Raw genomic sequence first — 72,089 nt, forward strand, 5'->3', positions numbered from 1 at the left:
GTTTTGCATGCAATCAGCCACCGTCTGGCCGTCCAAACTTCAATTCCAGGTCGGTATTATATGTATACAACTCTTTTTCACCTTAATTCATCTTTATGGCGCGTTTATTCGTCGAAATTCGGTTGTTTTTAGGCTTGTCGGGTGGCTGTCCAGTTGGGCAGTTTCGGGGCTGTTTTGGCTAAGTTTTTTGCACCACAAACTTTCTAGGTATGTCACTTACAACATACTAAAATTTCATGGCCAATGGAGGTGTTTAGGTCGGTCTATCGATTTTAGTTCGAAAACTAGGGTTTATCGGGTGTAGGATTGGCAATTGTTGAATTTGATGCGTTAACCGATCGGATGACCGACCGAATCAGGTTGTACAGCCCTAGGGGGAGTTTAAGGGCTGTGGGAAAATTAAATTTTGATACTCGGGGCTGTTTTGGTTGGTGATTGGTCAATCGAGTCGGCGGTGCGCGAATTTTCGTTTAAATGTTAAATTGAAAGTTGTAAAAAGGAACTGTCAACCCTCTCAACTCGGGTGACATATTTATGATGTAAGAAAAGGTTAAGATGGGAATTTTTTCCATTTGGGGCTGATTCGTTTGACAATTTGTTTTAAGATTTATTACGCGTGTATTCGACTCGATTTGATTACATGCGGGTGAGTTGTGCATCACGGTTAGCCCCGGCCATAATCTTAGGGTGGATTTGGTTAGTTGAAAGGTTTTAGGGGCTGAAGTAAAGTACTTGGGTTTGGGTTGGGCCTCGGCCCAAGTTGTTGGGCCTTAGGCCAAAGTGTTGGGCCTTGGGCCAAGTGTTGGGCTTGAACGGCCCATTAGGCAAGAGTGTTCTTACGGCCTAGTTTAGTAACGCGTTGTGTATAATCTACAGGCCCTTGCTTGTGATTGTGCACTTAGGGATTTCCTAGCTCGTTGCAGGTGTTCAATTTGACTCAGGTGAGTTCATGGTGCCCTTTTTACCTTTTTTTTACGTTTTGGGCTAGCATAAACACCGAAATCCAATTTTATACGATTTTACCCGTTACAACTATTTGAATGGTATTACAAGGTCTCACTCGTGATTGTGCATTTTGAAAGTTATGATTGAATTATTTTACATGCTTTAGGATATTTTAGACTTGTTTCTGGTCTTGTATCCTTTAAGGTTACATACATTATTGATGGTCTAGACTCGAGGATGTTAATAGACTTGGTAGAAATTGAATACGAGTAGACCTGTTTACTTAGTTCCCGTATGGGATGATATATATATATATATATATACATATATATATATATATGTATTAAATATGTGCAATAGTATTGTATTCTAAGCAATACAATACTTTTGCATATATGCAATGCACACTATTACACATATGCATGACGCCGACGAGGTTACCGACAAGTTTTTTATTTGGGGGCAATAACAGCATATAAGAATAATAGGGAGAAAAAAGAAACTACAAAAAATGTTTTTAAAAAAAGTTAAAAATAATTCTTTAGGAGTTTTTAAGTTTTCTCTTTAAAATGAGTTTTTATTTGATCACACCCCTATATATATATATATATATATATATATATATACGGTAAAGTTAAAATGAAAACCCACTTGAGTTGTGAAAACCTGTGAAAACCCTATGTAACATTGTTTTTTTTTTTGTTACATGTAATATATGTTGTAACATTTAATACAAAACATCCAAACATAAAAAAAATGTTTTGCTATTTTTTAACATTGTTTTACTAATTTTTATATATATTTTCAGGGGAGAGAAAAAGTTATATTTATATTTACATTTCTTATTCACTTTAATTGTAGACCACAAGATTTAAACATTAATTAAAAACATGTAGTTGAGAATGGATTTCTAGAGTTTTCACAACTCAATTAGGTTTTCATTTTATACTTAAATATATATATATATATATATACATATATATATATATGTATGGTGGGTTAAAATAAAAAGAGATAGTTTTCTAGGAAGACTAGGAATAAATCATAGTAATTGGATCATGTTAATCAATGGTTGATATTTAAAATTACCAAAAACCGACATTGTTTCCTAGAATTATTCTTTCACAATTATAACCGACATAGTTTCCTAGAATTATTCTTTTACCATAGGTTTTAATGCCAAATGACGAAAATCTCTTGGTTCTTACCATTTCTAGGAAACTCTTTATTATTATTCGAACCCTATATATATATATATATATATATATATATATATATATATATATATATATAGGGTAGATTAAACTTAAAAGAAATAGTTTTCTAATCAGAGTGAAAATATATAGGATCTAGTGGTTGATATTAGTAGTTTCCGTAATACCAAATGGTTTATTAAGTAACCTGTCACACCCCAAAAATCTTAATTTAACAGCGAAAGACTTAGTCAACTAATTTGAAAGGTGAAAGATGCCGTATTTGAATTCGTATTTCTCTTCTAAACTTATCGCTGATGTATACATCTAAACTTATGGTTTATCAAAACCACGAATTTGAATTCGTATTTCTCTTCTAGGGTTTTATGCATCTGACTTTATCGGGTTTTGATTTGAATATGATGTGATAGATATAGTTGTTAATATAATCTATTTCAAGTTTTGGTTACAGAGCTGCGTTTTTGTCGCAAACCCTAGCTATGAAATATGCCACTGTGAAGTTTGAGATTTGGCATATGGCTGGTCAAGAAATCTATTACTAAATATAATATATATTGGAGAGATAAAGTTACAATCTTGAAAAGTAAGAGTTTTACAAGATACTATGCTTTAAGTAAAACCCTTCCATGCACATTTCAGAGTTTCAAAAAATAATGTACATACACCCGGAAACAAGTACAAAGCCCTATCCAAATGTCGTGGAATACTCTCTCCTGTATCAGATTCAGATTTCAAATTCTAGATCTGGCCTCAAATGCTCTCTCCCCCTATTCCGGTGATGTTCATGAAATAAGACGAATGTTTCCCTTGTCCCTTGACTCCTCCTCGACTCACGCTATTTGCAGGTTTTTTTTTTGTCGGTCCCCATTTCATTCACCTGCATGTGAGTTCCCATTTAGGGCTTCGCAGAAGCTCATCGCCTCTTTGTAATCGGAGCATACATGGATTTTGTTTGTCATTGGAGCTCCAATTTAGGGTTTCTATTGATGTCGTTTCTCCATTTTGATTCTCTTCTTTGTTATCGTCTAGAGGTAACAAACAATCTTTTGCTTTACGTAATTTCTTATTATTAGTGTTTTAATGTTTCTGATGGATTGTGTTGTGAATTTATTGCTTGTTTCATTACTGGTTGCTTGCATGTTGCTTTGCATGTTCTTCCCCATAGTTGTCATGCGCCAAAAGGTAATATCCTTTAGATTTTTTTTGCAGTTTTGTTGTTATTCATTTTGTGTTCGGACCTAACAACGTTACTCTGCTAATTATCGACGACAATAGGTGGAGTCCAGTGGAGTGATTTTGATAATCAATAGCTGGTAGGTCTCCATTCTGAACTGATTTGCAGTAACTTTACTATAGGTGCATTAAATCGAATTATGTGATGATGAAATTTGGCTAAAAAGGCAACCTTTAATCAGTGGAAATCAGTGGCTTAATGATGGAAGAGGGGCTTTGAATTGTTTCAGATTGTCTAAGGCTATTAGACGTAAGCTGTGGTGTGTCGACATCTTTGGTAGTTGAAACGGTAGATTAACGACCACTAAATCTTGAATCATCTCACCATGAGCAAATATGTTTGTAATAAATTATGCTATTTTGAGTTAATAGTCTTAATTTGTATCTTCCAGTTGACTGGTTTAGACTTAAAACTTCCATAAGTTTCATCTGATGGTAAGACTTGAAACTTCCATATCTAATCTAATCAAATCAAATCAAACTTTACTAATAAAAGAAAATAATGAGGATGATGTGGCAATCCCACATTCATTCTTGGTCTAATCTCTCTTTTCATTTATTCTACCTATCTATGGGTTATGGGCAAAACTATTTTATTAAATGGGTTATAATTTCCTTTCTAATCTTTCATCTAATTCATATCTATCCATGGGTCATGGGTAAAAATAATTTTGGGTTATAATTTTCTAATTTTTCATCTTATTTATCTTATATATCCATGGGTCATGGGCAAAAAAAAATTTGACAAATGGGTCATAATTTCCTTTCTAATTTTCTAATCTCTCATCTCATTCATTATAGTTATCTATGTGTAATAAGTCAAAACAATTTTAACAAATGTTGTATATTGTTGTAAACTTGTAATGTTTCATCTTATTCTAATTTATAAATTTAGGATTATCGACTTCTTACTATTTGTAGTGTATATTTTATTTTCTTCTTACCTTTAATTTTGTTTATTTCTTTCAAAAAAATGTACCTTATTTATTTTTATTATTTAACAAATCTCGTGTAATACACGGGTTCAAAAGCTAGTGTTTATAATTATTGGATTCAAATATAATTTTAATATTAGTTGTTTACTTCTTTTATGTTTATCTTTTGTTTTATCGTTTTCCTATACTAGCTACAGTTTGTTTTTGACTCATATTAGGAGACCTAATGTATTTATACCCTTGCTCCGTGTTCTTTTCAATTAATAAGAAAACAAAACCTTCTCTGATATTCTTTATGGTATCAGAGTAGGGGTTCTTGAAATCAGATAAACCCTAAAAGCTCTAAAACAAAAGCACGATGGCTGGAAATGATGGTCCAACTGGTGGCGGCAACAAGAATGACCACATCATCGATCCAAGTTCACCATACTATATCCATGCTTCTGATTGTCCTAGGCAGATGCAAGTCAACGATTCGCTTAATGATACGAACTATAGCGATTGGTGCCAAGAGATGACGAACTTCCTACTTGCAAAAAACAAGATGGTGTTCGTTGACGGATCCATTCCTAAACCCAAACAAACCAACAATACTTACATGGCTTGGCTGCGATGCGATGCTATGATTAAGGGGTGGTTAACAACCACCATGGAAAAAGAAATTCGAGGTAGTGTGAAATACGCCAACACCCCTCTTGAGATATGGTCACACTTGAGAGAGAGTTTTGGGAAAGGCAAGACGGTTCATTGGTTTCCACATACTATACAAGACTGCGTTCAATTTGGGATGAAATACAAACCGTGTTACCGCCGCCGCGATGCAACTGTGGAAACTGCTCATGTGATGTGGGCAAGAAGACGAGAGAGTTCAGAGAGAAGGAACAATTATACGAGTTTCTTTTGGGACTCGACACCGAGTTTACAACAATAAGGATCCATTTGCTGTCAATGAAGCCGAGTCCGTCACTAGGAGAGGCGTATCGTCTCGCTTCCGATGACGAACAACAAAGGGTAATCGCTTTTGCAAAAAGAGCACAAACTGAATCAATGGCCTTCCAGACGGGCTATCAAGGCAAACGTGATAACGGGCCTGCTCTACCAAAGTACAAAGGGGGGTTGAAAGACACCAAGTGCAGTCATGATGGCGAGGTGTGTACTCATTGTGTCAAGTCGGGTCATGCTCGGGATGCTTGTTTCGAAAGAATCGGGTACCCTGATTGGTGGCCTGGAAAAGCGAAGAGAGAAAAAGGGAAGTTAAAGGTGGGTTATGTCGACAAAAGCCAAATCACGACAGTTGGAGGATTGAGCGAAGAACAATACCAAGCCCTTCTCAAGCATTTCAAGGAAAACTCACATGGTGATCCTATACCTAAAGTTAATATGGCAATGGCAGGTAAGTTAATACAACATGATGCGTGGATTATAGACTTCGGATCCACGGAGCATATAGTTCATACTCTCAACTTACTAGAAAATCACACCGATTGTATCGAGGAGTTACCTGTCATGATCCCAAACGGTGACAAAATACCGGTCAAGGCAATGGGTGAAAGCATGTTAACTAACCAAATAAAAATTGATAGATTTCTATATATACCCAATTTTAATTGTAATTTGCTTTCAGTTGGTAGGCTTGCCACCGATTTACAATGTGTTGTGAGTTTCTTTCCTGATTTCTATTGTATGCAGGACTTACACTCGAAGAAGATGATTGGAGTGGGTAAACGCGTGAATGGTCTTTATCAGATGGGCATGGTGGTTAGAGAAAAAAAAAAACTATGATGTCAAAGACAGATGCCAAAGTTTGGCATAAAATATTGGGTCATGCCTCATACGATAAATTATGTCGAATTGGTTTTTTAAAAGATACTTGTTTTAGTTTAAAGGGTGATGATTGTGATGCTTGTGATAAGGCTAAGTTTACTTGATTACCTTTTTCAAAGAGCTATATTAAAAGTAATGAGTGTTTTGATCTCATTCATTGTGACACGTGGGGAAAATATCATTAACCTTCTACATCACACGCTTGTTTTTTCTTAACAATTGTTGATGATTATAGTAGGGCTGTATGGACCTATCTAATCAAACACAAGAGTGATGCGAGTGAGTGTTTGATTAGTTTCCAAAGGATGGTGAAAACATAGTTTGGTAAACCAATTAAAAGGATACAGTGTGATAATGGCGGGGAGTTCGTCTCAAACCAAAGGATGGAATTTTAATCTCAAGAAGGAATTTTGTTGGAAACTTCTTGTCCACACACTCCTCAATAAAATGGAGTAGTGGAACGTAAACATCGACATACACTCGAAACGGCTCGCTCTTTGATGTCTCAAGGAAGCTTACCAAGAAGATTCTGGGGTGAATGTATACAAGCAGCCACATATGTCATAAATCGATTACCATCAAAAGCAATTAAAAATAAGACGCTATATGAAATTGTCTTTGGTAAATAAGCCGATTACCAAAGCATGAAAGTTTTGGGTTGTTTGGTGTATTATCAAAGCACAGAAACAAAAGGAGACAAATTTCAATTCAAGGGGAGGCCCGAAGTGTTTTTGGGATATCCACAAGGTACGAAAGTATACAAGATTTACGATGTTGAACATGGTAAACTTGTTATATCTCGCGATGTGCGATTATAGAGGGACAATATCCTTATGAAGCGATCAAGACAAAAACAAATGATCCACAAAAATTTGAGCCACCTTATGTTGATGAGAGCTATTGGAATATTTTTGGTAAAAAAGTCATTGAAGGAATTAATGGGGAACATGGGGATGGCTTAAGTGGTCATCAGGAACAAAATGGTGAAGGCCTAGAAATACAAAGTGATTCTCATGGATCACAACATCAATTTAATAGTAACAGCCCAGAACAAGAAAACAGTGTCCAAAGTCCAGAACAAGAAATCAATGCTCATGGCCCAGAAAAACAATCTGTTATGACCGGGAACTTGACCGAAGAGCAAATCCCACAACTTAATAATGTTGAAATTATTAGTCACATGAGGGAAAAAAGAAATATCAGTCATCCAAAATGGTTTGAAGGTTTCGACATAATACTACCACCATCCATCGACCATTCACGTGCCACAAACAATCGATCTTCTTCCACGGTACACCCCCTTTCTAATTACCTATCTTATTCTAAATTCTCCAATTCTCATAAAGCTTTTTTAACGGCCATCACTTGCAACGATGAGCCAAAAAATTTTTACCAGGCTATTCAGAATAAGAATCGGGCCGAGGCTATGAGAAGAGAAATTGAAGCCCTTGAGCAAAATAAAACCTGGACGTTAGAATCTCTACCAGACGGGAAACGTGCTATAGATTCCAAGTGGGTGTATAAAATCAAGTACAAGCCAAATGGAGAAATTGAAAGATACAAAGCATGGTTGGTGGCAAAGGGTTTCACACAAATGGAAGGGGTGGATTTCCATGAAATGTTTGCACCCGTTGCAAAACTCGTGACAATGAGAATTCTTCTTACCATTGCGGTTAAATGAGACTGGGTGATACACCAACTAGATGTGAATAATGCTTTTTTACATGGGGATTTAGATGATGAAGTGTACATGAAGATTCCTCAGGGCTTTGCCAAGAAAACAAGACCAGAGAATGTCAACTACGTAAGTCACTTTACAGTCTTAAGCAGGCTTCCTGAAATTGGTATCACAAGTTTACCACAGCATTACTCGAGTTTGGTTATGCTCAGTCTAAGGCTAATCACTCACTGTTTACTTTTGTTTCCGACAATGTTTTTATCGCTATCTTGATTTACATCGATGATGTAATTATAGTAGGAAACGATCTTGAAAAGGTCAAACAAACCAAAACATATTTAAATGGAAAATTCAGTATTAAGGACTTAGGGCCGTTGAAGTATTTCTTGGGGATTGAAGTAGCACGTTCGTCTAATGGAATGGTTTTAAGTCAACGAAAATACACATTGGACATCCTCGAAGAGAGTGGACAGATTGGTTACCGTCTGATTCAATTCCCAATGGAGCAAAATCTAAAACTTGATCAATGCACTGAAAGTGATAGGGTAGATGCTCCTAAATACCGTGGACTAATTGGAAGATTTCTATATTTACAAGCAACTAGACCTGATATTGCTTATTCCGTTAATATTCTGAGCCAGTTTGTCTCTGACCCGCGACAAGAACACATGGAGGCTGTCATTCGTGTCCTTCGGTATCTCAAGTCTACACCGGGACATGGCATTTTCTTGCCTAAAGTGGGAGACTTGTACCTCACTGCCTATTGTGATGCTGACTGGTTGGGTTGTCCATTCACACGTCGGTCACGAACTGGTTATCTATTGATGATATGAGGTGCTCCGGTGTCATGGAAAACTAAAAAGCAATCTGTTGTCTCTCGTTCGTCAGCCGAAGCCGAGTACCGGGCTATGGGTAGCACGGTTAGCGAAATATTGTGGGTGAGGTTGTTATTAAAGGATTTTCATGTCTTTTGCACGAACGCAACCCTGTTATATTGTGATAATCTTGCTGCCAAACACATTGCTAATAATCCGGTCATTCATGAACGCACAAAACACATTGAGATGGATAGTTGTTTTTGTTAGAGAACTAGTTGAATCAAAGGATATCTTGCCTCTTCACGTTGGTACGAAACAACAGATAGCGGATCTTTTCACTAAACCGTTGGGGGCACAACAGTTACGGGTGTTGCTTGGCAAGTTGGGTGCTCGTGATCTCCACACTCCAACTTGAGGGGGGGGGGGGGGAGTATTGGATAATTTTAATATTAATTGTTTACTTCTTTTATGTTTATCTTTTGTTTTATCGTTATCCTATCCTAGCTACAGTTTGTTTTTGACTCATATTAGGAGACCTGATGTATTTATACTCTTCCTCCTTGTTCTTTTCAATTAATAAGAAAACAAAACCTTCTCTGATATTCTTTAGTAACAAACTCCATGTAAATTTATTTCTGTTTGGTTTTGTTCTCAAACGGTGGATTGGATGTTGTGTTTTATCAATCTTAATTAAAGGGTGGTTTTCAAAGTTTAAATGGTATATTTTTATTAAAACATTTAAACTGTCGCAATATTGAATTTTGATTATAGTTAACCTTAAAATTAAAATATTTTGTTATTGATAAGGAGAAATGCATGCGCTTCATCTTGACCTGAACCATTTACCACTATCGATCTATATATATATAGGATACATTAACATGTTTTTTTTTAATTGTTGCATCCTAATTAGGTGAATATTCTAAAAACCATATACAAACAAATAAGGGGTTGTTTGTTTGTGACTGAATGGTTCCATTCAGATGCCTATGTCTGAATCGCTCAGATACAAAACATGTTTGGTTTGTTAAAATAAAGCCCATTAACTTAATGGTTCAAAACTCCTCTAAATTATTCAGCTTCAAAATCATGCTGAACCCTTTAGCAGCATATTATACCCTTTCTACCCATGCTCTTCACCTACACCATCTCTTCTCCCCTTCTTCACCACTGATATCATCGGTCATCACCCCTTCACCTCCTCACCGTCAACCACAACCGCCGCATGATCTAGTGGTGAACATTTGACAATACCGATACGAGACTGGCGATCGAAAATACAAGACCTGAACATCAATTGACCAATTCGCATTGCGAGTCAACCAATCTTCGTCTTTCTCCACCCCTTTTGTTGTCACCATTTATTCATTTTAACAGGTAATTTGTTTTATTTTTGTCCATAAAAATGTTTTTTGTTTTTACCTTAACGAATATACTCATGAACATAGACTTATGAGTTTGTAATTTAGGTGTGATTCTTGTTTAAACTTTTTGTTAGGAACTCAATTCAATCCAAATTTGTAATTCTGCAATAATTTTGATAAGTGCATACCAACTAATTGATGAAATCTCTAAATGAAGTTATGTTTGAAATAACTTGCTTGACTGATTATATAATTCAGTTTTCATGATGATTTTATTGTTGTTGGCAATTAACCTTTGAATAGGCAAGCAAGATAGACACATACCTTTCATTTATTAAATATTAATTGATTAATGCTTGATATTCGGTCTCGGCAGGGTCTGGTCAGCCTTGTTAGAGGCCTAAAGCAAACTAAAAATTAAGGCCTTTTTCCAAAAGTCATTTTATGAACACTCCTCTTTTGCCCGAGTTTAAAACCAATCGTTTTACATTAGTTGGCTAACTTACTTTTACGTTATCATATAGGCAAAACAAATCATGTGTGTGGGCTATATGAAGCATTTTTCTTCATCAAAAGTGTTATTTTTAGGGTTTCACTTTTAATGAATACTTTTTTAACCCTAATGTAGCTGTTATGGGGTTTCAATGATTTGGTGTTTTATTCAAGTGGTGTTTCTTTGAAATTTGCTTTATATACATGTATTTGACATACATGCACACTGTTTTAGTGAATGGCATCCAGCGTACTTTATCTATGGCCATTCATTACCGTTCAAAGTTTCCTTTTGATAAGTTCGTTTCTTACTATTGAATGGTCATTAGTCTAAATAAATGATTATGTGGTGTATATATGTAATTTAAGTGACCGGATATTTGCTCTTCATGTTTCCTACTGTAATCTACAAGATTGGACTTTACTTCACAATACCAATTTATTGGGGGGGTTTTTTTTTTCTTTACATACTTGGTACTTTTATTTATTTGTTGATGATTTATTTTTTTTTAAGACTATTATTGATTATGCATCTTTAGGTGCTTCTTCTAAACTAGCAACCATCCTTGCAACATGTTCATTTTAGGTACTAAAACTTAGCTTCAGTTTCAAACTTTTTCCAAATTCCGAATCTAACTAATGATATTATTTCAATCTTATGCACACACCATACCTCAAAAAAAAATAATCTAAGACTCGTACTAATATTTAAAAAGAAAACGTTCACACAAATGTATTATACTTTACACAAAGCATAACCATATTTAACAAATATTGAAACATATGTTTGAATAAAAAATTGAACTAAAGTGAGCAAAATGGAGTTGTCAGCCTTTTAGCAGTTTTAGGTCAAATTGCTAAGTATTGGTAAACTAAAATAGTTCTTTAAATGTTTCCATATTTATACTGTTTTGCAATTTTAGTATGGTAAGGACAGTAGCATTACAGATGTTTGACTTTCTAAGTCGGTCTGTTTTACAATTTTTATATGGTCAGCACAGTAACGTTACGTTACAGAACATAGCATTAGTCTATCGTTTAAGGTACATATGGAAGGTATTTATCATACCAATGTATTTGGTTACCGACACTGATGTAACCGTGGGCATTTTTCTGATACGAACTGAAATGCTCTCAACAGTTTTATAACATTGTACACAATTTGTAAATGTAGGTGTTGTGTAAACACCATCATCGCCGACAAAGACAGAACAGCAAAGCCGTCTTCTTTGCTAAAGCCATGACTGACATGCTCGAAACAACCTGTGAAGAAATGATCATGAAACAAGGATAATAGACACAAGAATCATCCCAGACGAGATCATTGCAATCCAAGGACAATAGTTCCTACTGCAAATGACTTTAAGAAAAGATACAACATTGGTGATCAAACAGAGAAAAAATACCATTGACAGGCCCATCATCAAACTGCACAAAAGGCTTAACTTTTTTATAGCAAAGTAGGCATACTTCATTAAAGAACGACGACCTAAATTTGATAGCAAACCAGTCAATGCTATGCCAAAAGCATGAGCACCAACCATGCATGCTTCAGTTATTGTGTATGCATATTTTAGGTACAAGTTCAAATTGTACAGTTCAGTAAAGACGTCAGATCAGATTTTTTAAGCTTCATTTTCATACAGACTCTTACATCTTCATATATTTTTTAAGCTTCATTATATTAATGTAACTGTGTTTTGTTAGGCAAAATGTACGGTTTAGTGAAGATGTCGGTTTAGATTGACGTTGGTTTAGTTATTGTATATAACTTTCAGTTTTAAACACACATATATTTGTGATACTTTGAGTTTTTTTTTATATATTTGAAACCTTTTGTATATGGTTTTTTTTAGGTATGTATATTTGTGTATTGTGTATATTGGGGTACAATAAAAATGAAAAAAAAAAGGAAAGAAAAATTTTGGTAGTTTATTCTACACAAAATAGTTTAGACGGGTAAAATAGTCATTATGCACAGGCGCACAGCCATTCAGATGTCCATCCAAACAACACTTACTGGTTGACCTCTTACTGGCTCAGCACTTGCCAAACAGCCTCTAAAACTGATTCTGCAAACTCGCAACTAGAAAGGAATTGTTCACGCCCAGCTAGAAAACAGTGGGACAGATGAGCAGTCAGTTCAGAGAAGCAGCTGAGTTCCCCGATTGTTCAGCCAAAACAAAAACAGGTAGCTTTAGGTAGATAGATACATATCTATATTTTTTTGCTTTACGTATATATTTTAAAGTCCTATAAAAAGAGTAGGAAAAGAAACCGCTTTAGTTATTGGGATTTTCTAACATGTGCCCTAAGGGAGCATGTAATAAACATTTATTATGAGAATATTCAAATTAAAAACTACTACTTGACATTAATTTTATTAATCTTGTAATAACTACCATATTTAACATTTTATTGTTTCCTCATAATTTATCCCTTCATTTATGACTACCAAAATAATTTTTTTATTAATTACCTCTAAAATTACTCTTTCATCATTTCTAATTTCTCACCATTTTTCTATTCATTTATATGTAAAAAATATTAAAATATGAAAGTGGCTTTGCTTTACACCGAAACTAACAGTGGCTTTACTAATATTAAAATATCAAAGGTTAGGGCACCAAAAGAAGAAGTAATTTCCTTATTATATGATAATAAAAGAAGAAGCATTTTCAACATTTATAATGAAATATTGGGTTGCAATCTACTTCATTGTACATATCAAAAGCATGCCGATTTGGACATGTGCTAAAGTTGCGACTAGAAGATCTACAAAGTTTGTAATGTTTTACTTGTCTTGCTAATTCCTTCCTACTTTTCATTCGCTTTTGCCTAGGTCGTCCCTCTATTTTTAGATAATAGGGCATTAAACCAACTCAACTGCATTAGTTATAGGATCACTATTTTCTGCAAAAAAATGATTTAATATCCAAAGTTCCTTCTTGGTATGATTGAAGGACGTTATTGAATTGAGCCTCTTCACGACTCCATCGTGATAGCAATAACTAAAAGGAATTTTAAAGCAACCCGTATGGAGAAGAACACTCAAGACATGAAGACAAAGTATCATGACAAATTCAATAAAATCTTCTTCAATAGGAAGCTCATTTAGATGTGAAAAAACATGTCCATCCGTTTGTAGAATAATAGTAATGTTTTATATCATTTAATTTTAGAAAAATAGATAGATAATAAAAATGGGTGTTTAATAGTGAATACTTATTGAAAAATGATGTGAAATTAGAAGTGATGAAAGAGTAATTTTATAGGAAATTAATAAAAAAAATTATTTGGTAGTCATCAATGAAGGAAAAAGTTAGGAGAAAACGATAGAAGGTTAAATATGGTAGTTATTACAAGATTAATGTAATTAATATCAAATGATAGTTTTAATAAGAATATTCTCATAATAAATGTTTTTTTATGTGCTCTTAGGACACATGTTAATGACAATTAATCAATTTCATATGGTTAAAGCCAAAGTAAAATATGATTAGTTATCTTTAATGGAGGATCTTTCGTCCCTTAATATATGATAGAAAATGTATCATATACTGTGTTTATAAGCTACAACATAAAAAAATCAAAACTGTATATACCACGTTACAAACAAACTGCAGGAAATGTCATGCTTATTAATCCTCTTATCTACTCGACCTCCGAACGCGCGCACGTAAACCTTACCTTAGCAATACATCTTATAGCACATGACAGAACTCAGAAAACCGGCCACCAACTTTTTTGTACCTGACAAGGCACGTGTTGCCAATTGTCTTTTTGCTATAGAACAACGGGTTCACTTGTGTTACCTGCTAGCTTCTTATGAAGTCGTGCTACCAGACTTTACCTAGCTTCTCCATAAAACTCTTCATATCGTTGTTATAGGCCATGGTGTAATTAACAATTGAAGTCGGTGTGTCGGGGCTTTGGCTCACACTTAATGTGCACTCCATTCGTTGTGGTTTCAAGGCTTCGTCCAAGTTATCTTCTATTAGTTTGTTGCTTTCCAATACCCGTACAATCTAAATCATAAAATCATCATCATTATTATTATTAGGCAATTTGGTTTTTAATAACCCCATATTTTTTTTTGCAGTTATGAGAACACAACTATACAACAGCGGAATAATTGCTACTGTAGACGTATCATACAGGAAGAGGTGAGGAACGCACTTAGGAAGATGGGAAGGGCTAAGGCAGTTTGCCTGGACAACATACCGATCGAGGTATGGAAGTGTTTGGGAGATGAAGGAGTTATGTGGTTAACCACTTTGTTTAATACTATTTTAAAAACCGATAAGATGCCAGATCAATGGAGAAGCAGTGTAGTAGTCTCTATGTATAAGAACAAAGGAGATGCCCAATGTTGCGGTAATTACAGAGGAATCAAGCTTCTAAGCCACACAATGAAGCTTTGGGAAAGAGTTATTGATGTTAGACTTAGACGGGAAACTCAGGTCAAAATGAACCAATTTGGTTTCATGCCGGGACGGTCAACTACGGAGGCAATACACATCCTAAGAAGATTAATGGAAAAATATAAAGATAAAAAGTGTAGCATGCACATGGTGTTTATTGATCTAGAAAAGGCGTACGACAGTGTGCCACGTCAGCTCCTTTGGGATTGCCTAGAGAGTAGAGGTGTTCGGGGAAAATATATAAAGATAATTAGGGATATGTATGCCAAGTCTGAAACAAGCCTGCGTGCACCTGTTGGGGATTCGGACTTCTTCCCAATAGAGGTAGGCCTTCACCAGGGATCAATATTGAGCCCGTTCCTTTTTGCAGTAGTCCTAGATGAGTTGTCAAAGTTGATTCAGGATACTGTTCCTTGGTGCATGCTTTTCGCCGACGATATCGTGTTGATCGCAGAGAGTAAACAAGATCTGAATATGAGGCTAGAGGAGTGGCGTTCTGCTCTAGAGAATAAAGGTTTGAAGATTAGTCGGTCAAAGACGGAGTATCTTTACTGTGACTTTGGTGGGGTAAACGATGATGAAGATGTCCAAATCGCAATTAAAGGCCAGGAGGTTCCGCAGTCAACCAAGTTCAAATACTTGGGATCGTTTGTGCAAAGTGACGGGGCCATAGATAGTGATGTAGCCCATCGTGTCCAAGCAGGATGGTGTAAATGGAGAGCTGCCACAGGGGTATTGTGCGATAAGAGGTTCCATACTAAATTAAAGGGAAAATTTTATAGGGTTGCGATTAGACCTGCAATGCTATACGGAACAGATTGATGGGCCATCAAGAAGACACACATGCGCAAGTTGGAGGTAGCAGAGATGAGGATGCTAAGATGGATGTGTGGACACACAATGTTAGACCGAATAAGAAACGACGCTTTTCGGGAAAGACTGGGGTGGTTACTATATCAGATAAGATAAGGGAAGGCAGATTGAGATGGTTTGGACATGTAAAAAGGAGACAGACAACGGCTCCCGTTAGATCAGTGGAAAGCCTTATTATAGAGGGGAGGAGGGGTAGAGGTAGACCCAAATTGACTTGGGATGAGAGGATTAGGCGTGATTTGCTAGAGTTGCACCTCTCTGAGGACATGGTTGAGGATAGGAGTTCTTGGAGACGTAGAATAAAGGTTAAAGACCTTTAGAATGACGGGCTATTACTATTACTATCCCTTTTGCTATTTCTATTGCTATTGTGGTGGGTGTTGTGGTTGTTGTTGGTATTATTATCGTTCTTACTATTAATTCTACTTTTAGAATATTATTTTCTACTTATTATTATTTGCTAAATTCTACCGTGTGTTGTGTTTTTAGTTTACCTATAGTGAAATGTTGAATTAAACAGACTAATATCATAGTACTGTAGTTGATTGTATATGTATATATATATATATATTATATGTATATCTATTTACTTTTGAGTTGGGGGTCTCGCCAGAAGCAATCTCTCTATCTTTAGGGATAGAGGTAAGGTGTGCCTACATCCCGCCCTCCCCAGACCCTACTTATGATAGCCTAGGCTATTTATGGTGGGAAATACTGGGTATGATTGATATTTTTTTGCAGTTGGCCGATAATAATCTCACCTTCGAAAATAGCCGCCACTAGTTCCACCTTTCATTCTAATTGTTTTCATTGGACCGCCATTAAGTTTTTTTTTTCAAATTTCAAACTAATGTTTTAAGGTTTTTGATCGAAATGAGAATACGAGTCGACTAATGTAAAATTTACCTTGAAACGGTGCTCCAAGCGACGAAATGATGTTTCCATTCGGGTGTTTAAACTTACATTAATAAAAATCAAGCCGTTTGGTGTATCGTTTCGATATAAGTTTTGCATCAATCTATTCGTATCCTCCTTCCGATCAAAAACCCTTAAACATCATTTTTGAAATTCGAGAAAAACTTAATTGAGCTAAGTTTTTTTTAACGAATACCTAATGAAAACAATTATTGTGAAAGATGGGACCGGTGACACTTATTTTCTAATGTGTGATTATTTTCAATCAACCACAAAAAGATGAGATTATTACAATTTAATTTTCTAATTTGTCTTTATTATTATTATTATTATTATTATTCATGGCACATCAGAAATACACTTTAATATTTTTTTTTTCATGAAAACCAGTTAGGGAAACTTATTAGGCCTCACCTACTCCACTAACAAATGTGACTATGTGTAAATGGCAGTTGACCTTTATGAGATTAAGACACAAATTACTGTAAGCTGGATTTGAACCTCAGGCGTTTAATTTGATTGCTCTTAATTGTTGTTTAATCGACAGTCATCTTTTAGACTTTTAGTCAATTGGCAGTGGTTGGTGTAGCCCATTTTCCTGTTGTAAGTTAGCAAAATTTATAATAGTATTAAGTATTAACAGATCAACTGTCAGCATGCCTAAATTAACATGATTTTTTATAAATTTAATATACCGAAACGAACCCATAAACAAAACCTTTTTACACAAATCAACCATTTTTAAACAATGGGTCATGTCCATGTGTAACTCAAAAGAATAAACGTACTTGGCTCATCTTGCGACGCCGTTTAGCTGAATGGTGGATGCTAGCAGCTGTGCACGAAACCATACGAGCCACCTGGCTTGGTTCATAGTTCCCGTCCAAGCGAGGATCTGCAGTACCTGTTGGGTTTTAGTGGTGATCAGTTAAAATTTTGTTTATTAAAACCAGTTCAATAAACGTGGTTAATAATAATTAATCTTATTAATTATAGTTATACGCAGCGGAATGTATTCAATTAATCAGCACCGAAACTAAACCCGACAGGATCCGGTTACATACAATACGAGTACGAGTTAAAACATTAAATATATAATTATAAACTAACAATATATTTAAGTTTACCTCGGTTAATAAATAACCGGTTGAGACACCGAGGGATAACGAACGGCGCTAGTTGACGAACAAGTAACCGGACAGCGGCGGCGACAACCTTTGTCGGTAGCGGCGGCGGTATTCGATCAACAGCAGCAAGCAACAACAACAGTAAACGGCGGCGCGGTGAAGCGGCGGTGGTGGTTGCATTGCAGTGTTGTCGTTTAGCTTAAAACGAAGATGTCGGTTGGTTTGGTTTTGTATAAAACCAACAATTTAATGAAGTAAAGCTTCATCTTCTTTGGAGCTTGTGGCCGGCCTTTTTCTGCTTCTCCAAGAAGAATTATTTTAGGTTTTATTATATATATAAGTATATAATTATTAAAATCTAACCGGGCCTCCAAAGTCCAACTCGTTTAAAGCCCGAACAAGTTCATTTACATAGTAAATAAACTATACTATTTATAACTATTATAAACAATAAATATTCGTCATTACCGGTTAAGCTAGTTAAGCGGGTTTATTGTTCGTCACCCAAGGTGCAACTCTTACGGGTCATAACCCGGTTGGCCGTATTGACTTACCCGAACCGGTCCATAATTCCAACAGTCTCCCACTTGGACGGTTTCTAGATAAGTTACTCAATACTGACAGCCAGCGGTGCTCTAGCTACACATGGCTGCCCCCAACAGGTTATAACATTTTAAATTCATTAACCAAAGTAATCTTGGAATACACTATTGCAAGATAACGAATTTATGGTAATCGTTGTCATCTATCCTTTCTGTATAACACATCAATTGAACAATGAGACATGGATCAGGTTCAATCTCATATGGTGTTCAATCATTATAGTTCTCGATCTAGAGTCAAAGTGGTCCAATCAAACACACAGTTAGTTTGGGTGAGGCCTCACACTTTACCAGTTTGAATCAACGAGGGCGCCAAGATGTCTAACTGTTACATATCATGTAAGAGTACAGAATCCCATCTTGAATACATACAACTCCCACTGAACTTCAGATTATTCCCAACCAATACCTTTATAGCTGGCAGTTACGCGACAGCGGTTAACACGGATCAAAGAATAGCCTTTAGTAAACGAAAGTTCTAATATGTATCTCAGGTCTAAGGATACTAAATGAGTATACCAGTATCAAAACATCTTATGACTAAGATCCATGAAGATGATTTGATGCGAGTTACATCCAACATCATTCTTAATGAGGTCTGTGAGTTTGGAAGTCAACTCCTTGAGTCCAAAGTCAGAATAGTTTTAATTTAGAGTCGTTCCCACGAGTCTGACCGACTACGGATAATTTAGAATACAATATTCATGGATTAAACGTATTAAAACCGAACACAGTTATATTATTCAACATTTGCATTTAACCATTAAATCAAAAGAGAACTTAAAGTATAACTGTTTAAATGTTCACACATCCAAATACTATATCAAAACAAACTACTAGCTAATCTAAGACCGATAACATCTCTGTGATGATCATGCTTGTCCTGAGTCATCGGTTTAGTGAACTGGTCAGCTAGGTTTTGATCTGTGTCTACTTTGCTTATTATGATGTCTCCTCGTTCCATTATTTCCCAAATGAGATGGAACTTCCTTAGAATGTGCTTGGCTCTGTGATGAGACCTGGGCTCTTTGGCCTGAGCAATAGCACCTGTGTTATCACAAAACACCTCGATTGGTTTATGAATACTCGGAACCACATCGAGATCAGTGATGAACTTCTTCATCCAGGCAGCCTCTTTAGCAGCATCTAATGCAGCTATGTATTCTGATTATGTGGTAGAATCCGCCACCACACTCTGCTTGGAGCTTTTCCAGTAAACAACTCCTCCATTGAGAGTGAATACATATCCTGATTGTGATCGAGAATCATCTCGGTCAGTCTGGAAGCTAGCGTCAGTGTAACACCTTACAGTGAGTTCTTCTTCCACTCCTCCAAACACCAAGAACATGTCTTTCGTCCTTTTCAGGTACCTCAGAATGTTCTTCACAGCAGTCCAGTGGGCAATACCAGGGTTCTGCTGAAAACGACTAGTCATGCTCAGTGCATACGAGACGTCAGGTCTAGTACATAACATAGCATACATGATAGAACCAATCGCTAAAGCATATGGAATTGCTTGCATGTGCTTAGTTTCAATGTCCGTTGTCGGAGATTGCGATTTGTTCAACACAGTTCCTTTAGCCATGGGGAGAGCTCCTTTCTTGGAGTTGTCCATAGAGAAGCATGCCATTACTTTGTCTATGTATGTACTTTGACTCAGCCCTAGAAGCCGCTTAGACCTATCTCGGTAGATCTTAATTCCTAGAATATAAGCAGCTTCACCAAGATCTTTCATTGCGAAACAAGAGCCCAACCAGTTCTTAACTTCCTTAAGCATAGGGATGTTGTATACAATGATCAGTATATCATCCACATACAGGATGAGGAATGATATAGTGCTCCCACTAGCCTTTCTGTAAACACAAGGCTCATCTTCATTTTTGATAAAACCAAACTCTTTGATTTTCTCATCAAAATGAAGATTCCAGCTGCGAGATGCCTGTTTAAGTCCATAAATGGACTTATTCAGTTTGCACACCCTGTTAGGATATTTAGGATCGACAAAACCTTCAGGCTGAACCATATAGACATATTCAGAAAGATGTCCATTAAGAAAAGCAGTTTTGACATCCATTTGCCATATCTCGTAGTCATAGTACGCTGCTATGGCAAGTAATATCCTTATCGACTTAGTCATAGCAACGGGCGAGAAGGTTTCATCATAGTCAATACCCTGAGTTTGAGTAAAACCTTTCGCGACTAGTCGTGCTTTATAAGTCTGCACATTTCCATGCATGTCGGTTTTCTTCTTGAAAATCCACTTGCTCCCTACTGCCCGACACTCGGGGGGTAGCTCAACCAAGTTCCAGACTTGATTGTCACGCATAGATTGCATCTTGGCGTTCATGGCATCTTGCCATTTCTCAGATTCCGGATCTAAGATAGCAGATTTGTAATTAGTAGGTTCATCGCTTGACTTGGCTACTAAGAGGACCTCGGGACCATCTAGATGCCATAGGTATTTAGAGTTTGGTACGCGAGTCCTATTACTTCTACGAACGCTTGTGTTCATGTCCGATGTATCAGCAACAACAGCTTGTTGATCAGACGTTCCAACTTCCTCAACGGTAGTTTGTAGTTCTTGGATTTCTTCAAGATCGACAATATTATTTCCGGTTCCTCGATCGAGAAGTTCCTTCTCGAGAAAGTGGCCCTTCCTTTCGATAGAAATCACATTTGTATCAGGATGGAAGAAATAATATCCGCTTTGGTTATAGTATCCGACGAAAACAACCTTTACGCCGCGACGATCGAGCTTATCGTCAGAATCACTAGTGACATAAGCATCACATCCCCATACTCTAAGGAAAGACAAATTGGATTTTCGCCCATGCCATATCTCATATGGGGTTTTGCTTACCTTTTTAGTTGGAGCCAGATTGACAATGCGGGCGGCGGTCAAAAGGGCAAAGCTCCAAAAGGAGTGAGGCAACTTAGTTCTACACATCATCGATTGGACCATGTTTAGCAAGGTTCGATTTCTCCTCTCGCTCACGCCATTGTGTTAGGGTGTGCCAGGTGGAGTGAGCTGTGAAAAAATTCCACGCTCTTTCAGATGATGTATGAATTCTGAGCTGAGATACTCTCCGCCTCGTTCTGATCGAAGCATTTTGATGGTTTTCCCAAGTTGGTTTTCCACTTCGTTTTGAAACTCTTTGAACTTTTCAAAGGTTTCATGCTTGTGTTTCATGAGATACACATAGGCATATCGACTGTAATCGTCAATAAAAGAAAGAAACGAAGTATCTTTCATGATTCCTAGACATGGTTCTGAAGGGACCGCATACATCAGTATGTATGATTCCCAGCAGATCCTTTGCTCGTTCATTCTTATGAGTGAAGGAGCCTTTGGCGAGTTTGCCAGCTAAGCAGGATTCGCAGTCATCAAAGAGTCTGGTCCTGTGGATTCAAGAATCCCTTCGGATTGGAGTCTCTTAACTCGTGCCTTGCTTATGTGGCCAAGTCGGCAATGCCATAGAAATGTATCATTGATGCCAGATCTGATACGTTTAGAAAGATTATATACATTATTGTTTATTTGAACATCAACCTCATAAATACCATTTCGAGGTTTAGCCTCAAAATAAAAGATATCATTCAAGTAGGCAGAAATAGCATTACTATTAAAAACATACTTAAATACTTGTTCAAATAACAAAGAAACTGAAATAATGTTTCTGGTCAAACCAGGTGCAAACAAACAGTTATCCAAAGTAACAACAAGGCCAGACGGACAAGCAAAACGATATGTGCCAGTTGCAAGAACTGGGACTCTCTTCCCATCACGAACGATGAGTTCCATGCTGCCTTGTTTCAGCTTCTTCCAGTTTTCAGGCTCCTGCAAGACATTAACGATGTGGTAGCCACATCCGGTATCAAATACCCATGTGTTGCTAGAGACAGTGAAAAGTTCAATAACGTAAATAGATATACCTTTAGAGGAGCTTTCAACATTGGTCCTCTGCCTTTTCAGCTCAGCAAGGTAGTCGGGACAGTTACGTTTCCTTAGTTGTTCGATGTACCCTTTCATCTTGACGACATGCGCACTAACAGGTGATCCCTGTTCCATTCTGCAGTTGATAAGCTGCTTCATGGTGTCATAGCATTCTTGACGGGCTTGTTTTTGGAACATACCCTTGAGTTGCTCAAGCATCTCATAGGCACCAAAATCTTCCAAGCCTTTTGCAAGCTCGTAAGACATGGTGGCTAGCATGATACAGGCGACTTCAGCCGAGTCATCCATATGCTTGTCAAGAACCCTCTTGGCATCAGCAGTATTGTTTTCAGGCTCGGTTGGAACTGGTCCATTGAGAACATAGTGCTTCTTTACCATCTTGAGAACAAGTCCCAAGTTGCGGTGGCACTCAAGAAAGTTGGTGCCATTCAACTTTTCTTTCTCAAGGATAGCCTTGAGGGTGAATGAGGAGTTATTATCAGTAGACATCTGTTTAATTAAGCAAAAGTAAATTTTATTAGTATTTTCAATGTTTTAATCCTATTATTAATGACCCAATGACATTAGTAAATAGGAACTTGAGAATCTGGCTTCCAGTTACTAATGGCAGCTGTAGCACACAACATTAGCAAGTGGTTAGGCAGACAGACAACGATTGCCAATTGTGGATAGAGCACAACTCTCGTTTATGAGGCCAATTGAGACAACATTTGCCTAAGTAGATACGTTTAGCCTCATCTATGCCCACCTTAGTCTCCAGACAACTGTAGCACGTAACAAGAGAGTAAAGTAATAGTCGCCCTAGTATGGTCACATGTGAAAGAGCCGGATGTGTCAACGAAACCCTTTCACCTTGAAGGGATAGGCTAGAAATCAAGTGCGGTGCTTTAGCTCCAAACACTTGAAGTTTCTCAGTATGCCTCAAGTGTGACTTATAGTAGGATGACATAGACTATTGATTTAAATTGGGATTAATTTTAAATATTACCGAATAGATTAAAAGTCCAGTTTTACTTTATTGATCGAGACAACTTGATGAACCCTTTAATCTCTCAGGACACTTAGTTTTATATATCCTATTAAAACTAAGTTTGTCGCGATAATACCAACCAATTTTAAGTTAATAGTTTTACCTATTAAGTTATTAGTTATGGAAAATTAAATTTGGTTTATTTTTGCAAAAACTTGATTGGTTAATTTATTTTAATATATTTGGTATTAGGTTGATGGTATTATAATCCTATTATAATCAAGCAAGCAACCAAAATAGCAAACAGAATATGTAAATCTTAAATGGCCAAAATTAGTGATTGACCTTGCTAGAGCCTATTAGCAAGATCAATTGGGTCAAGGGGTCACAACACAAAACAACCACTAGGATGGACTCTTGGTGCATCCCTTAATCTTTGGTAGCTTCCACTGACTTCAAGAACTCCATGAGCTCGTCCTCGTCCTCGGTTTCCTTCGGGTCTTCTTCATTATAAAATTATACTAATACAAGTAATGAAAAACTAAACCCTAACTATTTACAATTTTGAACCATCAAGGTGGCCAAAAACCATAAAATAAAACCGAAAACTAAATACAACTTTTGAACCATCCATATGGCCAAAATAAAATCATTCAACCAAACAAATAAGGTCGGGCCAGATTTACATATTCAACGAAAAATAAATCGGGCAACATTTTGGTCAAATAAAATAAATAAAATTTTGACCAAACTAAAATTGCCCTAATATTTTATCTAGATCAAAAACATCAACTACCTTGAAGTTTATGATGTAGAGCCGGTGAAAATACCGGATTCGACTCGTATGTTTTAACCAAGGCTCTAATACCACTGTTGGGTTTAAGTGGTGATCAGTTAAAATTTGGTTTATTAAAACCGGTTCAATAAACGTGGTTAATAATAATTAATCTTATTACTTATAGTTATATGCAGCGGAATGTATTCAATTAATCAGCACCGAAACTAAACCCGACATGATCCGGTTACATACAATACGAGTACGAGTTAAAACATTAAATATATAATTATAAACTAACAATATATTTAAGTTTACCTCGGTTAATAAATAACCGGTTGAGACACCGAGGGATAACGAACGGCGCTAGTTGACGAACAAGTAACCGGACAGCGGCGGCGACAACCTTTGTCGGTAGCGGCGGCGGTATCCGATCAACAGCAGCAAGCAACAACAACAGCAAACGGCGGCGCGGTGAAGCGGTGGCGGTGGTCGCATTGCAGTGTTTTCGTTCAGCTTAAAACGAAGATGTTCGTTGGTTTGGTTTTGTATAAAACCAACAATTTAATGAAGTAAAGCTCCAACTTCTTTGGAGCTTGTGGCCGGCCTTTTTCTGCTTCTCCAAGAAGAATTATTTTAGGTTTTATTATATATATAAGTATATAATTATTAAAACCTAACCGGGCCTCCAAAGTCCAACTTGTTTAAAGCCCGAACAAGTTTATTTACATAGTAAATAAACTATACTATTTATAACTATTATAAATAATAAATATTCGTCATTACCGGTTAAGCTAGTTAAGCGGGTTTATTGTTCGTCACCAAGGTGCAATTCTTATGGGTCATAACCCGGTTGGCCGTATTGACTTACCTGAACCAGTCCATAATTCCAACAGAACCGTCATAATATCTATCTTCCAACGCCTTAGCGAGGAGTGGCCCTGCCTCTTTCACCAATGAATTTTTTAAACCCATAAAGTGATGATTATTATTTTTAATTTTTACCAAATTCGATAGATTGGTAAGAAAATAGAAAAAATTCAGACAACAAACCCAGTCTACTAAGCTCTCTTCTGAGTAGTAACTGGTAGGATCAATTGGTTTCCTTCTTGTAAACAGTTCTAGCAGCATGACCCCAAATGAGAAAACATATGATTTTTCAGTAATCTTCCCACTTGAAGCATACTCTGAAGTAAAGTACCTATAATGATATACAATAACATACTTGGCTGCATTATTAAAAGATAATTAGTAAATAAATAGAAAGTATATATAAAGGTAATTTAGATCCTATTTGACAAATGGCAAGGATGTGTCAGCCATGTCATGTTAATTAACGGATTGATGGGCTTCGGGTTGGCAGCCGGAATTGTTCAACCCGATCACGCCTCATATATAATTTTTTATATGAAAAACATTAACTCTAAGTTGAAAGAACTAAAAATCATGTAACCTGAACATGACTCGTTTAACCTATTTATCTAACGTGTCGAACAGATTGACCGGTTGTACACTTGTTATTAGGTTGGTGGGTAATAATATGGGCCGTTAATGGGTCAACCCGAACACGATCCTTAACAACCGTACCTAGATAAAAGTTCCACCAATAGCAAGACCATTAGTCGGGTTTGGTGAAAGTGTGATGTAGGCGAACATTACCTCTATATTAAAGGATAGAAAGACTACTTTCCGAAAGACCTAACACCAAAAACATATATGAATGGACAATATAAAATAAACAACAAGTAGTTAAAAGAAATAGAATGGTAGCATAAAAATAATATTGTTAAAATTAGAGTCGGCTGGGGCATTGTGCAACCTGGACAACCGGTCGGGTTTTATAATTTTCGCGGCTCACAAATTTATACATATATATATAATATATAATTATTATATAAATAAGTATATCTTAATCTCCTTATTTTATATTGGGCCTAATATTTTATTTTACCCGTAATTCATTTGAGGTTTTGGGCCCAAATTTAATAAAAAAAGAAATAAATAAAGAGATTGATTAACTTCTTCAAAGAATATAGAGAAAATATTTTTTCAAAAGTGGTTGTTAAAGCTGAGAAGATTGCCACTTAAATGGGCATTGACTCGATATTTGCATAAAAGCGTGAAATAAAAAGGAAAAAACAAAGTGATAGGAGTTCAAGTACCTAAGAAGTCTCATTTACTCTTGAAAAGAAGTTTAGAGTAAATTATTTTTTATATATTATTGATCAAGTTATTGCTTCTCTTTAGAGAAGATTTGATCAATTCAAAAATTATGAGAAAATCATTTGGTTTTTTGTTTCCACATGACATGAGAGGAATTGAAGATGAAGATTTTAAGTTGTCTTGTAATTTTCTTGAAAATACACTAAAGTTTGAAGGAAGATCAGATATTGATGGCGAGGAATTTAATATAGAGTTGAGCTCATTAGACACATTATATACATAGAATTTAGTAGCCATATTGAAGTTTTAAAGCATTTGAACTAGACCCAAGAAAATTTCCCAAATGCAAGGATTTCATATAGAATATTGTTAACTATTCTGATCATGGTGGCATTTGCAGAAAAAAGTTTTTTAAGTTAAAGTTATTAAAATCTTACTTACGAACCAGAATGCCCCAAGAAAGACTTAATGGATTGACGATGACAGCTATTCAGAGCAAAATCATAAACTGCGAAGAGGTGATCAAACAATTTGCTATCAAGAATCTAGGAGAGCTTCGTGAGTCATCGGTTAGCAATTAGCTATTATTGTATTTAATTTTGTTATTATCTTTTTGCTATTATTATTGTTATAATGCTAATGTCATTTAAAAAACTATCATATCTATTTCGTTACTAGTTAGGGCCTACGGATCTTTTTATTTTAGCTTGGTCAAGGTATACAAATTTTAGAGCCAACCCTGATTAAAATAATATAATATTACTAACATTCAAATAATAGAAATTGGTGGAAAAGTAGGGTTAAACATTATAAATACACGAAAACAAAATTCAGGTAAAGTTAAGTCCAAACGATAGTTATACCAAGAACTAACTCGTCCCCTTAAAGTCATTAACCACAATCCTATGTCTCATAGAAGTCTAGCATGTTACGTCTAATCCTCTTATCCCTCTATAGTGAAGGATTTCACCTAGCTAACAAAAGGGATAGTTTGTCTTCTTCCTGTATGTCCAAACTATCATAATTTGTCCTTCCATACCTTATCTGATATACTAGCCACCCCTAGGGTTTCCCCAAGAACCTCATTTCTTATTCGATTTAGCCTTGTGTTCCTACACATCCACCTTAGTGGTGTGGGAAAATTTTCAAGGATCCGGAATTCAGAATCAGCTTAAGGGTCCTTATGATGGTACCTCAAGGATCCTAACTATGCACCAAAATCCTAAACAGAGCTAAGTATCCTAAAACGATTTAGCATTTAAATATTATTAACATTGATAATATTACTTTATATGTTTATTTCAGGGGTGGCATATGTGACCAATTGGGTTGAATAGGTTGTAATAAACATATATAATGGGTCAAACTAAAAAAATAAAAGGATTGAAATGGGTTGACATTTCTTGAGTATTTTTTTTAATAGAACGAAAAAAATGGAGGAAACTTTTTAGTTTTGATTTATATTTCGAGTTATGCCTTTTTAATTATTTTTTTTGAATTATTTAATGAGGGGTTTTGAAATGAGACAAAATGAGTTGAGATTTCAGAAACCCTTCATTAAAAAATTTAAAAACAAAAAAAAAATTAAAAAATCATAACTCGAAATATAAATCAAAAGCTAAAAATTTTCATTCGTTTTTCTCGTTCCATAAAAAGAAAACTCAAGACATGTCAACCCGTTTTGACTCATTTCAATCCTTTTCTTTTTTAGTTTGACCCACTCTGACCCATTATTACATTTTATTACAACTCATTCAACTCAATGGGTCACATTTGCCATCCCTAGTTTATTTACCTTTGCAGGGTTAATCATAATTGATCAAATTAAATAAAGCAACAGGGTATTTATGGGGATTCAAGGAAAGCCTAAAGACCTGGAGCCGTTACCCAAAGACTCGCCTTGATGATAGAGAGGATATAGTGCAATAATCAATTGGCAATTCATTCTATGCTGAAGACTCGCTCAATCAATAAATATTAGGACTTTAGGGCTGTTACAACAAGTTATTAATGAAGATATGATATTCTGTTACGGTTCCAGGATCCTTGCAGCGCATTAGGATCTTGACATGCAGAATTATCATAAGGATCCTCGCAGTGCATCGGGATCTCAGACATATGACAGTATCATTGGTAATTAACGTTACTAACCGTTATTATCCTTTCACATTTGACTTGGTCTTGCAGGCAACGGCTAGAAATTAATTACCAACTGAAGACTCGGTCAAACATTCAATTTTAGGACGTTTGAGCTATTATAACCACCATTTAATGATGATATGCAAATATGTAACTGCGCCAGGATCCTCGTCAGGACAATTAATGCTCATTATTATTTGTTATTGTTAGCTTTAACTTATGTAACTATATATAGAAGTGCCCTTGATCGCATAAGACACAAATTACACACACCATACACACATACTTGTAACTATAGCAGCAATCATAGCAATTCCAACCTTGTAATCATCGGTTTATACTTAATAATATTGAGGCAGTGGGATAGTTTTCCCTTCCCTAGTTTTTTAGCGGAGATCCTTCAAGGATCAAGAGTTTTTCCTCGCTACATCCCTGTGTCAATTGATTTACTTACTCGTTATTTCGATTATACATTCAAGTATCCTACCGCACAATCTAAGTTTGATTATTGAATTACCCTTGTGTAATTTTTGACCAGAACATTTAGCATCCTTATCTTTGCTACCTTCAACTTACATGCATGTGCCTTGCTGATAGTCAAACAATTTTTTCCGTTTAACATCACAGGTCTAACCACAACCATATGTAACTTCCCCTTAAATGTAGTTGGGAACCTCTTATCACACATACCTACATGGTTTCTTTCCATATAAACCATCCAACTAGGATGGAGTGGGCTATACCACTATCTATGTCCCCATCACTCTGTACAAACTATACTAAATACGTGAACTTGGTTGACTATGAAACCACTTGGCCTTTGATGGTGATTTGAACGTCCTCATCACCGTTTACTCCCAACAATACTTAGTCTTAGACTGACTAAACATTACACCTTTCATCTCTAAATTAAGTTTCTCGCCACTCTTCTAGCCTCATGTTTATTCTCGGCAACTAACACAATATTGTTGGCGAAGAGCATGCACCATAAAACTGTCTCATGATCGACTTTGACAGCTCATCTAGGACTACTGCAAAAAGGAAAAGAACTCGACGTTGACCCTTGATGGAGGCTTACCTCCACAAGGAAGAAGTCAGTATCCCCCACGAGTGCACGGATGCTTGTTTTAATCTTGGCTTACATATCCCGAATTATCTCTGTATATTTTTTAGGGAGCCTTCCATTAAGGTTGCCCCAAACTAGTCGACGTGGTACGTTGTCATACGCCTTTTTTCAGTCAATAAACACCATAATGCAGATCACGTTCTTTATGTGCTTTTCCATTAATTTTCTTATGATTCCTATCGCCTATGAGTGGACCACCTCAGCATACAAACAACTTAGTTCACCGTAACCTGAGTTTTCCATATATTCTAGCCTCGATTACTCTTTCTCATAGATTCATAGTATGGCTTACTGGCTTAAGTTCTTTATAGTTACCATAACATTGGCTATCTCCTTTGTTCTTTTACATAGGAACTACGACACTACTCCTAATCTCGCATCTTACTGGTTTTGAAGATAATATTGAATAAAGTAGTTAACCACAAAACTCCTTCATCTCCCAAACACTTCTACACCTTGATCAGTGTATTCCTCATCTCTTCCTATGTGATACATTAATAGTAGCAGTTATTATGTTGCCATTATATAGTTGCGTTGTTGTTCTCTTCTTGGTGAGTCCTCCCATTGTTGAAAAGGTTGTGGAAGTAGGTTTTCCATCTCAACTTGATGTCTTGCTCCTTGACCAAGACGTCCATCCTTACCCTTTATAAACTTCACATCCCTAGAGCTTACCTTCTACGCTCATTAGCTTTGTCAATCTTAAGCATATCACGCTCCCCTTCCTTTGTTTAAGATGTTTAATTAAACAAAAATTGCCACCACTATTACATAGACTAACCATCTAAGGGTGTTTATCATTAGAATTAGACTCAAATAACACGAAACTTGAATTCCAAATTATTGGAAACTGAATTTTAATTCGAATTCGAATTCAATATCTCGAGTTGATTCGATTCGAGTAACCCAAATTCATAATATATAGCTCCCTATTTTTACTTTTTTTTAAATATATAAAATATGCACTTTGGTTTCAATGTGAGTTTTTTTCGTTTGATATTAGTTTAGCCGTTAACGATGTTTTTTGATAGTTTTTTAAATATTTTTTTTAATGTTTGATTTTTAATTTAACTCGGTCTACCTGATACCTGAATTCAAATCATATTTATTTGAATTGGTTTTACCCAATTTTATTCGACTTCATATTCAGTTTTAAAATTTTAAAATTCGAATGATCAAACTCGATTCGATAAACATAGCTAGAACCTACATATAAAGCTCATTATTATTAACTATAATGAACTTACCCAAAAGTATCCATAATGCATGTTGAGATATGAGTGTCTTCCCTAGAAGCCGGTTTCGCCAATCCAAAATCAGCCACCTGAATCAATTACATTCATGAAATAACTAAATTTAGCAAATTGACTGTCTAATACGTACTTACCTTTGTTTCAAAATTATCATCAAGGAGAATGTTGGAAGATTTAATATCGCGATGGATGATTCGTGGATCACCTGCACATTTCCAGGAGAAGTATAACCTCATTAATTGTACATTGTGTATTGCTTGCTATGCTAAGACTAAAATTGACCCATACATTGTTTGAGCTCAGTTTAGAATAACTCAACCCACCTACAATACTATGTGATATAATCAATTATCTCCCAGTTGTATGAATAGTGAATTACACTTTTCGTCCTTTATGTTTTGATTAAGTTTCAGGCGTTGTCCTTTAAGTAACGTATTTACAGGTGCCATTTTTTATGTTTTATATTTTACTCGGGCCCTGTCTTTATGCCTAACACTATTATTATTATTTTTTAATTAAGTTTAATCAAATGCCAAGCATGTGAGGGTGACATGGTAATTTTGTAACGAGTTAATTGCAAATATGTTCCTTGTGGTGGAACCCAAACGCGGGTTTCAACCCGGTGGTGTAGTTTTTGCAAATATGGGCCCTGTGGTGAGCATCTTTTTTTTTCAATCGCGCCCAACCATTAACTAACGGCTGTTGCGTCCGTTAGTTTCAGGGGTATTATCATATATTCACCCATAAACATAACCTCGGATCCATAATACTCCCCCCACCTTCGCAACTTACAACCTTAATTTAATCAACCCGTCTCCCACCGTTTTATCACGCCTTCCTGATCAAACTGATGGCTTGGATTTTTTATGCAATCGTTCATACCACATTTTTCACAGGTATCGGAATTCACATTTTTCACTTAACTTCAGTTTTAGGTCGATGCTTTGTAATGTGAAGATTATGTTATTGCTTTTATAGCTTTGGCTGACCACCTTGAACTTAAGTTAGTGGTTTTGGTGAAAACCCGACCACACTGGATCTACAATTTCCAGTTTCAAGCAGGTAGCCATGATCAAATTGAGTAGGGTTTAAGTAGTTGATGGTTTAGGTGTTTTCTATATTATTAACTTAACTAGTAATGACCTAGACCGGTAATCATGTATTTTGTATTATAGTAATTAGGGCATTTTTAATCAACAACTAAACTGGTAATCTATTTATGCAGGGGCAATGTTGTATTAACTTATGTATGATTAACTTGGGTGTGATTGTGTCTATATCTATCTATGCTTGTTTTTATGTATGCATAAGTAGATGTATGTGTGACTGTATTAAGGAGTTAGGTGCTTTGTTAGATTTTATTAGGTGTATGTATTAATAATTAGTATGTATGTGTGCATGTATATACGCACGTATGTATGTATGCATGTATGCATGTATATACGTACGTATGTATGCATGTATGTATGTATGTTTGTTTGTTTGTATGTATGTATGTATGTATGTTTGTATGTATGTATAATTAGATGCATTTGTTGACTTTTTTTTGACTTTGTAGAACAACAATAACAAACTAATTAGTTAAGGAATTAAGTGTTTAGAATGTGTGTATGTTTATTTATGCACGGGCATAACAGTCTTTTTATGTATGTATGCATCTATGCATATATGTATGTATGGTTGTGTGTGTATGTATAGCTGTATTCATCTGTGTATTCATATATCTATATATCCATGTATGTATAGATATATACATATATGCATCTATGTATATATGTATGTATGCATGTATGATTGTGTGTATATATATAACTGTATGCATCTGTGTATGCATATATGTATATATCTGTATATGCGAATATGTATATATGTATTTATGTATATATACATATATCATGTGTGCATAGATATATACATATATATACATATATGCATTTGCGTATGCATATATATAGGAGGAATTGGCTTATCTATGCATATATATGTGTGATCTATGTGTATATTTATGTATGTATATGTGTGCAGTTTTATGTACGTATATATGTATTGTATGGATTTGAATATATGTAAAGTCACAGTAATCTTGGAAAGTCAAAGTGTGTGTGGTGTGTATTGCATGGATTTGAATATATATGTAAGTTTGTGTGCACCTTGTGTTTCAATTGGTTAAGGCTGTGTAAAGTCAAACTGTGTAAATTTTTGATTTCATGTCAATTTGGTTAGTTTTATACAAATAATCAGTTTATATAGTCAAGATTATGATTACTTATGTTTAGTATATTGTAATAAGCAGAATAAATTAATGGTCAACGGGTAAAAGATAGTCAACCCTAAATAGTCAACATTCGGTTAGTTAAAATTGTTGGAGGGAATATATGTTAACACACAGAAGGTCCAAATTGTATTTATTTAAAACCACAGGGTTGCAAATTGCAAGGGTAAAACGGTCTTTTTGTAGAAAACCAAACTTTGGATTTATGGAGGGGTCGCAATTGAAAAAAAAATGCTCACCACAGGATTGAAATCTGCGTTTGAGTTTCCGCAGGGACCATATTTGCAATTAACTCTCTTGTAACAAAAGGCGGAGAGACATACAATCTTGGTGTAAATATGCGAGTCCTTTGGCCGACCCGAGCGCGATGCGGATCCTAGTTTCCCATTTCATAGCAGGGCAATCCATACCTGCAAAACAACATAACGTTTGTTAGGAGTTACAATATTCACAGTCACGGGGTCAAAGTTGGTTACAAATAATAACAAGAAAACGACTCACCATGAAGATGGAAGTCTAATGTCTTATTAGGAACGTATTCATAGACAAGAATTCTTTGTGCACCAGCAAGCGAGACCAAATGCCGATGATGCACATGCACTCGACTAATGATCTCAACTTGTGCTTGAAACTTTCTTTCCCCTTGATTACTGCCCGATTTCAATCTCTTCACAGCCACCTCACGCCTGTTTTTATGGACGTACCCAGACCCCCCTGGTCCAAGAAGGTTAGAGCTTGAGAATCCGTCAGTAGCCTTTGACAGCTCATTGTGGTTCATGTTGAATGCTTGAGGCTGCCTTTCTGGGGTTATGGCTAAGGGTTGGCCACTCGTGCTGAACTGTTGCGAGGCCGTCCATCGGCCACCCACACCCACCGGAACACCTATCATTTCGGGCCTTGTGAATTGAATCACATGTTCACGAGGTGACTCTGGCCATTTATTTTTACAGTCTACGCCTCCTGTTGCACCTGTGAAAATGTTAATTTAATACGCAGACCTTGGATTTTATCACCGGATTGATTGGATGGAGAACATGTTGCCTTACTAACACTAAAACTGTATATATATCTAATAAAAAACTTAAATATATAAAATTATGGAGCCTTGAGTAATAAATGATTCATAAAATAAGATTTGAAGAAAAACAAATGGAACTCAGGTCCGACCACCAGTCTGGTTTAACTGGTTCGCCAGTCTGATACGTAGCCATCGGTTTACACAAGGAACTGTTAAATATGCTTAACCAGACCGGTTCCCTGTTTAACAAGTCCAGTTGTGAAAACAAGTGGACCGATAAATTTTTGGTTTGAATTAGGTAAGGTCATATAAATACATATAACTTGTCGTTGCAACCGGTAAAACTAAGATCTACAATGAGCTTTTTGAAGTAAGCATGACCACGGAAAGGTAGCGGTACACTTTGTTTTTAAATGCAGTACGAATGCATTAATCTTATGGTATCCGGATCTTTGCTCATGATCATCCTGAAGTTCAAATTGCTTATCCAAAAGTTCATGATGTTGCATTGTTCATCTGGAAGTTTATTAACTTGTTCATCAGAAAGTTTTTCAGTTGTTCATAGGTGTTTTGTTTTCTTATATATTTGTTTTCTTCCGGATGACATCTTACAAATGGATTTTGAATTTTGAATATGAAACCTGGGGGTGGCTTTGTGTAGTAAGTTGCAGCTTTCTGTCTCTTCTTCTTCCTCCAACAGCAACATGTAACACAAACCGTGACAAGAGTAATAAACACGAAACCAGCCACAGCTAATCCAACAATGAGTCTTGTATTAGAGGGCTCTGTATGTGAGGATCTAAGGTGTGTTTTGTGGGTGGGAGGTGGTGCATATTGACGGAGAGACGAAGGAGAAACCGTACCACGAGAGGGTGGTGACGAGATGAGTTTGGAGATGGAGCTGTTACAGGGATCGGAGCCATTTAGACTTATTTTTAATCTTTTGTTAAGATTCAAAAAAATGCATGATTAACTATTTGGTTGAAGAAGAGGTCAAGCATGTAGCATGGTAAGTGTTAATTTATCCCAATTTAGAAAGGCCACCAGGTATTCTCCTTGTCCAATTCCTTGCATTTTTCCTACATTTTACTAGCCGATTTAGTTGTAACATCACCTGCATTTTTGGTCCTTTCAAACCCAAAATCAACACATGTTACAATACAAGATTATTTGAAACAGAAAATAAACTAACTTCATGCCATGGACAATTAATTTGTAAACAAACTATCATCTTCTTAGAAACACATGCATCCATATTTATATCTCGATATGCAAGGGACCCAAAATTCCATCAAGGTCATATAAGTTTCGGATTAGTTTTTTCGGTTTCGGATGGGTCATTTGGTTTAATGCACACTCGTGGCATAATTACACTCAAATGTTAACCAATATTTCATGTTTACACTTAGATTAAAAAAGTTGAAGCGAACCGGTGCTTGTCAATCTAGGCTCATTTACTTTACGAGGGCTCGAGGACGAGGTCATTTAACTTACGAGATATCGCGCTTGTTTAACATAGAAGAGCTTGAACTTGGCTTGTTTATTATTAATTATTTAGCTTACATAGATTTATAATTATTTATTTAATGGGAATTATCTGCGCGTTGCGAGTTGCTGTTCTCGTTTACTACATATTTTGTGTTTACGAATTTTTAGAATGGGTCAACTATGGATATCGATGCTAGGAGAAATATAAATTTGAAGTGGAGATTGTTGAATAATATTAAACTCCACAACCGGCGGAAAGAACCAATGCCAACACCGGCTAGAAGAAGTTGGTCCCTGTACCAACATCAACATAAACATCAAGTCTAACATCGCTGGTTAGTTCAATATAGTTAAGTTTGCTCTTTGTTAGGGTCCAAGTGCATCAGAAACTCATTGTAATCAGTTACACAGTATAACAATTATTTGTTCTTAACACGTACACCATTAGTAATTCCATGGAGCATGCTAGGATATAAGGGAACTTTAAAATTAAAAAAAAAAAACGAACAAAGGATTGTTAAAATAATCGATGTCAATTGAAGCTCTCAACCTCACCAATTTCTAATGCGAAAAATTAATTCTCAATGCAACTCTATAAACAGAAGTAAAATCACGAACTGATTCCTTTAAAGAAAAATACATCATAAATGAAAAGAGTAACTTTACAACCAAATACAAAAACTGTACAAGCATATATATATATATATATATATATATAACTGTATCATGTATATTTCTAGCTAGTATTCTTGTAACACCCCGGCCCGGTTAGGGCTGACGTGTCACTCGATACGGTAATTATAGACATTAAAAACGTTTTCATTAAAGTCTTAACCCTAATTTTTAAAATCGTACAACGGTCCAAAAACTTTCAAATTAAAGTGCTCGACAAAACGACAAAAAATAAAGTTGTTTAACTCAAAAGAAATTTTTATTAAGTTCCTCGATTTCCCACTTCTAGCCTTTTTCTTTTACTCTCTTATCACACATTCCCCTGATTCTCATGAGTACCTGTAACAAATAAAAGAAAACACAAAACAAAGAAAAACGGCTGAGCCAAAAATTGCCTAGTAACGGAGGAAACAATAGCAGCAACAATAACGATGAAGAAAAATACGATACAATGAACGATCAAAAGGGAAACCAATAGAGTACGCGAGCCAGTAACAGTAACAATACGCTGAACGATCAGTTATAAATCGGTACAATAACAATCTATCATTGAAAATACCCATGTGAGTCAGTAACAGTAACAGTAACAGTAACAGTAACAATATGCACATTAGCTGCAGACTAATGCACCAATAATTTAAGTGAGATAGGAATGTGGGCACACACATCTAACCATCTCACTCCAGTAACAATTTGCCTAGGATCGATCCATACGCCTCTCGGTAATCAGTAATTCAATAAGTGCTCACGTCGCACAATAAAATAGAGACGCTGTGGACTAATCGCTCCGCCACAGATAGAGCACGTCAAAGGTGCCTCGATTGACGCCCAATGTCCCCATAGGTGGATAAATGCTCGGGTATTGAGGTCAAATAAAAGTCAATAACAGTGGTCAATATCGATATAATATGTCTCAATAACAATAACCCAATATACAATGGTCTATTTGGAACATGCGATAATGAGTGCAATAAAAATATATTCTATCGCATGCATTTCAGTTATTACTTTAAAAATAACAATCTAACAATTTGCAATATATAATGAAACGATAGGGTGACAATGACACGATACTATGAAACGATCAAAAACTATGATACGTCTAACAACTCAAGAACCGGTATATTACGAGAACAATGACACAATATGACGCTACCAATGCAAGGCCACGAAACCCGTACACTATGAGATCGATGAAAACAATATTTACGCTATAATTTAAATACCACAGAATCCGTACCTTAAGGCAATAATATATGTTAACACCAACGACGCTATTAGCTTTCAAACGATTTGCAATAACCTATAAATATGTACATATTCATTATATAAGATCGATTTTGTGAATTTTGTTGCCATTCATTTTATTTCTCTTAGTCATAGTTAATAGACAAAAATCCTTTATATCATTATGAAGTACTGTTTATTTTACAGAATTAAATATGAAACAATCAAGTATTTTATTTATTTATAAAACATGCACTTAGTCAGTAACCAAAATAACAACACAAAAATTGCTTCATGTGCTTCAACTTTGAAAGAATGAGTTTATATTATGATATCATAACAACTTCTATACTGCAGATTTATATTTACATATTTACGTTTAGATAATATCAATAAAATCATATGCTATTTATACTTTGTCTTTTCAATTTAGTTTTTAAAATAAGCAGATCAAAAGAAAGTTTATGGAACTAGCTTAATTTGTTGTTATTCAAAAGCAAACCATCTGATCGATTTAGTTTCCGCAATTAAATATGTTGATTTTGGTATTATTTTGACTTATGCATAAACCTTGTTCGTCTTCTTTCCCATAATCCTATCGTATTAACAGTAGCTTCCCAAGAAGAACAAATGGCCACACGAGTAATGATTTTACAGATTTAAAACTCTTCGTTTACAATCGAATTAAAACCACATATGATGTTACCTTGAACCGAGATGAACGCGGTTGGTTTAGGGCTTCCAAGGAGCAACAATTAGATACGACCGGGAGAACGCCGGTAGTGGTACACGCAATAAGCAACTCGACAGTGGCACGATGATGACGGGTGGTACTTCTAGCATGCGATGGCGGCTTAACGATGATCAAACAGAAACGGATGTGTGATGGGGCTTGGTTGCACGGAAACGAGCAGGAGCAGCGCGTAGGGAATATCACGAGATTGCATGGAGGCTGATTTAGTGAAGACGGTGCGGTGCCATGGAGGTTTGTCAGCGACAGAAGCAGGGCACGGGGAGCAATTACGAAGGTCTATAAATCAGTTAAGGTTCGTGTAGGGGTATGGTACTAAACCCGGTTTTACGACCCCAAATTTATTATGTTCGGCTTATTTTATTATATGGACTAATACAATGTTATTGGGCTGAGGGGGTTTTGTGGAGGTAACCCTAACTGGGCTAGGCCCATTAGGGTACCATGATGGTGGCCATGAGACTCTCTATATAAGGAGGTCTCCACCTCATTATTAAGGGGTCATGCTCAATAAGAGCCATCACCACTTTTTTGTGTCTGTAAACAAGAGATCCTCAGGATTTCTTAGCAGTCACCTCCACACCCCCGAAAAACCATTGCAGGTCTCAAGCTGCCGAGGAAGAAGATCAAGACGTGGTTCGTTCATCTCGAAAATCCGTGGAAACATCGTCATGGATCAGGTCAGATTCATTTCATGCTTCGACATTGGCGCCATCCGTGGGACGGCAACGAACTACCCTTCGATCTTCATCTCAGCTGTCAGATCTCTCCCAGGAAAAACCCAGATCTGGAAGTTTACAGAAAAAGGCTTCAAGGCTTGTTCTATTAAAGCTCAAAAAGATCCATAGATCTAAAAGAGGCTTCCAGATCTGTGCGAAAAGAAACTGCCGGACTCGAATGATCAAGTCTCCGGATCTGTGATGGTTTTAAATCTGCTCCGAGCTTCAGATCTATCTAGATCTGATTTACAGATCTAGATCTAGATTACAAACTTGGATTTTAGGTTTAAAGTTGCAGAACTGACTCTAAAATTGCAGATCCAGAAATTACCAGACTTCCGCCGCCATGTACGCGCGCCCGCGGATTCTCATTCCGCAGCCGTGCATGTGCCGCCGCGGAAACCACCATGTGGGTTTTGCGCAAGAGACCTCCGCCATGCACGCGCACTCGCGAGTCACCACTCCATCGCCGTGCATGCGCGCATCAGGCCTCACGCCAAACTTAAAGGTTGGGAATCCTCATAATATCCCATCAGGCCTCACGCCAAACTTAAAGGTTGGGAATCCTCATAATATCCCATATGGCTACGCGCCAAACTTAAAGGTTGGGAATCCTCATAATATCCCATATGGCTACGCGCCAAACTTAAAGGTTGGGAATCCTCATAATATCCCACATGGCTACGCGCCAAACTTAAAGGTTGGGAATCCTCATAATATCCCATATGGCTACGCGCCAAACTTAAAGGTCGGGAATCCTCATAATATCCCACATGGCTACGCGCAAAACTTAAAGGTCGGGAATTCTCATAATATCCCATATGGCTACGCGCCAAACTTAAAGGTCGGGAATCCTCATAATATCCCATATGGCTACGCGCCATACTTAAAGGTTGGGAATCCTCATAATATCCCATATGGCTACGCGCCATACTTAAAGGTTGGGAATCCTCATAATATCCCGTATGGCTACGCGCCATACTTAAAGGTTGGGAATCCTCATAAACCCATCAGGCCAAGCGCCAAACTTAAAGGTTGGGAATCCTCATAAACCCATACGGCTTCGCGCCGAGTACAAGACCGAACGCGGCTCCGCGCCGTTCAACATGCACACCACCATGATGCTTGAGCGCAGTCGCATATCATATGCTCACGCATCACATATGCTCACGCATATTACATATGCTTACGCATCACATGCTCTCACATATCACAGTCTACACGCACGCGCACGCAACATCTGCGCGTGGCGCCTAGCGCAAAGTCTACGCGCACGCGCATGCAACATCTGCGCATGGCGCATGAAACAAAGCCAGAGCCTATGCGCACGCGCGTGCAACATCTACGCGTGGCGCATAGCACAAAACCAAAGCCTATGCGCAAGCGCATGAAACATCTGCGCATGACACACAGTCTACGCGCACGCGCACACAACATCTGCGCCTGACGCATGACACAAAGTCTACGCGCACGCGCATGCAACATCTGCGCGTGGCGCGGGACATAAAGTAGCTCGTAAGTCGCCTCACGCGCAAGCTTTATTATTCTTATAGCTCGTAAGCCGCAACTCGCGCAAGCTCAATTATTATTATAGCTCGTAAGTCGCCTCACGCGCAAGCTTCTTTATTCTTATAGCTCATAAGACGCCTCGCGCGCAAGCTTTTACTATTCTTATAGCTCGTAAGACGCCACGCGCGCAGGCTTCATTATTCTCAGATCCGTAAGTCGCCTCGCGCGCAGGCTTCATTATTTTTACAACTCGTAAGTCGCCTCACGCGCGCAAGCTTTATTATTCATACAGCTCATAAGACGCCTCGCGCGCAAGCTGTTATTATTCTTAGAGCTCGTAAGACGCCTCGCTCGCAAGCTTTATTATTCATACAGCTCATAAGACGCCTCGCGCGCAAGCTGTTATTATTCTTATAGCTCGTAAGACGCCACGCGCGCAAGCTTTATTATTCATACAGCTCATAAGACGCCTCGCGCGCAAGCTGTTATTATTCTTATAGCTCGTAAGACGCCACGCACGCAAGCTTTATTATTCATACAGCTCATAAGACGCCTCGCGCGCAAGCTGTTATTATTCTTATAGCTCGTAAGACGCCACGCGCGCAAGCTTTATTATTCATACAGCTCATAAGACGCCTCGCGCGCAGGCTGTTATTATTCTTATAGCTCGTAAGACGCCTCGCGCGCAAGCTTTTATTATTCATACAGCTCAAAAGACGCCTCGCGCGCAGGCTGTTATTATTCTTATAGCTCGTAAGTCGCCTCACGCGCAAGCTTTATTTTTCTTACAGCTGATAAGTCGCCTCGCGCGCAGGCTTTATTATTCTCATAACTCATAAGCTGCCTCGCGCGCAAGTTATGTTACATTATTATCAAGATGCGCGCTCCATCTTTTATCAGGCCTCGCGCCGCTATGATGCGTGCTATATCTTATTTATGCCAGGGCACCATCATTATCACAAGGACCGCAACATGTCACCATCATGAGGAAAACCTCCCAAAACTCAGACAATAAAGACAAGGCCAAAGAAGAGGGAAAAAACCGCCCCATGACTTAACACACCTCATAAAGTCTAGCGCTCCACCTAGACGCTTGCGCGCCCAGGAGCAACGCTGGACTTGGGGGGCTTGTAGGGGTATGGTACTAAACCCGGTTTTACGACCCTAAATTTATTATGTTTGGCTTATTTTATTATATGGACTAATACAATGTTATTGGGCTGAGGGGGTTTTGTGGAGGTAACCCTAACTGGGCTAGGCCCATTAGGGTACCATGATGGTGGCCATGAGACTCTCTATATAAGGAGGTCTCCACCTCCTTATTAAGGGGTCATGCTCAATAAGAGCCACCACCACTTTTTTGTGTCTGTAAACAAGAGATCCTCAGGATTTCTTAGCAGTCACCTCCACACCCCCGAAAAACCATTGCAGGTCTCAAGCTGCCGAGGAAGAAGATCAAGACGTGGTTCGTTCATCTCGAAAATCCGTGGAAACATCGTCATGGATCAGGTCAGATTCATTTCATGCTTCGACAGTTCGTAATGGTTTATTATTGTTATTGAATTCATCAATTTGGAAATGATTACAACTGATTAGGAAGTTTTTAGGACTAAAAAGGAAGTTGGCCATGATTTACGACATTTCTGTTTTGGGTTGAATCGGTCAAGAATAACCCAAGGAGATGAACTGTAAATTGTATCTTTTCTTTATTTACAATAATAATAATAATAATAATAATAATAATAATAATAACTAAATAACAAAAAAAATTTGTCATACGATAACTAGTTGATACTACTATTATCATTATATATACTATTATGACACAACTAATAATTAATTATTTACTTAGTTTTAAATGTCTAGTTATACGTCATTAAAGTTTGATCGATTAACTCTCCTGAAATCCGACATAGAAATACAACATTTGTTATATTTAGGGTTTTCAAGTTTCACATGTTACAATTCTATTCTACATAATAGTAGCATCCGAATTGTTTTTACATATGAAGAAGCACATAATCGAACTCTATAGTCCGAATCTACGTTTCCCCAAGTGTGAGTCTACTGATTGTTTGATAAGGTTAGATTCCGATCAACTACCTGCCAAACCGAACACCGTGAGTCTCGTCATGAGAAGGACACGATTGGGGGGGGGGGGGGCGTCTTCCCCTAACCACCCTCCGGCGTGAGAATAAGTACAGACCTTATCGGAAATAAGTACGAATACAAGTAATTGCTCTGAACGTGTGAGAGTGAATGAATACCTAATGGAGATGATTCGAGTATTTATAGCCGAAGGTGAAGGGAAGGTGATTGGTAGAGTTGTCACTATCAAGATATTCCATATCTGCCTGAATGGAAACGTGTCGAGCGTTTATAGGATGTGACAGCCTGGCCACGTTTAGGGACGGTTACTAGGTGCCCAGGTGTCATTTTTCCATTGGCTGATGTTGCTATTAGGGAATGTTAGGAAAATCTTCTAGAAGTAGTTTATTACAACTGCTCTTCCATATTGAAGAAACGTGGATCTACTCACTGGTAGCAGATCTACTTTCCTCGGGTGTGATTATACTATTTCACCGATGGTTCTTCTGGATCAGTGTTCTTCCACCTACAAAATGAACAGCGCCGTTACTTACCCCTCAGAAAGGGACAGAGGGGTCCTCTTTGGGGTAACCCTCCGGCGTGAGAATCAGTATATTTGTGGAGAAGATAATAATGTGTGTCAGAGAATCTCAAGAGTATTTGCTTAATTGCTCAATACCCTTTGGTTGTGAGACTGTGTGATTGTATGTAACTGACTGTGAATGAATGTGATTCAATATGATTGAATGTGTGATCACTGCTTGTAACTGTCAATGATTGAGTATGAATGTGTCATCAAAGTGGAGTTGATGCTGTATTTATAGTGCTAGGGTTACCACCGGTTGGGCTCAACCTCGTTGGCTTCCTCCAATCGCACTGCGCCACGTGTCCTTTGGGACACCTGGCGCTTTCTCGTTGGTTGTAATCACGTGGTAACACATGTGTCATGCTGAGTTGTCGACCTTTCATTTGGCAACTATCAACATCAGCATATTCTTTCTCCTTAAAAAGATGCCTTCTGGAAGGTTGTCTGATGTGCACAATCAAGGTTGCCCTAATCCTGATTTGGATAAGGACGAGGTTGATGATGTGCACGTATGATATGCGCTCACCCTGAGGATGCGCGGGGTCTTCTCTTTATTCTCACGCGCAGATATTTCATGCGCAGATGTGATATGCACGAGCATGTGATATGCGCCGCGCGCTGATGCGCTGCGCGCATATGTGATGCGCGAGCATATGTGTGCCTGGGCAGATGCGATATACACGGGCATGTGATATGCGCCGCGCGCTGATGCGCCGCGCGCATATGTGATGCGCGAGCATATGTGTGCCTGGGCATACGATGCCTGAGCATGTTTTGTATGCGCCATGCGCATAGGTTTTGGCTTTGTGCCTTCATAATGTCTTTATCTTGTGGGTTGACCCGCCTTGCTCGGTGTTGAGGCGGGTACATACCTCTTCAAGCCCCCCCAGTCTAATGTGTGTCTTATCTCGCGCGAGCGCGGTAAGATGGATATTAGACTTACTGATTTTTGTCTTTTAATGGGGTTTTGTCGTTTTCCTGGTTGCTTCCATCGTTGCGCGAAGTTCTATCCATTTGGTTGAAAACGAAGGGTCCAAACACGTGGTTAGTTGGTGGTGACGTGCGCCGTAAACGTGTCAGACGTTTCGTGTGCTCGAGGTGCTACAGTTGCCTTTCATGTCCCCTCACACAGCTGTCCTGAACACGTGTCGCGCTCGCATTGGTTAGCACCTGCGAGTGGGGGCGCGTCTCTGTTCCGTGGCAGGTCGGTTACAATTTTATGTCCCCTCAACAGTGTTAGGGACACGTGTCGCGCCCTCGTTGGCTTGTACCCGCGAGTTGAGGCGCGTGAAATCCGATCAGCTGCCACATTTCTCTCTCCTGGGCCTATAAAAGCAGGCCCTTAGGAAATTTTTATCTTCATCTTCATTGTTTCAAATTTTCTATTTTCTGCCTTTCATATTCTGAATTGAGTATATTCATCTTTTCGATTTTTCGATTATCTGCTGGTGCAGTTGTATGTCTGATAGTTCAGACTCGTCTAGCCCCTCAATCACCTCTGTTGCCTCTCGAAGACGCCGTGTGAAGTCTGTGGTGATGTCGACATTGAAGCAAAAGGGGAAAGGGAAGAGGGTTGTTGAGACCACATCGGAGGAAGTAGGGAGGACCAAGGCCACCAAAATGTGGAATGAAATCTTCTGCAAATTGAAGCAGGCCGATCTCGACAACCTCATCGCCTCTCAGGGCCTTCCCACCCTGTTTGGCTGCATGTTGCCTAGGTCCGGGCAAACGGCGGCGGACCCGCCTGCCGGCTATATATCCCTATATAGCCACTTTTTCACCCACTGCAACCTTCGTCTCCCGATGACAAGGTTTGTGGGTGCACTGCTGAAGTTCTATGGGATTCATATATCCCAAGTCCATCCGTTTGGACTCGTGCGCGTGACTCACTTTGAGTTCATGTGCAAATCCCAGCGCGAGGAACCCACTCCTCGGCGCTTTCAATATTTTTACAAGCCCAAGATCCAGGACAATTGGATCTCTTTCATTCCTCACAGTCAGAAGGTGAAGTGCTCCACTGTTTCATTCAAGAGCCTTCATGACTGGTCTGAGAGGTTCTTTTACATAAGGGCTGGTGTGATCCCCATCCGTATGACCATGCGCTCTATCTCTTCTGCGCCTGCGGATGAGGGTGTCCTCAAGAACCCAACTGGCGCCTTGGTTAAGAAACTGACCGCCGAACCATCCCCCGCGAAGAAAATTTGCGAGGAGGCGCTGGTTGGGGTCGGCATGAGTAAGCTTTGGGCCGATAGCGCGCTTGAGCCCGTTATCCAAGTCGACGGGTTGTGTAAGTTTATTTCATTGGTTTATTTATTTTTTCTGCGCGAACATAATTCTTTTGCTGATATCACTTGATTTGTTTTTGCGCAGTCACCAAAGATTATGTCCTTGCCGCTTATGATGAACAAGTGGAGGGTGGCTCCGTCGCGCTTGGCGCTGGGGAAGTTGGTTTCCCAGATCGCTTCGATGACATGTTCATCCCAGTGGATCTGGAATTTGACTTTGACAGTGACGCGCCTGGTAAGCCTTCGCACTTATGCTCATTCCTTTAGAATATCCAAGTTTATTAACAGTTCTGTTGGTTGTTTTTGTAGATGCGCTTGAAAACTACGAGCTAGAGCTCGCGGAAGAGGAGGAGGAGGAAGAGGAGGCGCCCCTACTAAAGCGCAAAGCTAAGGGGAAATCTGGCGCAGGGGCCAGTAAGAAACAGAAGAAAGATGACACCCCTGTCGCTCATCCCCATGCTCAAACGAAGGGACCTAAGGAAACCCAGGTGTTTACCACAAAGGTTTCTTTAGCTTCTCTGCCTGTGAGAGTGGGCAGACCTCCTGTCCACTTGAGGTATGGTGGCGTCGCCTCCTCCTTTCGCGCGGCTGAAGAGAGAAGCAGTGCCGCGCCTGCAACAGGTATACTTTATTTATCTTCATCTGGCTGAATTGTTATTAAACCTTTCCTCCTTTGAATGTTTGCAGAACCGGCGACGGTAGGAGATGAGCCACAGGCGCCACAAGGTGCTGAGGCTGCGCCGGGGGCTGCTTCGGAGTCCCCTGTTCTACCCTCTGAAAAGGGTAGAATGAATTTTATGGCGATGTTCGCCGCGCGAACAGAATTGCGCCAAGGTATGTTTTGCACACTTGTCTTCTTTATTTTTCTTTTGGATTCAGTCATAAACCATTTTTCCTTGTTGATTTGTTCATAGGAGTTGTAGCTGGCGTACAAGTTGCTGGCGACACTCCTGGCGCCGTTGGCGGCGCCGCTGGTTCTGGTCCTGCTCCTGCTAGTGCTGATTCTCCCCTTATTGGGGTTACAAAAGAGCAGGAAGCCGTATTGCGCGCCGAACTGGCGGCGTCGAGACCTCCCTCGCCTCCTCCTACGCGCAGCCCTCTCCGCGAGGCTGGTTTGGAGCCCCCCAGGTCGCAGGAGAAGAGGCCTATTCAAGAAGATGAGGAGGATGAGGGGGCTCAAGCTGAGGGCTCCTTGGGAGACCGCGCCAGCCCTGCGATGCCACAAGTCTTCGCAGCGCATACTTCTGGTGGGGCTGGCGTTGACTTTTCTGCTTCATCCCCGCAGGTATGTTTTAATTTGTTGCTCCGCTGCGCGTACCTCCATATAAGTATGTTTTATGACTTAGAACATTTCTTGTGTTTTGTAGGAAGGTGACCACGTTTATCGCCCGAGATGGAATATTAATGAAGAAAGTTCCTTCCAATCCATGGGCGTATGCTAGGACTTCTGGGCTCATGTCGTGCCTCCTACTGAAAGGAGGTATCAGGAGGAGCGCACTCGCGCTGACTTGCTCAACGATCACATTTTCGCTGGGTCAGCTTTCTTTGCTGCCTCCCAAGAGCTTCATCGCGATTATATTAAAGTACGCGATGCTCTTGTGGCAGCTTAGCAAGAGGCTAAGGTGGCTGCCTGGAACCTTTCTGATGCTCGCGCACGAGCTGAGAAACTCCAGGCGGAGCTCAGCGAAAATAGAGCAAGTGCCAACACCGCCTATATTAAGCGCGGGCATGAGCTCCAAGCTGCGTGGGAGAAGCAGCAGTTGGCGGAGGCCGAAGTTGCCAAGTACGCGCGTAGAGTGCGTGTCTTGGAACAGCAGGCTGAGGCGCGTGACCAAGCTATCGTCCAGAGTATCACTGAAAAATCATCACTGGAGAGCGAGGTTGCGCGCCTGAAGAGGGAGTTGGCGGCCGCGCAGGCCGATAGAGATGAGGCCTTGGCGACGGCGGCGTCCAGCCAGGAAGCACTTGGTGCTGCGCAGGCGGAGAAAGAAAAAATCTTGGCGGCAGCAGCGTCTGATAAGGAGGAGCTACAAAAGACTAAGGAAACTGTTGAGTTATTAAACTCCCAGGTTCCTGTCCTCGAGACGTCTGTTGCTGGCCTAGCGCAGGATCGCCAATGGCTGGTGTCACAGGGCATAACTCGCTGCGCTTTGGCGATGAAATATTCCGCCGAGTTTCAGGCCCTTGTGATGGACTGCAATGCCGCCGCGCGCTTGGTGGGCCGAGCTGAAGGGTTTACGGATGGGTATGACTATGGCATGTTGAAGAAGAACCCATCCGAGTACCCTTACAAGAGCGACGCGGCCTGCGCGGACATGGCCGCGGTGGTGGAAAAGTATATGAATACTCCCATCCCCATCCTTATGCAGGTACCTTGACCTTAATGAGTTTTAGTTGACTAATTTTTCCAAGTGTTTTGTACTCAATATTTTTCTAATGATTTTGCAGATAGCTGCGCTTGCTGACCAGCCCGACCTCGGCGCGCTAAAGAAGTTGCTCGATGAATGCGAGAGGGCTGGTGGCGATGATGGTGGCGCGGGGGATGTTGCCCCTGCCAGCGGCTCTGGCGCTGCGAATAAATCTGCTCCTGCCACCGTCGTGATAGAAGACTCCAATGAGGAGGAAGAACTTGACTATGGTCAGTTCGGAGATGAGGAGCAGGCCGCGTCAGATGCTGCGGGAGATGATGAAGGTGATGAAGTGGCTGACGTCGACGTGGAGACTTGAGAAGCCCTTCATCAAATTTTACATATTTAATTTTTTATACTTGTAATTTGTAACTCATCATACTTGTAAATTTCAATCCAATGGAATGAAACTTGTTTTCTCTTTTTCACATCTTGCGCATTTCCATTCATCTCTTCATGTTTGCTTGTATAGATATAAGATATGCTTGCACGTTAAAATAAGAACAAGGTTGTAAGGAAATTATTCACTTAACCTCTGTTCTATTTTGTTTGTGGTTTCGCAGTATCTTGCTCATGCTGACATGCGCGCTAACTTTTCATTATTTCTTTTTTGCGCGTCGTTGTCGTGCGGTATTTATATGGAAGTATGAGTTTAGCCATTACATGTCAGCGTGTGTTACTCAGATATCCACTATGATTCCGTGCGCGACCTCGACCTGAGACCTTAACATGATATGGCATGTACTTTGCCTTAGTTGTGTTTAAGGATTTTTATGATCAGGCTGCGCGGGATGTAAGATGGATGTTTGTGAGTGTTTTGAGCTAAGGCTCTTTGTTTTGGGCTAAGGCCCTGACGTTTTTAGAGTTAAGACTCATTAACGTGTTTGAGCTAAGGCTCGTAAGTTTGGGCTAAGGCCCTGGCGTTTTAGAGTTAAGACTCGTTAACGCGTTTGAGCTAAGGCTCGCGCATGTATGTTTTACTTCGCTTTATTTTGCTTTGAAGTCAATATAGTGTTGTCATATTGTTCCAAATTAATAAAGGAAGTGTGAAACATGTATGCAAAGGTAATAGAACAAATATTGAAAGATAGCGCGACAAATATTGAAAGATAGCGCGAATCATCATTCATGATGGCTTAAAAGCCTTGGTTACATATTTGAACTTTTTACATGAAGCATTTTCTAAGTTGTGCCGCGTTCCACGCGCGCGGTATCTTTTTTCCATTCAAATCTTTTAAAGTGTACGCGCCTTTCCCCAAATCTTCTGAAATTTGATAAGGTCCCTCCCAATTGGGGGACATTTTTCCTGGGGGTATTGCGCGACTAGCTTTATTGTTTCGAAGGACAAAATCATTTTTCTTGAAGTGGCACTCTTTAACGCGCTGATTATAATATTTTTCCAGCTTTTTCTTGTATCTGGCTACATTGATGATAGCCGCTTCTCTGCGCCCTTCAAGCAAGTTAAGGTCCAATCTTCTTTCGCGCTCGTTATCAGTTTTGCTCATCATGAGTACCCTATGGGATGGGCATCCAATTTCTGCTGGGATCATAGCCTCTGTCCCATAGGTTAGGCTGAACGGGGATTCGCCATTGCTAGTTTTGCTTAATGTCCTGTGCGCCCACAGGACATTAGGTAACTCTTCGACCCAAGAATGGGATTCTCCCTCTAACCTTTTCTTCAGCCCATTTAGCAAACTTTGATTCGCGCGCTCCACTTGGCCATTCCCCTGAGGGTGGTAGACGGACGTGAAGATTTGGTTGATGTGCAATTCTTTTAGCCAGCTTGATATCTTCCTGTCAGTGAATTGTTTGCCATTGTCGCTCACAATTTGCATAGGAAGGCCAAAACGGCAAATGATGTGGCTCCAGATAAATTGCTTCATTGCCTCAGCTGTGATTTTTGCTAGTGGCTTGGCCTCAACCCATTTTGTGAAATAGTCTATCGCCACTACCAAAAATTTCACTCGCCCTTGCGCTTGCGGCAGGGGCCCCACAATATCAATGGCCCATTTGTGGAAAGGCCATGCGGAGGTCACTGGAATCAAGTTGTTCTTTGGACCATGGTGTTTGGCGCGTAGCTCTGACATGCCTTGCATTTTTGGATTTCTTTTAGCGCATCCAAGTACATGCCTGGCCAATAGTAGCCTGAGCTCATTGCATTGGCAACCACCATGTGCGGACCAGCGTGTATTCCACAGATTCCTTCATGAATCTCCCTAATCACATAGCTTGCTTCTTCAGCATCCAGGCATTTCATGAGCGGTCCAAGATAAGAGCGCCGATATAATGTACCATCAAGTAATTCATAGTTCTGTGCCTTGTGTCTTATCTTTCTCGCCTGTGCGCGATCGTCCGGTAACTTCCCCTCCTTCAGGAATTCCATTATTGGAGTTATCCAGGATGAAGGGGTTGTATGAATTACAAGGACCGATTGCGTTTGCACTGACGGGCTGCTCATTACTTCCACCCTGACATCTTTGCCAAAGTGATCAAAATTAGTTGATGCCATTTTACTCAACGCGTCAGCGGACTTGTTTTCGCTGCGCGAGATGTGTATGATTCTGAAGAAGTCAAACTGCTCAACGAGCTTTTTTGCCTGCTCTAGATACAGAGGCATTGTGTTCTCCTTGGCGTCATATAGGCCGTTGACCTGAGCAGCTACCAAGTAAGAATCAACATGCGCCTCTAGTCTTTTAACCCCAAACTTGCGCGCGATGCGCAGACCAGCCAGCAGGGCTTCATACTCAGCCTCATTGTTGGTACTCTTGAAGTCCAACCTAATAGCATAAGTATATTCATGATTATCAGGGTCCACCAGTTTGAGGCCTGCGCCGGACCCTTCGTTGTTGGAGGCTCCATCAGTGAATAGCCTCCAAACATCTTCTTCATCATTTGCTCGCGGAGGGTCTACCTCGCGCTGAGCTTTTTCAATCTTTCCCTCTGGGATTTCCGTGATGAAATCCGCCAAAACTTGACCCTTTATCGCTGGACGGGGCTTATAAGTGATCGTGTGTTCACCTAATTCCAGCGCCCACTTTGTCAGCCTTCCGGAGAGCGCGGGGCGTCGCAAGACTTGCTGGATGTTGTAACCAGTTAGAACTTCAATAGGATGACCATTGAAGTATCTATGGAGCTTGCGCGACGCGTGTGTTAGTGACAAAACTAACTTTTCCATGATGGAATAGCGCGTCTCAGGGTCTGTGAGCACCCGACTCACATAGTATATTGGCGTTTGGATCCCCTTGCGATCCACCAATAATACTGCGCCGATCGCGCGGTCTCCAGCTGACAGGTACAATGTAAGGGTTTCGCCAGGAAGTGGAGCTGTGAGCGCTGGCAACTTTATGAGACATTCTTTTATCTCAGTGAAAGCTTGCTCAGCCTCAGGCGTCCACTTGAATTGGCTCTTCTTCAAACAGTTCCTCAATGTGTTAACGAATGGAGTAGATTTGCTGGCGTGGTTCGCTAGGAACCTGTTTATTGACACCAATCTACCATTCAGCTTCTGAACCTCTTTCATGGTGGATGGTGAAGGCATGTCAAGGATGGCTTCCACCTTTTCAGGGTTCACCTTGAAACCATCCTTAGTGACCATTACACCAAGAAATTTCCCCTCTTCTGCACCGAAAGTACATTTGCTCGGGTTGAGCTTCATGTTAACTTCCGTTAGGCGCTGAAGAGTTTCCTCGATGTCTTTGAGCATTTGTCTCTCCTCCCTGCTCTTGATCACCAAATCATCAACGTAGACTTCTAGATTTCTTCCGATTTGTTCACTGAAAACCGAATCCATAAGTCTCTGATAGGTTGCGCCCGCATTCTTTAAACCAAAGGGCATTTTTGTGTAACAAAAAACACCCTTGTCGGTTCTGAAGGCAGTCTTGTCTTCATCCTGTGGTGCCATTTGAATCTGGTGATAGCCTTTGTAGGCATCCAGGAAACATTTGAGCTTGAATGGCGCCACGGAGTCCACCTTTGCGTCGATGTTTGGGAGGGGGTAACAGTCTTTCGGACATGCTTTGTTGAGGTCCTTGAAGTCAATACACATTCTCCATGACCCGTTGCTTTTCTTTACCATCACAGGATTGGCTACCCATGTCTGGTATCGGATCGGGCGGATGATGTTTGCGCGCAACAGGTCCTCCACTTGCTCATTCATGGCCTTCGCCTTTTCATCCCCCATGATTCTCTTTTTCTGAGCAATTGGCTCCATCGACTTGAACGTGTTAAGAGAATGTTGCGCCAAGTCTCGCGGGACCCCCGTCATATCGGAGTGTTGCCACGCGAAAACCGACGTGTATTTTGTGAGCAACTTTTTCATTCTCAATCTCGTTTCGCCTGAAATGGTAGCGCCAATTGTGACCGTTTGCTCTGGGAATTTTGGGTTTAAAATCCACTTCTCTGGCGCATTGTCAGCCATTGGAAGTTTCATTCTCCCTTCCCGCGGCGTGCTTGTCACTGCGCACAAATGATCGCGGTAAACAAATGTTACGCCTGTTGGTGTAGGGAACCCCAATGCGCCGTGCGCTGGCGACGGTACAGCATTAAATTGAGCAATCGTTCCCCTACCCAGGATCATATTGTGGCATGACGTGGTGGGCAAGACCAAGAAGTTGACAACTTCGGCTCGCTTGTGCTCATCATCCCCCATAGTTAGTTCAAACTGAATCTGGCCTAGGGGATGTATGATTTCATTTGAGACACCACAGATTGGTGCGTTCACAATTTCGAGCCGCGCTTGGTCTGCCGGGTCTAACTTTCTGAAACACTGCTCATACATAATGTCAGATTCGCTTCCAGTGTCCACCAGGACCTTTGACACTTCGTAATGAGCAATGTGTGTGGTGATGACGAGAGGACTGCTTATTGAAGGGCCTCCCCTGATTCTTGGGAAGATGACTTGCTGCTCGCGCCAATCTCCGTGGATTTGCGCGCTTCTCTTTTTTGACGTCTGCCCTTGTCGTCCCCCCTCAGCCACACAGATTCTTTTGTATTTCTTGCTGGCAGAGGCTCCTTCCGGTTGCTCATCTTCTATTCTTTGGTTTTTTACCAAGTGAGCCAGCCTGCCTGACTTTACATCCTTCTCGATCGCATCCTTTAAATGATGGCATGCGTCGGTGTTGTGGCCCGGGGACCTGTGAAATTCACAATATTTGCCACTGTTTTGCGGTCCCTTGTAGTGTAGTTGCTTGGGGGGCTTGAATTGGACATTCTCAGTACTTAACACCTGTGAAGGTGTTTTAGTGAGGGGCGTCCATATTCTTGGCAGAGGTCTGCTAGGATCTCTGCCGCCCTCCCTCTTGTCACCCTCCCCGCGATTACGAACTTCTTTTTGGGGCTGTGGTGAGGTTGGTTGCGCTTGTTTTTCCGCGGAAGAAAAACTTGTTGGCTGCAACCTGGACCATACAGAGTTCTGTTTGGCCCTCTTCTCTTTGCTGCGCGGTGATTCTGCCTGATGCGCTCTTTCTCTTGCCCTATCTTGGGCAATCTGTTTCTCATTTCTCGCGAAAACTCGCGATGCCTCCATTAACTTGGCCCACGTGGTGGGCATACCATCTTTGCTTACGAGAGCCCGGCGGAGTTGATCACTGCGCGCGCCTTGTATAAAGGCCACGCGCAGGAGCTGCTCAGTTATACCCCCGATTGCCAGGGATTCCTGATTGAAACGAGTGATGTAATCTTCAATCGTTTCATCATTCCTGCGTATGCAGTGCATGATGTCATCAGGATCGCGCGTGTGCCTGCGCTGCTGTACGAAGTGGGCTTGGAACTTTTCTAATAGTTCCTCGAACCCATCAATTTGCCCTGTCGGCAAGCTCTCGAACCATACCCGCGCTGCGCCCGTGAGGCAGCGATCAAACATATGACACCATGTTGGCATCGTCCAGCTCTCTAGGTTTCCCGTGTTATAGAAACCTTGCAAAAAGTCATCTGGATCTGTTGTGCCATCATATTTGCCCAGACCACTTGGCATCTTTGTCTTGTGCTGGATGGGAGCCTGCGCGATGCGCGCAGTAAACTTTGAGTGTTTTACCAGGATGGCTGGTCTGTAGGGCGTGGTTACGTCCACTTGCCCTCTGACCGGTGGGCTGTACGGCATGTGCAGATCCAGATCTGCTCTGGCTCCAGGCGCCATGTTCACAGGCGCGCGGAGCTGTGAGCCTCCTGCATGAGTATCCCGTGTCTTCCTCATGCTATGCACTTCTTCATCACTGAACTCAGTGTGTGCAGTGTGAACAGAATGTCCTTCTTCCGGCGCGCGCGGCCTCTTTGTAGTCTGCTTATCAAAAGCTTGCCTTTGTGTTTGGTCGGCTAGCTTCTTCTGCTTGACCATTTCGTTGTACTTTTCAATCAGACGCCGCTGCTCGTTTATGAGCCATTCATTCGGATCATTTGCTTCATCTTCTGGACCCATTGGTCCTTTCAGCTTCGCGCCGGCCATATTTTGTAACGTGAGATCGTCTGGAGGAGTTTCAGTCTGGCCGTGAGGGGTTGTGACGAAGGGACGGTTGCTGGTGGTACGCGTAGAATCACGCGGAACCCTCAGAACCTGCTGTCCGTCGTTAACACCCTCACGTTCAATATCCTCCAGAGCTTGATCAACGTTACGAACTCCAGAAACCATGGTGATTGATTTTTTTTTTTTTATAGATCTGATGAGATCTGATTGCCGTTTGTAACAGTGGATGGCGCCAATGAAGAAACGTGGATCTACTCACTGGTAGCAGATCTACTTTCCTCGGGTGTGATTATACTATTTCACCGATGGTTCTTCTGGATCAGTGTTCTTCCACCTACAAAATGAACAGCGCCGTTACTTACCCCTCAGAAAGGGACAGAGGGGTCCTCTTTGGGGTAACCCTCCGGCGTGAGAATCAGTATATTTGTGGAGAAGATAATAATGTGTGTCAGAGAATCTCAAGAGTATTTGCTTAATTGCTCAATACCCTTTGGTTGTGAGACTGTGTGATTGTATGTAACTGACTGTGAATGAATGTGATTCAATATGATTGAATGTGTGATCACTGCTTGTAACTGTCAATGATTGAGTATCAATGTGTCATCAAAGTGGAGTTGATGCTGTATTTATAGTGCTAGGGTTACCACCGGTTGGGCTCAACCTCGTTGGCTTCCTCCAATCGCACTGCGCCACGTGTCCTTTGGGACACCTGGCGCTTTCTCGTTGGTTGTAATCACGTGGTAACACATGTGTCATGCTGAGTTGTCGACCTTTCATTTGGCAGCTATCAACATCAGCATATTCTTTCTCCTTAAAAAGATGCCTTCTGGAAGGTTGTCTGATGTGCACAATCAAGGTTGCCCTAATCCTGATTTGGATAAGGACGAGATTGATGATGTGCACGTATGATATGCGCTCACCCTGAGGATGCGCGGGGTCTTCTCTTTATTCTCACGCGCAGATATTTCATGCGCAGATGTGATATGCACGAGCATGTGATATGCGCCGCGCGCTGATGCGCTGCGCGCATATGTGATGCGCGAGCATATGTGTGCCTGGGCAGATGCGATATACACGGGCATGTGATATGCGCCGCGCGCTGATGCGCCGCGCGCATATGTGATGCGCGAGCATATGTGTGCCTGGGCATATGATGCCTGAGCATGTTTTGTATGCGCCATGCGCATAGGTTTTGGCTTTGTGCCTTCATAATGTCTTTATCTTGTGGGTTGACCCGCCTTGCTCGGTGTTGAGGCGGGTACATACCTCTTCACATATCACATGAGGACCTTGCCCGTGTGGGATCCTTTGTGTGGCTCGCGGGTTCCTTCCACGGATGCTCAATGGTAATCCGCGGATAGGTTTAGTACCCTACATCTATAACATATAAATCATGGATGATTACAATCTGTAAGGCAATAAAACATAACACAAATAAGATCTATGTTTGTTAAATTATAAGCGGAGGAAAATAAAACAAACTTTTATTGTGCTTACCTGGTCGGCATAACCATGCGCCACCATCATAAATAGAATGGTCGACCCACTGAGGGGCGTCAAAGTGTTCGTAGACATAGTCTATCTCGAAACACTCGTCTGCAGCCTATCCAATTTTTCATAACAATATTCTTTTTATTAGAAGACTGTATGAGCTAACTGTGTTATAAAACAAAGCAAAGAAAATATAATTTCATGGGGTTGAAAACAAGTAGTGGACTAGTGGTATAACAATAATTGAAAGTAGAAAGAAAACTAAGCTTTTTGATATGTTTCTGCAGCTGCAGCAAACCTCCCTTTTCCTTGCTGCTTCTTTTTCCATTTTCTTTAATTCCATAATTTCTCTTGCATTCTCTTCCTTGTTTCTTGCTAATTCAATCTTAAAATTGAGCTTCTTTCCTCATTACTCGAGCTCGCGTTTTCCTTTTCTTCTTGACGGTGTTGACTAGCAGACTTCTCTAAGCTGATGTATCTCTTTTGGTTCCCTTCAACCACAAAGAAATTAAAGAAAATGTTATCATCTTTGTGAAGATGTTTGAAATAAAAGACAACCATTTTCTTTTCAATAAATATAATAAGTAAAAGGGTAAAGTTGAACCCGAGACAAAGATCATTCAACCCAATTGAAATAAACAAAACCAAATTGACCCTCCCGTACATAATAAGTAAAGTAAAGCGGTTTCTTTTCCTATTCTTTTTTAGAGCATTATCGTCCCGTTCCCTATCCCTATATCCATATATATCATATAATTATACTAAAAAACACTATATTTTCTCTCTTGTTCAATTAAATAATATTTTTTTATATCTTTTTCGTTACAGTTTTCTCTCTCCACCCTATAATTTACAAAAAAATCACTATATTTTTCCCAAATTTACAAAAAATCACTACATTTTCTCTCTCTACTCTATAATTTACACTCACAACCACTCATAACCCAACCCTAAAATTTACAAACCCTCCTCACATAACTTTAAGGGATGGGTTGGGAATGCTCTTAGGACTTTAAATATAGAGGTAAAGCAAAATATTAAGATATGTATCTATCTACCTAAGGCCGCTTGTTTCTGTTTTGGTTGAACAATTGGGAACCCAGCTGCTTCTCTGAACTGACTGCTTATCTGTCCCACAATTTTCTAGCTGGACGTGAACAATTCCTTTTTAGTTGCGAGTTTGCCAAATCAGTTTTACTTGTTTGTATATGGTTTTTAGAACATTCTGTTAACCAATAATTATGTTGTTAACCAATAATTATGTGTCAATATTATTGGTATATATATTTGTATTTAATAGGCTGTAGTAGGTTGTTAATATTGATTGTGTTTCCTTAGTGAGTTCCTATAATATCTCTCTTCCTTGTAATATTTATACGTTGTATTATTATGAAGATCAATCAACTTCAATATGAGGCTCGGAGGATTGCTGCACGAGAAAAAATTTCGCCGTCTCCCGTTGTGGCAGCCGCCGTCGCATCCCATAACCGGCCGAACCACGACGCGCATCCCCGTCGTCCCTCTGGTTCACGTCATGATAATAACAGGAGCAACAAAACCCATCAACATACCCCAAGTCAAACGCGTCCACCGCAGGGCATGGCCCAAAACCCACCACCTGCTTCATACCCTTATTGGGTCCCTCCTCCTTATTGGGCGCCCCCATGTCCATACCCAACACAGGGATGGGCACAACCTTGGAAGCCACGGCATACTTCAAACTGGCCCAGTAACTCTACCCCAACTCAACAGAATGCCGGTAATCACCAGGCCCAAGCCCATCTTGCTGAAGTTGATCCCCTCCATCCCACTCAATTAGCCGAGGCAGTTCAAGCGCTATCCATGGACTCTGGTGAAATGGATGAATTACAAACTCCATTTGTTTGTCGTGCTTGTCAGATTTCCAAGCATAAACAATTACCATTTTCTGATTCTGTTAATCGTACTTTATTACCATTTGCTATTTTGCATTGTGATTTGTGGACTTCATCTGTTTTGAGCCACGCCGGCTACAAATATTATAAGACCGATAATTTTACACAATACACATGGGTTTATCCCATTCGGTTTAAATCCGAAACATTTGACATGTTTGCCAACTTTTATAAGTATATTGAAACACAGTTCCTCATGCAAAGATAATCATTTCAATGCGATATGGGGGGCCAATTCGACAACATGAATTTTAAAAACTTTGCCATTAAAAATGGTATTCAACTTCGATTTTCTTGCCCCCATACATCTCAACAAAATGGAAAATCTGAACGTATGATACGTCGAATACATGAAATCATGTTCACCTTACTCACTCATGCATCCCTCCCATCCTCATTTTGGGTTGAAGCCTTACACACGGTTTCTCGTCTTCACAACATTCTTCCCACCAAGTTACACCACAACCACTCCACCAAGTCTCTTCTTTACCAAACACCCTGTGTCTTTCTCGGGTATCCCGCAAACTACCATGGCTACCGATGCCTCGACATCTCGACTGAAAAAACTATCTTCTCAAGACACGTCACCTTTGACGAGTCTCAATTTCTGTATCACACCCCTAACGTTCCATCACCCACACATTCTTTTTTGGACCCATCACCCATAATATTCACCCAACCAACCACTTCTATCCCTGCCCCTGACCAACTTGCTCCTCCATTGTAACATCCAACTTTTGTTAAATAAATAACATAAAGTTTTGTTAATAATTGTGTATCGTTAAAGTAGTCATGTGTTAAGTGTTTGGGAAGTAGGAATTGGGAATGGGTGGTGGGACCCATGAAACCCCTTCTATATAAACTCAACCACTTCTTCCTTTTCTTTTCCTTTCTCATCCAAACACACAAACACTCAAGAAACACACACATACTTTCACTCTAGCACTCGGATTTAAAATCCAAGCCAACGAAGGGTGGAATCTCGTGTTTAGCATCGTCAAGCAACAAGAATCACGTCCAGATCTACGTATTGTCCAGATCTGAACTCAAACCCGAAGCAAAAGGTGGGTTTCGGTTTAAATGGTTAAGTTTTATGGTTAGAATCGTCATGCAAACATATAAAAATATAGATCGGGTTGTAAAATGTAAGAAAAATATAAACTTGGTAAGTTATAACCTCTTGGGTGCACTTTGTGATAAAAAGGTGGTGTTTTGACTTTGAGAGATGGGTTAAGGATCAGGTGCATAGGGTCAGAATGTGTCGAAAGTTGGGAAGAAGTAAAAATCAGGTGCTGAGGAAGAGCCATGAAGTAAAATGGCTTTAAAATGGTAAAAATGAAGAAAGGAAGGCATTTCACTTCGCTTAGCCTTGAGAAGCGAAACGGGCATTTCGCTTCGCTCAGCTATGCGAAGTGAAACGCTCCCATGTGAAGCGAAACGCTTGGACCCCAGCCAGGGGCGCTGCTCCTTGGACCCTGCTAGGGGCTGCCGCCCCTAGACCCCACTACCAGGGGCGCTGCCCCCGGACCCCCGTTAGTTAAGGGTTTCATAAATTTAGATGTAGAAAGACAATTTGTATGTTAAGACAAAAATGAATGTTTTGTAATGTGATGGTTGAAGTTTAAGTTATTCCGCGAAAGTTTTAAGTAACTCTGATTTTAGAATTGTGTTTATTAGTAAATCCAACACCAAAGTAGGGTTACCGGGAACGGGGCCTTACAAGTTGGTATCAGAGCATAAGTTCGAGAGAATAAGCGTCCTTCATGCTTAATCTCGAACAGAGAATGGGACCTAAGGAAGAAAAGAAAGAAGATGCCAGTCCAAGAATGCCATGTGTCTCCCAAGCAAGCTTAGAAAGCGATCACCTTGTGTAAGTTGATCCTGTGTATAGTAAAGAATGAGTAAGAAAGCTAACTTAATAACTAGATATAGAAATGCTTGTTATATGTGGTGATGTGAAATGTACGATTGTCTAATTGTTATAAGTGGAACCTAGCACAAGTGGACTCGCAAAGGGAACTGTAAAGGACATGGAGAGTAACGTGATCAGCTAATCATAACTGGCCACTATTATTACCTGTTAGCCTTACTATCCTCGTACTAAATATTTCCTGTAGTGACGACGTTTGTGTTTTCCTATAGAATACGAATGGCTAGTACTAAGAAGCCTGCTGGACAAGGGAGTCGCATGAGTCGATGTGGTAGACCACGTGTTACCCAAGTAGCCCCCGAGCAACCGATTATCAAGTCTGATGAAGACAGAAGCATGACTGTGCGAGACGAAGGGAATCGGCTTGACCCGGCGATTCAGGCTGCTATTACTCAAGCAGTAGCTGCTGCACTGCAGCATATCCAACAGGACAAGCCAACTGGGAGTCGTGTGGGGACTGTTGAGGAGATTGGGGAAGGTAGTAAAAAGGACGAAGAGGCTGAGAAAGAGGGATCAAGTGAAGGTGGGTCTGTGAAGGCCAATGATGGTAGGAAAGGCCGAGGTGGGTGCAGCTACAGGTTTTTTAAGGGTTGTGACCCGCCAAAGTTTTCTGGTACAGGGGATGCAATCACTACTTTCCAATGGATAACTGCAATGGACAAGGTGATCCGAATTAGCGAGTGTAGCCCCGACCAAGCAGTGGGTTTTGCGACCCAGTCATTTGGGGAAGAAGCTATGTTTTGGTGGGAGACGGTTGAGCAAAGGAAGACCACTGCTGAGATCAAGGCCTTGAAGTGGGAGGACCTGTAGGAAATGGTCATGAAGAAGTTCTGTGCGGATGCTGAAGTTGAACGGGCGGAGATGAAGTTCCTAAATCTGAAGGCAGGAAAGATGACACACCGTGAGTACACCACTGAGTTCAATCGCATGTCCCGACTTGTCCCTGACATGGTGAACACTGAGGCAAAAAGGATCAAGTGCTACTTGAGGGGACTGCCACAAAATATCCGCACTTTTGTCCGGGCCAGTAAACCTGCTACTTTTGATTCTGCGGTCGAACTTGCATAAATGGTTTATGATGACCTAGCTGTGGATGATGTGGTAGTGGAAGAGCAGAAAGAAAAGAAGTGGGTTGCTCCTGCTAAACGACCAGGTACTCAAATGTGGAACCCCAAGGATAAGAAGCAGAAAATGTTGGAGAAAAAGGCGTGCAAAACTTGTGGAAAAATGCACAGTGGTGAGTGCAAGTGGGGTAGGAGTAGTGAGGTGTGTAACAAGTGTTGCAAGGCCCATGGTGGGGAATGTAGGCAAGGGTCGAATGCCTGTTATAAATGTGGAAAGGTGGGGCATTACGCTAACGAATGCAACGCGAAACCCGCCTGTCACAAGTGTGGAAAGGCGGGTCATATGGCAAGGGAGTGCACGGAGGGTGAAGCTGGGGGAAGCGGGAGGAAAGATGCTGAGCAGTTTAGGCCAAGGACCAGAGCCTACATGTAGACGCAAGAGCAAGCCAAACATAACCCAGACGTCGTGACAGGTACATTTCTAGTAAACGGTATTCCCGCTTCCGTATTGTTTGACACAGGTGCAACCAGGAGTTTTGTAGCTACCTAGTTTTGTAAGACAGCTAAGATGAAATGTTGTCGTGTGCCTGAAAATTTTATGGTAGAAACCACGAATGAGACCTCAGTTAAAATTATGAGATTGGTTAAGAATTGTAAGAAAGAATTGGAAGGACACGAATTCCCGGCTACCCTGTATGTTTTAACCTTAGGAGGATTCGATGTAGTATTGGTAATGGATTGGCTGTCTGAATTTGAAGCTCAGATAGTGTGCAGGAGTAGATTGGTGAGGCTGAAGTCTTCGGATGGTGGTTCAGTAACGGTTTATGGTGATAGAGAAAGTACAGGGCTTAACGTCATTTCGGTGATAAAAGCCGAGGGTTTGTTAAGGCGAGGGTGCAGTGCCTACCTGGCGTATGTTGTCAAAGCTACGACCGAGACGAGGGAAGTGAAAGACGTTCCTGTAGTGTGTGACTACCTTAAAGTATTTCCCGAGGACCTTCCGGGGTTACCACCGGAGCGAGAAGTGGAATTCCAGATAGAATTGATACCAGGAGCACAGCCCGTTGCGAAAGCACCTTACCGTTTGGCGCCGTCTGAGATGAAGGAATTGATGTCCCAACTACAAGAACTCCTCGACAAGGGTTTTATAAGGCCGAGTGTTTCCCCGTGGGGCGCGCCGGTGTTATTCGTTAAGAAGAAGGATGGGAGTATGAGAATGTGCATCGACTATAGGGAGTTGAATAAGCTTACCATGAAGAATAGATATCCGTTGCCTCGGATTGATGATTTGTTTGATCAGTTGCAAGGTGCTAGTTGGTTCTTGCGAATAGACCTCAGATCGGGTTACCATCAACTGAAGGTGAAAGAGGCGGACATCCCTAAGACAACATTTCGGACGCGGTACGGACACTACGAGTTCCTTGTGATGTCGTTTGGTCTAACCAACGCTCCCGCGGCATTTATGGACATGATGAACAGGGTATGTCGGCCGATGTTAGACAAGACGATTATCGTTTTCATTGATGATATATTAATTTATTCAAAGACCGAGTCTGACCATGCTGAGCACCTGAGGGAAGTATTGGAAGTTTTGAAGAAGGAGAAATTGTATGCAAATTTCTCGAAGTGCGCATTTTGGTTGAGAGAGGTGCAGTTTCTAGGTCATATAATCAATTTAGAGGGGATTACTGTGGACTAGAGGTGCACAAATCGGTTTTTTTGAAAAAACCGGTTCGGTTTTTAACCGGACCGGTTTTTTTTATCCAGAAAAAAACCGGTTCGGTTAATAACCGGACCGGTTATTAACCGGTTATTATTGCTGAAAACTCAAACCGGCCAAACCGGTTTGGACCGGTTTAGAAACCGGTTAGAACCGGTTATTAAACCGGTTTTTTTATAACCGGTTTTTAAAAACCGGTCTAACCGGTTAACCGGTTTTTTTTTTTTTTTTTTTTTTTTTTTTTTTTTTTTTTTTTTTTTTGCTTTAGGGTTTAGGGTTTCGTTGTTAGCATTCTTTGCTTGGAAGATTAAAAACACATAACTTTCATTTATAGCTTTTACATTAAAAATACAAACATTAAATCGTTATCGCATATTCGTAACTCAAAAATACAAACATTAAAGAATGTTTAGACACGATTACATTAACAAGTTGATGTTTGTTACTCATTTTCTTCGCTACCCGATCCCGAGCTATTCCTTAGGTAATCGTCGTACGCGGCTTCTTCATCGGTCATTGGTTGAGTGTGTCCTTGATTGACCTCGTCTTCATACAAGGCCGCCTCATAGTCCATTTCCCCCTCGAGTGAGCGTTGATGTTGTGCCCTGTCTAAAGAGTCCAAGTAATCCTTGTAGCAAATCGACATCTCTACAGCTGGTGGAGTGAGTCGAGTCCTCCTAATCGATATAACCCTGCCAGAAACAGAAAAAGCAGACTCCGAAGCTACCGTGGAAGCTTGGACCGTTAGTAAATCTTTGGCCATGGCGGCGAGGATCGGAAACTCATCATCCTTACCTCTCCACCAAGCCAGCAAATCAAGACTTCTAAATTCATCCGGAGTCATGTGTTTCACAAAGTTGGTACCACCATACCTTCCAAGTTCACTGCTTGGGGTGTTTACCCTTTGACGTTTACCGGCGTCTTCCCAAATCATGTAGTACATCCCCATTTCAAGGTCGGTTTGGGATTGGGATTGGGCAACAGCTCTTAACGAGTCATGAATTTGGGAAGACGACCCGTATCTTGTAAGGTAAACATCATACATGTTTGCCAAGGTGGTGTTGAAATCATTCTTTAAAGTTTGGCTATAATAGGGGTTTTGATCGTCGTTTAACCCTAGCTCATCACAAATTTTTTCTATTAAAGCTTCAACACCACCAACATTGATGCAAGGGTTTAACGCAGCAGCACAGGTCAAAACAGCGGGTAGTTCTTGAAAATATTTTTTAAATTTTTCTTTCATTTTTACACCCATATCAAAATAAGGTGCACCCCTACAATGAAGGTCACTCAACTTTGTGCACATGACAGCAATTTTTGGTAAAGCAATGGGGCTTGTTGGATAGTAAACCCCGGATAAACTACTTGTGCAAGATTTAAAAATTTGAAGAACCTCCGTAACGATCTCAATCAATAACCAGTTTCTAGGATCGTACGGTGCACATTTACCCCTATTTGACAAAATTTGATGAAACGCAATTAACGATTGTTTTTGTTGGATGGCTTTCTCAAACATTTCACAAGTCGAGTTCCATCTTGTTGGACAATCCCAGTTAGGCCCCAACCATTGACAGTTAGCTTCTTCACAAAATTTTTTGTATCTTGAAAATGTTGAATTGTTGCTAAAAACATCTCGTAACATTCTTTTAAAATTGTTTCTTTGCGTTTCGATCACGTTTAACCCATCTTGCACGGCCAAGTTGATAATATGTGCAATGCATCGGCTATGAAAAAACGCTCCATCACAGATAGGTTTATACTTTAATTTTAAATGGCCAACCGCGGCCGTATTGTTGGACGCGTTATCAAACGATATTGAAAAGATTTTATCTTCAATCTTGTATTGTCGAATGACTTTATCCAAGAGTTTAAAAATATTTCTACCCGTGTGCGGGTAATCAAACAATTGAAACGCAACGGTTCGTTTCATCATTTGCCACGACCGGGGGTCAACCCAATGAGCCGTCACACAAATGTATGAGTCGGGCGAACCATTAGGTACCGACCACACATCCGTGGTTAAGTTCACACCAGTTTGTAAGTTTGAAAAGTATGAAATTAGTTCGGATTTAGCGTTTTTCCATGCTTTAAGCATATCTCTTCTAAGGGTCGAACGACTTACGTGTTGGTAGCGTGGTTGAACATACGTTTGCATCATCTGCGTGAATTGAGGGTTGTCGAAGTGGTTGAAAGGAAGTGATTGTTGAATCACAAAGTTGCCAAACTGTTGACGTACCGCTTCAAGGTCGTACGTAAACACCGTTCCTTGATTCGTCATCTCCGGCTGCGAACTACTTCCGGATTCGTCCTTCAAGACCTTGCAAGAGGGCTTTTCTACATGAGCTCTTAAACTGGAGTTTGCTTCTTTGTTATAAAACTTCAAACAATGTTTGCATCTAGCTTTTTGGGTTCCGTTAGACATTTCGCATAGGTCGAAATGTTGCCAAATATCTTGGTTTCGTTTCGTGGGGATGACCCGAACGACGGTTTCTCCCGTGTTCGAGGCACCCATGTTGACCGATGAAGCAGCACTTTGGGAGGCCATGATAATCGACTACGAATTAAGAGTGGTATACTCGAGTATGAAATAAACGACTACGAAAGAAGAGCGTTTGGAGTTGTATAATCGCGTATGAAATAAACGTTTAGAGCTTTTGGAGTTGTATAATCAAGTGTGATCTAACCAATACCCAACCTAAACTATATATAGATGTTTGTGGGGGTAAAATGGTAAAAAAACCAAAAAAAAACGGCTAAAAAACGGTCAAAAACACAAAAAAAACGGCTATAAGGCCGTTTGGTAACGTTCGAAAACCGGTTAAACCGGTTAACCGGTTATTAAAAAACCGGTTAACCGGTTTTTTTTTATAACGGTAATAACCGGTTATTTTAAAAACCGGTTAACCGGTTTTTTAATAACCGGTTATTAAAAAAAACCGGTTTTTTTTATAACCGGTTATAAAACCGGTTTTGGGTCCAAAACTTATAACCGATACGTAAACCGGTTACGTAAACCGGTCAAACCGGTTTTTAAAAAAACCGGTTTTTAAAAAACCGGTTTTCGGTTAAACCGGCCAAACCGGTTCCGTAACCGGTTTTTTTGACCACCTCTACTGTGGACCCAGCCAAGATCGAGGCGATAAAGAATTTGAAGACTCCACGAAACCCGACCGAGATACGCAGTTTCCTAGGGTTAGCTGGCTATTATAGGAGATTCATTCTGGGCTTCTCTAAGATAGCCGCACCGTTGACAGGTATAACCCGAAGGACTGTGGTGTTCGATTGGGGTAGGTGGCAGAAAGACGCATTTGAATAACTAAAGAAGAGGCTCACACAAGCTCCAATCCTTGTTCTGTCCGATGGAGAAGAAGATTTGGTAGTTTGCACTGATGCTTCATATCAGGGGTTAGGTTGCGTGTTGATGCAACGAGGGAAGGTCATAGCTTACGCGTCTAGGCAATTGAAAGTTCACGAATGTACGTACCCGACGCATGACCTAGAGCTAGCCGCAGTAGTACATGCTCTTAAGATCTGGAGACACTACTTGTATGGTACCAAATGTACTTCTTTGAGCAGAAAGAGCTGAACATGAGGTAGGGAAGGTGGTTAGAACTGATAAAGGATTATGATTGTGATATGAAGTATTACCCGGGAAAGGCTAATGTGGTTGCTGACGCCTTGAGCCGGAAGAACGCAGAAGTTATCGCGATAGTAAAGTCTTATAAGCTGATAATCAACTCAGATTTCTTTGAAGAGATCAGCAAGGTTCAGTCAGAAGTGTTGGTAGATGAAGGGTTGATGAAGAAAGAAAGGATTTTTGGCCAGCATAACGAGTTGATAGATAATACTCATGGTGTAAAGACCAGGTTTGACCGAATGTGGATCCCACGACATGGGAAACTTAGAGGTCGAATCCTAGATGAGGCCCATAAGTCCCGTTACTCGATTCATCCAGGATCCACCAAGATGTATCAAGACTTGAAGAAAGACTACTGGTGGCCGGGTATGAAGAATGAAGTAGTAGATTATCTTAGTAAGTGTTTAACCTGCCTACAGGTTAAGGCCGAACACCAGAAACCGTATGGAAAGATGTAGCCGTTGGAGATACCAGAATGGAAGTGGGAACACATCACCATGGATTTCATCACTAAGCTACCGCGTACAGCTAGAAGTCATGATACCATATGGGTGATTGTGGATCGTTTGACTAAGAGTGCTCACTTTTTGCCTATACGAGAGGCTATCTCGTCAGAAACGTTGGCAAACCTGTTCGTCAAAGAAGTGGTTACAAAGCGTGGGGTGCCGTTATCGATTGTGTCAGACAGGGATATCCGCTTTACTTCAAGATTCTGGAAGAAGTTCCACGAAGCCATGGGAACAAGACTAAACATCAGCACGGTGTATCACCCTCAAACAGATGGGCAGTCTGAAAGGACTATCCAAACCCTTGAGGATATGCTACGTGCTTGTGTGTTAGACTTTGGAGGAAGTTGGGATGATCATCTGCACTTGGCAGAATTCTCTTACAACAACAGTTATCATTCAAGTATCGGCATGCCTCCTTTCGAAATGCTATATGGAAGACGTTGTAGAACTCCTGTATGTTGGGGAGAGATTGGTCAAAAGGAGATTGGAAGTTTGGAAGTGGTGCAAGAAACCTCCTCGAAGTTTGATCAGATTAAGGCCAGGATGAAAGCTGCTCAAGACCGCCAGAAGTCATATGCGGATAAGCGGAGACGACCCATTGAGTTTGATGTTGGAGACCAGGTGATGCTTAAAGTCTCACCTTGGAAGGGGATTATTCGTTTTAGAAAAATGGGGAAAGTTAAGTCCAAGGTACATAGGACCGTTCAAGATCGTGGCCTGTGTGGGTGAAGTTGCTTACAAGCTTGATCTACCCGATGAGCTGGAAGGAATCCACTCTACCTTTCATGTTTCTCGCTTGAGAAAATGTCTAGCTGACGACACATGCCATGTGCCACTGCTGGACATTAAGGTGGACGAGCAATTGAATTATGTCGAGCAGCCCATCGATATAGTCGAATGCAAGGAAAAGCAGCTTCGTTACAAGGTTATTCCTCTAGTGAAGGTGATATGGAAGCATCGTAAAGGATCAGACGCTACTTGGGAAGTTGAAGAAGAGATGCGCAAGTTTTACCCGCATTTGTTTAGTAGTAATGGTTAGGTTTTGGGGACGAAACCTCTTTTAAGGAGGGTAGACTTGTAACACCCAACTTTTGTTAAATAAATAACAGAAAGTTTTGTTAATAGTTGTGTGTCGTTAAAGTAGTCATGTGTTAAGTGTTTGGGAAGTAGGAATTGGGAATGGGTGGTGGGACCCATGAAACCCCTTCTATATAAACTCAACCACTTCTTCCTTTTCTTTTCCTTTCTCATCCAAACACACAAACACACACACACACACACACACACTCAAGAAACACACACATACTTTCTCTCTAGCACTTGGATTTAAAATCCAAGCCAACGAAGGGTGGAATCTCGTGTTTAGCATCGTAAAGCAACAAGAATCACGTCCAGATTTGAACTCGAACCCGAAGCAAAAGGTGGGTTTCGGTTTAAATGGTTAAGTTTTATGGTTAGAATCGTCATGAAAACAGATATAATGATAGATCGGGTTGTAAAATGTAAGAAAAATATAAACTTGGTAAGTTATAACCTCTTGGGTGCACTTTGTGATAAAAAGGTGGTGTTTTGACTTTGAGAGATGGGTTTAGGATCAGGTGCATGGGGTCAGAATATGTCGAAAGTTGGGAAGAAGTAAAAATCAGGTCCTGAGGAAGAGCCACGAAGTAAAATGGCTTTAAAATGGTAAAAACGAAGAAAGGAAGGCATTTCACTTCGCTCAGCCTTTGTGACATCTGCCCAATCCGACCCGACCCAGGTACCCGTTTCCGGATCCGTTTTTAAGATTTAAAATTTGATTATAATCCTTATAAATTTATTATATATATATATATTTATATTACTAATAATAATAATGTTAATAATAATAATTCCTTTCCGCCGTCCCGCCCCTTCTTCTCTCTTGTCGCCGTCCCGCCTCTTCTTCTCTCTTGTCGCTGTCCCGCCTGTTTTTCTCTCTTGTCGCCGTCCCGCCCCTTTGCTTAACCCTTAAGCCTTGAACCCCTTTTTCTCTTAACTCTTTGCTTGTCCTTTGGTTCTTCCCGCCTAAGGATGTCTGCGCAGCTCCACGCGCCAGACTCCTTACAAGGAAGCCTGCGTGAAGACCAGCTGTTCTTGCGATACGCGAGACGAACTCTTCCCGCGGCGCGCTAAGGATTGTAGTTCTTCCCGCGGCGCGCTAAGGATTGTAGTTCTTCCCGCGGCACGCTAAGGATTGTAGTTCTTCCCGCGGCGCGCTAAGGATTGAAGTTGTTCCCGCGGCGCGCAAAGGATTGTAGTTCTTCCCGCGGCGCGCTAAGGTTTGTTCTGTCTGCCTTCGCCCTCGCGCACTCAAGCCTTCTCGCGCTAGACACTTAAGTTTTTTCTCCAGTTTAAGCCAGCCTGTATGCTTTTGAAATATCTTATCTTCTGTACTATACCTGCCTAGGTATGGGCACAGTAGGTCAGTTCCGACATCTGTCCGAAGAGCCACTTTCGGCGCCGCATGTGCACCAATCCGATTGGTTGACAGAAAAAGTGACTGACATAATCTTTTGAAATCTTCTTTTGCATGTCTTGTACAGTACCTTTGTCTGACCCCTCCCATGCTATGAACAGTAACCTGTCAGCTTTTCCCCATCCCCTACAGCTGCCGGCATATCTTTTAATATCTTTTGCTTTTGGTTTCTTGTGCTTTTTAATATCTTTTGCTTTTGGTTTCTTGTGCTTTTTAATATCTTTTGCTTGATTTGATAAGATCTTTTTCCCCTTTTCAAGGGATGTGTTCCCTAGGGTTTTCCTATAAATAAAACTAACTTCTTGTTTATTAACACTACACACACAACACTTAAACACTCCCCAAAATCTTTCTCCTTTCTCTCTGCCGGAGATCCTCAACGACGCCCCTTTGCAATCCTTCTTCTCTTCTTTTCTGCCCAGAAATCTCGGTAAATATATAATAATTTGTTTAAGTAACTTGCATATATTCAAGACATAAAAACCAATCGTTAAACCAATAACCTCTTATTTATAGGTTAACCTTCGCTTGTTCTTACGTTATCTTTCAACACACCTTTTACAAGTGAGTAATCTCGTACCTAATCCCCTTTTATTTTTAACGTTTTGGGATGTTCATGTGTTCGTACAACTTGAGTCTTAAACTTGTTTATGAAATTATGAGCGCAAAACCCATGTGTTATGGACGTTTACTAGTGTTGTATATTTGTATGTGTTGATCATTAACCGCTTTGATCGGCCTATTCCGAAGTTTTCATGGATCCATTAGATGAACACGGGAGACCTATCATTTACGATTTCCTTGGTTTCTTTGCACATACACGAATGATTATTTGTTTTTGCTCGATTTGGAGCACGTTATGAACTATGAGCTATGATCTATTTAGGCTTGCTCACAATCTGTTTACACACTATGTTGAACACCAGTTATACACATGTTGCGCGCAGTGATTTGTTATTATCTATTTATATCTATTAATCTTGATTTCTCTCCGACACGTGTCACACCCGGCCCTGAGCGGCGTAAACAGCCGGGCGCGCGCGAGTGGGGATTGATAATTAAGCACGGGCCATTGCAAACATTCAAAGTAAGATTTTCTTTGCGCATGAAATGTTTAATACAAATACATTACATTGTTTAAAAATTACATAAAAACATCCAATTATAAAAACTGTTGAAGATTTTCACGCCGTATCCCCTTGCGCGGCGGGAACAACCACGCGCATCGAAGGGATAGAACTAAAATCTTCCAAAAAGCTAGTTTTAGATGTTCAGCGTGAGGTGCTCTAAGTGTGACTCCATGCGCTACCTAGTTATCTCCTGAAAGACACGTAAAAACATTTGAATCAGTATAAACTGAGTGAGTTCACAAGTTTTAGTAACTTGATAAATCGTATTGCATCATAATCTTGATAAAAATCATTCTGAAACGTAATTCTGATAGCATCATTAAAACACATGCTTGGTAAAACATAGTTCTATCAACACATTCTGATAAAATCGTCCCGCGGGTTACGCGTGAACATTTCTGGGAACTGTGCTCGTCTGTGTAAGTGGCGCTGCCACTACGAGCGAAACAAGTAATACCGTCCCGCGGGTTACGCGCGGACACATCTGAAAAACCGTGCTCGTCTGTGTAAGTGGCGCTGCCACTACGAGCGAATAATACCGTCCCGCGGGTTACGCGCAGACGTTGTGCCGGAAAACAAGGCGCTCGTCCATGCAAAGAGGCGCGACCCCTACGAGCGGGCTCAAACCCATAGTACTGCCCCATGACCATACTAGGCACTCGTCCATGCAAAGAGGTGCGACCCCTACGAGTGGGTGGATCAAACCAGCAGTCCCTACCCTTAGAGTTCCAATGGTAAAGTGATCACTTACTCGAGTTCTAGCGCACATACATCGAAAACCTTAGATAACCGTTCGCATTGCTCATTATGAAATATAATTTAAACACATAATCGCTTGCATAGCTTGTAAGTATACCATGATAAAACATTATTTAAGTACGTGTCCCTCGCCCCGAAAACAGTTTAAAAACAGTGAAAACAGCGAGAATAGGGGCTGTGAGACTCACCTGTGGTTCTTGTTAAGGGATTAATCGAGATTCGGGTTTTCTTGGTGTTGGCCTCGGAATTGAAGGTCTAGAATGCGATTAAATAACAAGAAGTATATATATTAAGATCAAGAATTAGGAGAATATAAGGGTTGGAAAGCAGATCTCAAGGTTATATTCTTGGCTTACCTGGTAACAGGATCGGAAACGAAAACAACGGATGCTTGGGAGATGATTAGTGCAAGTTGCAGTTCTTAAGGGAGAAGTTTGAAGTGTGTTTTGGGTGATAGTTTAGGTTACATATTTATAGGCAAACTCAAGGGAACACAATCCCTTGCTTTAGGGGATTGTAATCTTTTCATATCTAGGTGTAATAATGATAAGGTGTGGAAATTATTATTATTTATTTAAAAGTGGAGTAGTGGATAAAAGATTTTGATTTGATTTGGTCAGGACATGCAGGTCTGGGGTTGGTGAGAATGGGGTGGCTGACAGTTGACTTTTCATGTTACAGTGTGCTTTTTCAGGTACTTTTGTCAGTGTACAGTAAAAAGTGGAAAATCTCTGAAACACGCTACTGTTTCCTTTTGGGCGGGAGTAATCTCCTTACGTCTGGAGAATAGACTAAGTGTTATGTGCGTATCACTTTGTGCGCATAGCTTTCTGCGTGAAGGACATTTCTTTGCTGCGGGTAGGTGCGTAACCTTCTCGCAGTTAGGACATTGAGTTTCATTTGTAGATTCTCCAGGTGGTCTTGGTATTTCAACATAGTGATCAGTTATGTTGAAGTCAATTCCATCTTGGAGCTTCAGACAAACTAGCTCTCAATGTTCCCGCCATGCGGGGAGGTTAGTTCCCTTCCGCACGCGCATAAACGATTTAGGATGCACCCGCCTTAGCATCATGCGGGATGGTCAACTCATTAGACAACATAACGTTAAGGTACATG

General features: G+C 40.2%; 1 protein-coding gene across 1 annotated transcript; it reads right to left on the minus strand.

The window, feature by feature from the left end:
* Positions 1-14,342: 14,342 nt before the first annotated feature.
* Positions 14,343-38,090, minus strand: LOC143558305 (proline-rich receptor-like protein kinase PERK15). Its single transcript, XM_077047158.1, has 12 exons — positions 38,070-38,090; positions 37,513-37,575; positions 36,832-36,893; positions 34,754-35,013; positions 33,596-34,054; positions 33,418-33,504; positions 30,957-31,027; positions 30,817-30,893; positions 25,198-25,345; positions 25,044-25,089; positions 17,504-17,619; positions 14,343-14,531 (listed from the first exon to the last, which is right to left on the minus strand). Exons 1-12 carry the CDS (start codon positions 38,088-38,090, stop codon positions 14,343-14,345), a joined length of 1,599 nt encoding a protein of 532 aa, XP_076903273.1.
* Between the last annotated feature and the right edge of the window lie 33,999 nt (positions 38,091-72,089).

This window comes from Bidens hawaiensis, unplaced genomic scaffold (assembly GCF_021521415.1).
Source record: "Bidens hawaiensis isolate Kalapana, Puna unplaced genomic scaffold, B.hawaiensis_p1.1 tig00019423_1, whole genome shotgun sequence".
NCBI lineage: Eukaryota > Viridiplantae > Streptophyta > Magnoliopsida > Asterales > Asteraceae > Bidens > Bidens hawaiensis.

Coding starts and splice junctions, on each gene's coding strand:
- LOC143558305 (XM_077047158.1), bottom strand. CDS start 38,090: ATGGGAAAGAAGACGAACAAG. Junction 37,576..38,069: donor TGGGAAAGAAGACGAACAAG/GTTTATGCATAA, acceptor ACATATTTATAG/GTTATTGCAAATCGTTTGAA. Junction 35,014..36,831: donor ACTGTTACTGACTCACATGG/GTATTTTCAATG, acceptor TCCCTGTAACAG/CTCCATCTCCAAACTCATCT.